The following is a 72089-nucleotide window of genomic DNA, read 5'->3' as shown; positions in this document are numbered from 1 at the left end:
GCCAGTGCATACTCCCAGACAAAACTTGAGGTACTGTGTTGCCTGTACATGTAAAGCTTTAAAAATAATGACATATAATTTTAAACGTGCCCTTCAAATGAATTGGACGCCAATGAAGAGATGATAAACAAAGGGTTTCTCATGTTCCATCAAGTTAAAGGTGATTTCAGCAGCACAGTAATTTAAACATAACTAAATTAATGCTTAAATCACTGGTGTTCAAAGTAGCCCAGAAAGGGCCGAGAGGGTGCCGGTTTTCTTTGCAGCCACTGACTCCAGCAGGTGAGTCATCACTTTGAGCAGATGGGATGTGAAATCACTTTGGACACCACTGACTTAAAAAATGAACTAATTTCAGCTTTTGACACAGCAGACATCAGTTTGGTAATGGTCCTCAGATTAAAAACAGAGTGGTACAAACTCTTGACATATCCTGACAAGAAGTGTTGTTCTCTTTTTTTTTTTTTGGCTGCTTCCAGTTTCTCTGGGTTGCCACAGCAAGTGTACACAGAGGGGCATGGCTGCACACAGTATCACAACAATCCATGCAGTCATCCATCTATTCTATTTTCTATACAAATAATGAAAGTTTATGAGTTCAATGGTACGAATATTTCATGAGGTGAAAGCTGGAACATACCATTCAATGAGGCGAAGCCGAGTTGAATGGTATGTTCCAGCTTTCACCTCATGAAATATTCGTTCCATTGAAAGAATGTAAAAACATTCATTATTTGTTTTATATAACAGATAAAATAGATCCTTGTCCAGCTCATCTCCCCCCACGGCACACACAGTCCACGTGGGAGGGATGGAGGGAGGGAAGGGGACACAGAGCAGCGTGCAGCGGCTGCTGTGACGATACACAGGACAGGAGCAGGACAGGAGCAGGACAGCTTACTTCTGCTGCAAGAAAATCAAATGTCTTGACCCAGTCTCCCCTGACTTTCCACTGCTTGTTAGCGCATTTATGGCAAATTAATTACCCATCCATCCATCCATCTTCTACCGCTTAGTCCAATTAAGGGTCGCGGGGGGCTGGAGCCTATCCCAGCAGTCATAGGGCATGAGGTGGGGTACACCCAGGACAGGACGCCAGGGAGACGAGGAGCGAGGCTACCAGGAGTGTTCTTCGGGGGGAGGATTTTATCCCAGCGACCTTGAAGGACAGCTGGTGTTTGGAAACCAAATAGATATCCAGATTAACAGACGCCTGGCAGATTCCACAGTCTGAAACTTCAGAGTGGCTCCCAAATACATCTGAATAGAGGAGAGATGTGGTTTACAGACGATCAAAGCGGTTTTCCAGTGCAGCCATTCTCCCCGAGATGGATTCCAACGTGCGATTGACCTCCGCCGACTGAGCTGACACTGCCCTTCCAATCGAATCAATCATGTGGGGCAGCCTGGACGGGCCAATTAATGCCACCTCCACCTTCTTAATTTTCCGGTAAACCAGTGCTGTGGCCGCTCCACACAGCAGAAACCCGGTCACCACAGCTCCAAATAAGTAAACATCTTCAACGTCCTCCACAGACAACGTGTACAGGCACATGACTTGCCACCTCCACCAGCTGTCCATCACGTAACCTGCCACATGTGTTCCAGCAGGACAGGTCGGGTCCTCCGCTCCCGAGTGCCTTGTTGAAAAAATAGTATCAATTGCGTTCAGAGAGCACTTGATCAGATCCATTTTGCCATTTTCCAGAGGAGCAGGGCTGGCAGCCTCACAGACAAAACACGCTACAGTAGCAGGAAAGTTGGGGAGGGAGGAGGAGAGAAAAATGCGACCGTCCCGACCGACAGCAAGAAGGCAAAAAAAAAAACAAAAAACTGTGTACATTTAGCGCTATCCCTTTCATTATATATGTGCAGATTTGGAAAAGTCTGTTTTATTACTGCCACCTGCTGTGGACATTGTGAAACATCTCAGCCCAGATTTGTCTGCAGAAATCTATATCCAGCACCTTGACTCAGCCTATGGAACCGTACAGGATGGGGAGGAGTTGTACGTTAAATTCATGGACACCTGTCAAGATGAAGGGGAGAAACCATCTGCTTGCTTACAAAGACTGCAAGTAGCTCTTAGTCTGGCTGTGAAGCGTGGAGGAGTAAGGCCCAGTGACGTGAATAGGCGCCTGCTTAACCAGTTTTGCAGAGGATGCTGGAATAATAATTTAATTTCAGAACTCCAGTTAAAACAATGCAAACTAAACCCACCCCCTTTCGCCAAACTGCTGCTCTTGTTGAGAACAGAAGAAGAACCAGGAAGCCAGTAAAGCTGAACGGATGAAACATCATCTTGAAACAACACAAAAAGTTTCTGTGAAAACACAGTTAGCAGTTGAAGAGGAGAAAGGAGTTTGTGTTGCATTGTCCACTCTCACAAAACAGATGGCAGAAGTACAACAGCAACGAGCTGCTTTCACTGCCTCCAAATCCTTCAGCTCATTTCAGCCCCTTACTCCGAGACATTCTCACACTCAAAAAATTCACCAGAAACCAAGAACTGTACTACTTTCAACTCCAAAGCCCTGATTTTGCTTCCGCTGTGGAGAAGATGGACATATAAGACCACAATGTCAGAATCCTCCCAACCAAACACTCGTTAACACAAAGCGCAAACAGTTCAATGAAAGAAAACAGAAATGGCAAAGACAAAATCCTTCCTCTCATGAGTCTTTAAACTAGAATCAGTTCCTGTTGAGGGACACACAGGAACTGTGCAAGACCCACCCTGTCCCACAGCAAAGAAGAAGAGGAATGTCAATTGTGCAGAGCTACAACAAACCAGTCCAGGGCCAGAAACAACGCTGCCCCGAGGACTGGATCCAGGTGCACAGCTGAAGTCAGTATTACCAGTCAGACCTACCAGTGCCTGCTTGACACCGGATCACAAGTGACCACAGTGCCTGTATCATTTTATAATAAATACCTCCATGAACACCCAATACAACCATTACAAGACCTATTACAAGTTGAAGGTGCTGCAGGTCAAAAGGTTCCTTACCTCGGCTATGTCAACATTTTCATCAAGTTTCCCCAAAGATTTCGTCGGTGAAGACTATGAACTGTCGACCCTTGCCCTTGTCATCCCAGACACACACCCTGATTCTCCAGCCACTGTACTTATTGGCATGAATACACTTGAACCACTTTACAAGCAGTATGTTGACAAACATTCTACATTCCAACCCAGTGAACATGGATATAGAGCCGTACTAAAGATTCTACAGCTTTCACACCAACAGGACAGCCATGACAGTATGGGAGTTGTAAGGCTTCTAAGTAAGACCCTGTGCGTGTTCCGGCTGGCCGCACCGTTGTGATCGAGGGCTCTGCTAAAGTCCCTACTCCACAGTCCAGCTGCAGTGTTCTGATGCGACATCCTGCTACCACCCTCCCTGGTGGCTTGTGTGTCAGCAGTTGCCTATTATCCCTTCCAGTCCTTCCTCCATACAAGGTTCTAGTAGTCCTTACCAACGAATCAGAACAAGACGTATATATATCCCACCTTTCATCGTTGTTGCCGACCTGGAAATGTACCAGTGCGTCCTCTCAGAACATCGTGTGACCAAGCCAACAGTTCAGAACCCATCGTCCAACTTAAATCTTGATTTTGGCGATGCACCACTGCCACTTGAATGGAAAAAACGTATCACTGAGAAACTCAATGCAATTTCAGAAGTATTTTCACGAAGTGACATGGACTTTGGTTGCACTTCCGTTGTGAAACATAACATACCAATCCACGACAATACACCTTTCAAACAACGAGCCCGGCCCATCCATCCTCAAGATTTCGAAGCTGTCCGTCACCACCTACGTGAGCTTCTGGAGGCCGGTGTTATACAGGAATCCTCATCCCCTTTTGCGTCACCTGTCGTGGTTGTGAGGAAGAAAAACAGTGAAGTCAGATTGTGTATTGACTATCGGAAACTTAATCTTCAAATGATAAAAGATGCATATCCTCTACCAAATGTCGAAGAATCATTTTCTGCTCTTTGTGGTTCCAAATGGTTCTCAGTACTTGACCTAAAGTCTGGTTATTATCAGATTGAGATGTGTGACGAAGATAAGCCCAAGACCGCCTTTGTGACCCCACTTGGCTTTTGGGAGTTTACAAGAATGCCCCAAGGTGTGACGAATGCCTCAAGAACGTTCCAGCACTTGATGGAGCGCTGCATGGGAGACCTTCATCTAAGAGAAGTGCTGGTATTCTTGGATGACATAATTGTATTCTCAGACACTTTGGAAGAGCATGAACAAAGGCTTTTGAGAGTACTGAACAGACTCCATGAATATGGGCTAAAATTGTCACCTGAAAAATGCAGACTATTCCAGACTTCAGTTCGTTACCTGGGCCACATTGTATCTGAAAATGGTGTTCAAACAGATCCAGAAAAAACTGAAACAATAAAAACCTGGCCAGTTCCAACAACCTTGAAACAACTGAGATCCTCCCTTGGTTTCGCTGGATATTACTGCCGATTCATAAAAGATTATTCCATCATTGCAAGACCATTAAACAATCTGACCCGGGGGTATGCGCCTGTCCGAAAACCAAAACGCCCACAAACCAACAATTTGCCTGTTTACTCTCCAACCCAACCTTTTTGGACAGAGATGGGATTACAACTGCCAGCTTGCCTTTGAGACTTTGATTAAGAAACTAACAATCGCTCCAGTGCTTGGGTTCGCTGACCCATCTCGTCCATACATCCTTCATACTGATGCTAGTGTAACAGGACTAGGAGCAGCCCTATATCAGGAACAAGATGGGAAAATCAGAGTCATCGCATATGCCAGCCGTGGGCTAGCACACACTGAAACCCGTTACCCTGCTCATAAACTTGAATTTCTTGCCCTGAAATGGAGTGTGACTGAAAAGTTCAAAGATTATCTGTATGGCGTCGATTTCACAGTGGTAACAGACAGCAACCCGCTGACCTATATTCTAACTACAGCCAAGTTGGATGCCACTGGACACCGTTGGTTGGCTGCATTATCTACCTATTTATTCAAACTCTTGTACCGAGCAGGAAATCAAAACTGTGATGCAAATGCTTTGTCACGTCGACCACATCCTTTTTCCAGTGACGACACCTCAAGAGACACTGAACTCATCCACCAGTTCATCTCTCAGCATACTGCCGGCGCCAATACCATTCCAGAGGAAATTGTTGAAACCATCTGTCAGAGTCACCTCATCTGAGCCACCCAGCCATATGATGACATTCAGATTTCGTTCACACTTGTTGAAACGATGTCAGCCACTGTCGATACCATCCATGAAAGTTACAGCTCCGAAGACCCCCAATTTCCAGTCATGCCAGTTCTTGATATAAAAGAGAAGCAACATGCTGCTCCCACAATACAAGAGCTAATCCATCAACTTGAGCCTGGGGAAAAGGTACCACCCACAGCAAGATCAGAACTGCCAGAGCTTCCACTGTTGCTCAGGGAGTGGTCAAGGTTAGAGCTAATGGATGGAATTCTGTACAGGAAAAGGCATGAAAATGAAGACATTTCATACCAACTTGTCCTTCCTGAGGGACTATGTCCTTTGGTTCTGAAGAATCTCCATGATGACATGGGTCACATGGGAATTGAGCGCACGATTGACCTAATCCGCACTAGATTCTACTGGCCAAAAATGGCAATGGACGTGCAGCAAAAAATAAAAACTTGTGGCCGCTGTGTGCGAAGAAAAGCCTTACCAGAAAGAGCTGCCCCATTGGTAAATATAATAACATCCCGACCACTAGAACTTTTATGCATGGATTTCTTGAGCCTCAAACCAGATTCCAGTAACACACGTGATATCTTTGTTTTAACTGATCACTTCACTAAATTCGCTGTCGCAATACCTACGCCAAATCAAAAGGCCAAAACTGTTGCAAAATGCTTATTGGATGGTTTCATAACTTACTATGGCATTCCAGAACACATACACAACGATCAAGGAAAAGACTTTGAATCAAACCTGATTAAAGAACTCTGTGAGGTAGCAGGAATCCAAAAGAGCAGAACAACATCATACCACCCGAGAGGAAACCCAGTGGAACGATTCAACTGTACGCTTCTTGCTATGTTGGGAACATTGGAACCAAAGCAGAAATTCAGATGGAAAGAACATGTTAAACCGTTGGTCCATGCTTACAATTGCACTAAGAATGAGGTTACAGGATTCAGCCCCTATGAACTTATGTTTGGCAGAACACCGCGCTTACCTGTGGACCTTGCTTTTAATCTTCCAGTGCGAGGGAAGTGGACCAAGAACCATTCAGAGTACATTAAATCTTTGAAATCCAGGTTGGAGGAAAGTTTTCAAGTTGCCTTGAGAAATGCAACAAAGATTGCTGACCGAAACAAAACCTGCTTCGACAGTAGAGTAATTCCATCTGCTCTAGAACCAGGGGATCGAGTTCTTGTGAGAAACATACGACTATGAGGGAAACATAAGCTTTCTGACAAATGGGAACAAGAAGTTTATGTCGTGGTCCACAGAGCTGGAGACCTTCCAGTGTACAAAATCAAACCAGAAACTAGTGACGGACCAGCACGTACCCTCCATCGAGACCTTCTCTTCCCCTGTAATTTTCTCAAAGTCAGTGAAGAGGAGTTAACCTCCGATAACCTACCTGTTCGTAGACCTAGAACTCGACAGCAGAGCAAAAATTCAGACTGCCTGACAGACCTTCCTGTGGACGAAGATGAGAGGATGGATTTTACAACTCTAGTCCATTTACAGCGCATTTTACTGTGGAGAAACAATATCTGACTCCTGTTCCAAGTTCATCTCTTCAAAATAAAGACCAAAATGAACCGTTGCCTGATCCTTCAGTTGAAAAACAAATTGAAGTGCCATCTCCAGCCGATATTTTACCTCCAGTCATCGAGTCCAGCAGTGAACCCCCTCAGTCTGATGTTGAAGCCTTGTTAGAAACTGTTGCTGAAAACCAAAATTACTTACCTGATTCACCTCTGGACTTACTGAAGAAACACTTACCTTAGATCCTGTTGAACAACCTGACAATGATGTTACTGCAGTTAATCTCAGACGTTCACAGAGAAACAGGAATCCACCTAAAAGACTTCAGTATCCAATCCGCGGTAACCCGTTAATTTCCATTGTTCAAACGATGCTACATAGTTTGTCTGACGCGCTTTTAGTCAGTCGTTACTAAAATCTGTTGTTTCATGTTGTTCAAGCTTGTTATCATGCACCAGGACGTGCAAGATTTTAGGCGGGGAGGATGTAACCCACATGAATTGTGCGTTAAAAATAAATAAAACTCTAAATTCCTCTTGTAATGCGTTAGTGAATGCAACACTTTAGTCACGTGATCCCACGTGCATGCGCCCTTCCGCCCTCGTGACGTTCAGCCAATCGCGTTGCTCGTAGCGCCTGATATAGACGCCCGTTCCCCCTCTCCGACAGACATGTGGGAGAGGAGGTTTCAGGATGGCTGCATCAAGGTTTGTCTCCAATTAAAATTTTGTTTTTGCATGTTTATTGCACTCGTTCTAAAACCGTTTCTTAAATCCGTATGTTTAGTCCTCTTAAATTTTCTTATAGGTTACATAAAGATAATTTTAAAATCCTGTCATGTGAACCAGGTTTAAACTAATATTTTACATACTTCGTATATATCTGGTACATATATCCCATTTAAAGCCCTGACTCTATTTTTTTAGCAATATGTTTATGGTTGTATTACAAGAAAAATCTAAATATACTCTATTTGTGATTTATTAATGTCTATTGTCACTGAATAAATATTGGAGTATTACCCTATTCAATTTTACTTTACAGAAAATACAGCTAGGTATTCTTCTGTGGACAATATGAACCCAGACATGCCTAGATTGCTGACAAGGTTGCTCTGAAATCTGCAAAAGATTTAAGAAAAAACATTTAACAATTTACCCATAAGCTGAGATATACTTGTAAATAATTATTGTTTTTTTTGTTTGTTTGTTTGTTTGTTTTGTTTTAGCGGTGGATGGTTGACAGATTGGATTTGTGTATTGTTATCATTGAGATGTTCTTGTAATGTGGTATAACATGCTGGAATTCATCTAAATATTTACACTCAAATCAGACTTAAAACAAGGTTATGCAAATTGGCACCGGGCCTGTCAGTAAAGACAGTAACAACAGTAACAGAATTGGGCATTTGGGCAATTTTAATGTCAGCTGCTAGTTCACTATTCATTTTATGATGTATCAATTGTCGTCATTCTCTTCTATATTGATATCACTATGACCTTGAACAATAGGGATATTGATTGTTTTACAACTGCTTTCTCCATTTTTTGGGGGGGGGTGGTCAAAATATTGCCTCAGAGTTAAGTTTACTTTTGTCATTATTTTCTGATGCATTTTTGCAATATTTGAATTAAATTTTATTTCATTGTTGACAATGTCATTTCTTTTGGAAACAAACAATACAGTGTTGTTGTTGTTTTTTTTCTTTTGTTGTGTTCAAAATAAATCTTCAGTTCTGTTCAATACCACAATCAGCAGTCTTTTTGTAGCCCACACAAACATTTTTCTTTATATATAAAAACTTAAAGTTGTACATAAATAATTAGAAAATAATTCCTTCTTGGGAAATTACAAAAAATATTTGCTACATAACTGTTGTTACATACTTTTATTAACAAAATGTGCAAACACTGCAAACTTCAGGTAGATTAGTGTCACATAAAGAACACAAACACAACAGGACCACAATCAGTGGTCTTTCTTTCAGTAGCCCACACAAACATTTCTTCCTTGTGAATAGAAACTGAAATTGTACATTCTTCTTCTTCTTTGTCTTTTGGATGTTCCCGTTAGGGGTCGCCACAGCAGATCAATCATTTCCATCTCATCCTGTCCTCTGTATCTTCCTCTGTCTCACCAACCACTTGCATGTCCTTCCTCAGCACATCCATAAACCTCCTCTTTGGCCTCCCTCTTCTCTTCCTGCCTGGTGGCTCCATCCTCAGCGTCCTTCTCCCTATATATCCTGGGTCCCTCCTCTGCACGTGTCTAAACCATCTCAATCTCGCCTCTCTGACTTTGTCTCCAAACCATCCCACCTGAGCTGTCCCTCTGATATGTTCATTCCTAATCTTGTCCATTCTTGTCACTTCCAAAGAGAATCTCAACGTCTTCAGCTCTGCCACCTCCAACTCTGCCTCCTGTCTTTTTGTTAGTGCCACCGTCTCTAAACCGTAAAACATAGCTGGTCTCACTACTGTCTTGTAAACTTTCCTCTTCGGTCACAAATCACTCCTGCCACCTTTCTCCACCCACTCCACTAGAGGTGGTCGGATCTATCCTAATATCGATAATATCGATACCAACGCTGGTACTGATATTGAACAATCCTTGTGCAAAAAGATCGATACTCAAGCTTTTTTCTCTCCCACACGCACTGACTGCTGCGCACGCAGATTCATCAAAGTCTACTCTCTGTCTGTAAGAGGAGTGCTGCGCTGTGTCACACAACACGGGGCAGTGCACCCTTGTATTGTGGTTTGTCAGCCATCTACCTCAGGAGATTTTGTTTTAAGTTGTGTTGAGTGATATTTTTTAAACAAAAATGATGGTTGTGATAATAAAGTATTTTGTTGTCACGTACAATGTTTGGCAAAATTCTATCCTAGGTCTTTTGGATCCTTTGGATCTATGGAGCTTAAATATGAAAAAGTTTCAGTATTGGTATCGATATCGGCGATACTGGGCCTGTAATTTACTTGGTATCGGATCAATACCAAAATTCACGGTATCGCCCACCTCTACACTCCACCCTGCCTGCACTCTCTTCTTCACCTCTTTACCACACTCTCCATTACTTTGAACAGTTGACCCCAAATATTTAAACTCATCTACTTTCACCACTTCTAGTCCTTGTAATTGCACTATTCCAATGGGCTCCCTCCCATTCACACACATGTACTCAGTCTTGCTTCTACTGACTTTCATTCCCTTTCTCTCCAAAGCATATCTCCACCTCTCCAGACTAGACTCAACTTGCTCTCTACTCTCACTACAGATCACAATGTCATCTGCAAACATCATAGTCCATGGGGACTCCTGTCTGATCTCATCCGTCAACCTGTCCATCACCACTGCGAACAAGAAAGGACTCAGAGCTGATCCTTGGTGTAATCCCACCTCCACCTTGAATGAGTCTGTCATTCCAACTGCACATCTCACCACTGTCACACTATTCTTGTACATGTCCTGCACTACCCTAACATACTTCTCTGCCACTCCAGACTTCCTCATACAATACCACAGCTCTTCTCTTGACACCCTGTCATAAGCTTTTTCTAAGTCCACAAACACACAATGTAACTCTTTCTGGCCTTCTCTGTACTTCTCCAACAGAATTCTCAGAACAAACATTGCATCTGTAGCGCGCTTTCTCGGCATGAAACCATATTGCTGCTCACAGAGCTTCACCTGTTTTCTAAGCCTAGCTTCTACTACTTTTCCCATACCTTTATGCTGTGGCTAATCAACTTTATGCCTCTGTAGTTACTGCAGCTCTGCACATCACCCTTGTTCTTGAAAATAGGAACCAGCACACTTTGTCTCCACTCCTCAGGCATCCTCTCACTTTCCAAGATTTTATTAAACAATCTGGTTAGAAACTCTACTGCCATCTCTCCTAGACATTTCCATGCCTCCACTTGAATGTCATCTGGACCGAATGCATTTCCACTCTTCATCCTCTTCATAGCAGCCCTCACTTCTTCCTTACTAATCTCTTGTGCTTCCTGATTTACTCTCACCACATCATCCAGCCTTTTCTCTCGCTCATTTTCTTTATTCATCAGCTCTTCAAAATAATAATAATAATAATAATTTATTAATTTATATAGCGCCAAATCACGAGTAATCGCCTCAAGGTGCTTCACAAGCATTTAAAAGCAGAATAAAATAAAATAAGATTAAAATACAATAAAAAATAAATAAAACGTATTAAAAAAAAGACACACAATAAAATACTAATGATAAAACAGGGAGAAGAGATGTGTCTTCAACCTGGCTTTAAAAGTCTCCACAGAGTCCGACTGTCATATTTGTGCAGGCAGATCATTCCACAGAGCTGGAGGGCAGTGATAAAAAGCTCTGTAACCAGCTGACCTTTTCTTCACCCTCGGGACACACAATAGTCCTGCACCCTGTGAATGCAGAGCCCTTGCCGGCACATAGGACTCAACCAGGCCGGCCAGATAGGGGGACGCCAGTCCGTAAACAACAGTAATACCTTAAAATCTGATCTCAAGGAGACCGGAAGCCAGTGAAGGGATTCCAGAACCAGCGTAATATGATCAAACCTTCTGCTTCGCGTCAGAAGTCTGGCAGCAGCATTTTGAACCAGCTGAAGACCCCTGATGCTGGACTGTGGTAAACCAGAAAACAAAGCATTACAACAGTCCAATCTGGGAAGAGACAAATGCATGAATCAGAGTCTCAGCATCAGCCATAGACAGGATGGGACGAATCTTTGCTATATTTCTTAAATGAAAGAAAGCAGTCCTCGTAATGTCCCTAATGTGGAGGTCAACGGACAATGTAGGATGAAAAATTACCCAAAGGTTCCTCACTTTGTCAGTATGATGTATAACACATGACCCTAGGCTAAGCACCAGCTGATCAAATTGATGCCGATGTCTTGCTGGACCAAGAACCATCATTTCAGTCTTATCAGAGTTCAAAAGTAGAAAGTTACTAGACATCCAACTTCTCACTGCTGCAAGACAGTCCTGTAAAGATTTTATGTGGATAGGATTTCCAGCAGCTATCAGCATATACAACTGAGTATCATCAGCATAGCAATGAAAAGCAACCCCAAAACGCCGGAAAATGTTCCCAAGGGGTGCCATATACAGGGAAAAAAGCAGGGGACCCAGAACGGATCCCTGCGGAACCCCGAACTTCATGCCCTTAAAGTCAGAGGTAGTGTCGTTGCACAAAACACAGTGGGAACGACCAGACAAATAAGACGTCAACCACGCAAGAGCAGTTCCAGTAATCCCGAAACAGTTTTCTAGCCTATCAAGTAGAATATGATGATCAACTGTGTCAAACGCAGCACTGAGATCCAACAACACCAATACTGTAGTAGTATCCGAGTCCATTGCTCGCAGAGGATCATTAACTACTTTAATAAGTGCTGTTTCTGTGGAGTGATGTCTTCTAAAAGCAGACTGCAGTGGCTCAAAAAGGTCATTGTCAGTATGATAGTCCACAAGCTGCCGTGAAACCACCTTTTCCAGAATTTTAGAGCAGAATGATAGATTTGATATTGGCCTATAATTTTTCAATACACCAGGATCAAGATTAGATTTCTTGAGTAGTGGTTTAACCACAGCAGATTTAAAACAGTTTGGAACAGATCCAGAGTTTAAAGAAAGGTTAACAATTTCCAGCACAGTCGGCCCAAGAATGGGCCAAAGATCCTTGAACAATTTTGTTGGTATAGGATCAAATAAACAGGTTGTGCTTCTAGTAGACATCACGAGTTTCGTCAGCACACCTTGTGAGATACTGTTAAATTCCGTGAATGTAGCACCTTAGTAGTAGTCCCCAGCTCAGTAGCTGGATACAATGACTAGACCAAAGTATGCTGAGATGTGCTCAACCTAATATCTTCTATTTTCTTTTCGAAATAGTCCAGAAAGTCCTGAGCTGAAAAAGGAGAACGGCCAACAGGTGGCTGTCTATGAATAAGAAATGCCACCGTAACAAACAAAAACTTTGAGTTATGCTTGTTTTTGTTTATCAATTCAGAGTAATAGGCCTGCTTCATAGCCAATAAAGCATGCTTATAATCTAAAATAGCTTCACGCCACGCAAGGTGGAACACCTCTAGTTTTGAACTATGGCATTTCCATTCCAACACTCTAGCCTTCTGCCTAAGGTCATGCAAATAACTGTTAAACCAAGGTGTCTGTGCCTTGGGAAGGCATGGCCTTAAAAGAGGAGGCGCAGTCTTATCAAGTGTGGTTTTTAGCACTAAATTCAGGCTATCCGCAAGACTGTCTACCAACTGAAAATTCATCAAGCTTGAAGTTAAGATTTCTGGTAGTCTCGCTTCGAGTTCAGTCAAAGTTGGAGGTTTAATTAACAAAAATATTCCCTCCACCTTCTCAGCACACACTCCTCACTTGTCAGCACATTACCATGTGCATCTTTTACCACCCCAACCTGCTGCACATCCTTTCCAGCTCTGTCCCTTTTCTCCTTCCTTACTATTCAACTTCTTGTACAGCTCACAATATGCCTTTTCCTTCGCTTTTGCCACTTCTCTTTTCACCTTACGCCGCATCTCCTTGTACTCCTGTCTACTTTCTTCATCTCTCCGACTATCCCAAAACTTTTTCGCCAACCGCTTTCTCCTTATGCTTTCCTGGACCTCTTCATTCCACCAGCAAGTCTCCTTTTCTTCCTTCCACTGTCCAGATGTCATACCCAGTACTGTCCTAGCTGTCTCCCTCAACACATTTGCAGTACTTAGTTGTCCAAAATTGCTTCCCCTCCAACCAGTGCTTCTCTCACCTGCTCGCTAAATTTCACACAACAGTCTTCCTCCTTCAGCTTCCACCATCTGATCCTTTGTTGAGCTATCACTCTCTTCTTCTTTACCTCTAAAGTCATCCTACAAACAACCATCCTATGCTGTGTAACGACACTCTCTCCTGCCACCACCTTACAGTCTCTGATTTCTTTTAGCTTGCATCTCCTATAAAGAATGTAGTCCACCTGTGTGCACCTTCCTCCACTCTTATATGTTACCCTGTGCTCCTCCCTTTTCTTAAAGTAGGTATTCACTACAGCCATTTCCATCCTTTTTGCAAAATCAACTACCATCTGTCCTTCCCCATTCCTATCCTTGATACCATATCTACCCATTACTTCCTCATCACCTCTGTTCCCTTCACCAACATGCCCATCGAAGTCTGCTCCTATCACCACTCTTTCATGCTTGGGCACACTCTTCACCACCTCATCTAACACACTCCAGAATTCTTCTTTCTCCTTCATCTCACAACCTACCTGTGGGGCATATGCACTGATGATATTCATCATCACCCCTTCAATTTCCAACTTCACACTCATCACCCTGTCAGACACTTGCTTAACCTCCAACACACTTTTAACATACTCTTCCTTTAAAATGACCCCAACACCATTTCTCTTCCTCTCCTCACCATGTACCCACCGCCGATGCTCCTGCTCTTACTTCCCTTCCACTTGGTCTCTTGCACACACAATATGTCTACTTTTCTCCTCTCCATCATATCAACCAGCTCTCTCCCTTTACCAGTCATACTACCAACATTCAAAGTCCCCACTCTCATTTCCACCCTTCTAGTTTTCTTCTTCTCCCACTGTTTGTGGAAACATTCTCCTCCTCTTCTTTGTCATCTTCGCTCAGCAGTAGCCCAATTTCCACCGGCACCCTGTTGGGCAACAGCACCGGTGGCAGACGTTGTTAACCCGGGCCGCGACCAATCCGGTATGGAAATTCGATTCTTTGTCTGAATAGTTGGGTTGGCTTGTTTTACGCCGGATGCCCTTCCTGACACAACCTTCCTCATTTATCCGGGCTTGGGACTGGCACTCAGAATGTACTGGCTGCACACCCCATGTGGCTAAGTTGAAATTGTAAATAAATAAAGAAATGTTATAAAAAATAAATAAATCTACCTTTCTAACTTAGAAAAATATTTCTATTAACAAAATGTGCAATGGTGCATTTAGGTAGATGGCAAAGTGTCAGATATTTTAACTTGAACTGGCAATTAAAACTTCTTGTTTTTAGCTACCCATCTGCTCAGAATTTAGCAGTGTCAATAATGACATAGGCTACATAGATGGGACCTGGTCGTCTTGGGAGGGATACAAAGATGTCCTAGCTGGTTGACCTGCATAGTGGAATTGGCCACTATGCTCTGCCTCCTGTGCATCATATATCATATTCATGATATTCCTTCTAAGCAGTAATTGTAAAGCTCTGTCTTTTACGTTCCTCCACTCTGAGGCTACTTGCTGTCCAAACTAGAGGTGGGCGATACCAGGAATTTTGGTATTGATCCAATACCAAGTAAATACAGGCCCAGTATCGCCGATAGATACCTTTTCATATTTAAGCTCCATAGATCCAAAGGATCCAAAAGGCCGATGATAGAATTTCGCCAAACATTGTACGTGACAACAGAATACTTTATTATCACAATCAACATTTTTGTTTAAAAAATATCACTCAACACAACTTAAAACAAAATTCAATTAAATTCAAATTTATTTATATAGCACATTTAAAACACAGCTGCAGCTGACCAAAGTGCTTCACAATAATAGCAATACAAAAGTGTAAAAGATTAAAGGAAAAGAATAAAATAAATAAATAAATAAATAATCTAAAAATACAGAGCAAAGCATACACCACTTAGCCAGTGTTGAAAGCCAGGGAGAAGAGATGAGTTTTCAGTCTGGACTTAAACTGTCCCACAGACTCTGAGCACCTGACAGTCAGCGGAAGATCGTTCCAGAGTCGTGGTGCTGCCACAGAAAAGGCTCTATCACCTCTGGATTTAAGCCTGGCTTTAGGAACAGCCAGGAGAAGCTGGTCAGCTGACCTCAGAGCCCTACGTGGAGTGTACAGCTGCAAGAGCTCACTCAGATACATTGGACCTATACAGTGCAGGCACTTAAAAACAATCAGCAAAACTTTATATTTAACACAAAACCTGACAGGGAGCCAGTGTAAAGTGCAGAGCACAGGGGTGATGTGCTCATGCTTCTTTGATTTAGTCAAAACATGGGCTGCAGCATTGTGTACACTCTGCAGGCGCTGTAGGGAGCGCTGGTCCAGCCCAACATAGAGAGCATTACAATAATCCAGACGTGACGTTACAAATGCATGGATAGCTCTTTCAAAATCAACTCGAGTAAAATAAGATTTAATCTTGGAAAGAGTCCTCAGCTGAAAGAAGCTGGCCCTGATGACAGAGCTGATGTGCTTATCAAATCTGAACAATGGGTCAACTATCACCCCTAGATTTTTTACAAAAGGGTGGCAAAAAGTGGACAGAGGACCAATAACACTGTCTTGTCCTTGTAGAGGGTTACTTTGCCCGAACACTAAAATCTCAGTTTTATTTTTATTAAGATTCAGAAAATTAGCTCTCATCCAAACTTGTACATCATTTAGACAGTCCTGTAGTATTTTTACAGCAGCCTGGGTATCACACGAAATTACAGGAAGGTAAATCTGAATGTCGTCTGCAAAACAATGAAAACAGACTTTGTGCTTTTTAAAAACAGACCCAAGAGGGATCATGTACAAAGCAAAGAGAAGTGGTGCTAAAATCTCCTGAGGTAGAGGGCTGACAAACCACAATACAAGGGTGCGCTGCTCTGTGTTGTGTAACACAGCACACCGCTGCTCTTACAGAGAGTAGACTTTGATGAATCTGCGTGCGCAGCGTTGATACCAGCCTTGGTATCAATATTAACGATATTTTATCGATCCACCCACCTCTAGTCCAAACAGCTCCTCGAAGTCTGCATTCAATGACAGAGTGTTCAGGACCTGCTGGAGCAGTGAAATTTTTGCAATTTCGAGGCTGTGCTCAGCCGATTTTGGCTTTGGATTTTGGACTCTGTATTTTTTTAGCAGGCTTACTGACTACTGACACTGGACTACTGTTGTTTGAAGTAGTTAAAACATCTGCTTCAATGTCTACAGTGGACATGTCATCTCCCTCCTCTCCAAGTGTCCTCTGACTCTGTGCCAAGCTGTGGGAAACAAAATAGAGAGCAAACAGACAGAGGTAAAGTGATTACACAGAAGTGAAGATTTTAATCAGTTTTGCACAGGTCATGTAATTTCACACTCTTATCACGAGACCGAGGCTGTCAGGAGTAACTTACATTGTATAACAGTGGTTACAAAAGTATTCGGCCCCTTGGCATTTCACGCATTTAAATTTGTTTATGCCATTTCTGTTGGGAAAGTGTAATGACACGGACCCACAACAGGGGGCGTAAATGAACGGACAATAGATGAGCCAAAAATACAACACTTTACTGTTGTGAAATGTGCACAACGAAATACAGACAAATGTAGAATTTGGATTACAGTCAAAAGTACGAAGGTGACATGTGGGCAGGCTCGAGGATAGGAGACGTCCGTCCAGAGAAGAGCCGGATCCCTCACGATTTCCACTGCCACCAAACCCGGAGGATACTGGAGCCACCAAGTCCTGAGTCCCCAGGTGGCCACCGTCTCCGGCTGTCGGATCTGGTACTGCTGGCAGGAAACAAAAACAGAAAACGAGGTGAGCGTGTTTGACACTCAGTAACTCCTCATACCAGTTCAGTTCAGGCAGGTGGGAATTACACCTTCACCTCCGCAAATATGAACACAGTCTTTTACAGAACCTGAACAGTCACTTGTCTCACTGATCGTGAAGGGTGCAATCCGTCACCCTGCCGTCACCGACTAGCACAGCCTCCAGCTGACGCAAGTAACCAGGTACTCCTGTAACAGACAGACAAACAGTTGAAGTGCAATACGGCACAGATATGGCTGAGGATTATTACCTCTAATGGTAGGCGATATCTCGGCAGCGGGGTGGAGATGTTGTCCGGCTCTTGTAGGGTGAGTGATGACGTGGTGATTGGTGACAGCTGTCACAGTTGATGAGTGACAGCTGTCACTCCCGGCTGTTCCTGCGAGGCGGCAGCGCCCTCTTGTGCCCGAAGCCCGCAGTTCAGGCAGGTCGCCCTCTGGTGGTGGGCCAGCAGTACCTCCTCTTCAGCGGCCCACACAACAATTTCAAATACAAAAAGTGAATCAGGTTTCTTAATATAAAATATGGGAAAATTATGTTCCTTAAACTCAAACTGAAAGCAAACATCTGCAACTTGATATAAATTAATAAAAAATATAAAAGTGACTTGGGAATGTTCATGTATCCATCCCCTGACTTGTCTGATGAAAACTGGCAATAAAACTGATTATTTACAGGTATTAAACCAAAGGGGCTGATTACTTATGCAACCCATCATCTTGGCTTTTATATTTTTTATTAATTTATATCAAATTGGAGAGATTTGTTTTCAGTTTGAGTTAAGGAACATAATTTTCCAAATTTTTATATTGAGAAACCTGATTTACTTTTTGTATTTGAAATGACATAACCAAATTAAAAAAGCCTGAAATACCAAGGGGCTGAATACTTTTGCAAGCTACTGTATATGTCCATAACTTTGTGGCTTTTCTTTGACTAAATACATTTTTAACTGTGCATTTCTTTGGACTAGAACATAATGGACATCATTCCATCTTTTTCTTTTCATACTGTGTGTGAATAGTGATATGAACTTACTGTCAGAGTGGACTCTGTGTGCCTGTGGATGACATGGGCCTTCAACAAGTTTGATTTTCATCCGACCATACAATTGCCGATCGGGAGGTGGTCGTGACAGGTTAAACGCAGCTCGTTACTCCATGTATACTGATGCAGGACGCACTATTAAGCTGAAACTCAGCGTGATCCAAAAAATTCTTGCATGAGTGAAAAATCTGCTCAAAAAGGGCCAAAACTTGCACAGTGTAAGCCCAGCTTTAAGGGTCATGGGGGGCTGAAGGCTATCCCAGCAGTCACAGGTTGTGAGGCAGGGTGCACCCTGGACAGGATGCCAGTCTGTCACAAGGCAAACAGTATAGATAAAAAACAGTATAGATATAAATAGTCAAACAAACACATTCACACCCACACACACACCTATGGTTAATTAAAAGTTTAGTATAACAATGATTTGTTCAAATGTGCGGGTCAGTCTGCTGGACATCAGTGCCTGATGCACCTCCGCCGGTGTCTTAAACTACATCCAAGACCCCCCCACCCCCTACCGCCGCCCCTTTCTGAATTCTGCTGACAACCTCAGTGTGCTCTAGCCTGCTGATCCCTTAGTTGACCTCTTGCTGTGCTTTTCCCTTCCTCCTAGTTTGGACACAGATGATCACAGCTGTAAACAAATGGTTGGTGGACTCCTTCAGCTCCTGCTTATATCCAAAAGGATTAAATGCAGGGCAGCTGCAGTGCATTCCTGTCAGAGGCCTGTGCCAGACTAACATCTTGGCAGCCCAAAACACTTCTGATGAAAGAGTTCACCAGCCCATCCATCTTGTTTGCTTTTGATGAGGAGGACTTCACAAAGCTCTAGTGGCCAGTTCACCCTCTGATATAGCGTGAATTGGTAACATCATAGCTTATACACTTGCTTGGAGCTGGCTCTGATTAATTCGTCAGATCATCTGACAGCTGCTTTTTAATTACACTCCCCTCTAATGGTTTAAGAGCTGTGCTGTGAAGGCTCCACGGAGGCTGTGGATGGGTTTGCCTTGACAGCAAGGGGATCTCCTCTCCACCTGCAACAAAGATAGTCACTTCTGATTCTTTTCCAAAGTGACAGACTTCGTGATTTGGTTGGCTTCATTTTCATCCTAGCACAGCTCACAAGCTCATCACACCTCTTCAGGAGTGTTACTGCACACAGTGCTATCTGGAGTATGACTGTAACATCATCCACGTAGCTTCTCAGAGGTAGGAGTCTTTGTTCTGATGGGAGATTTTTTCCTCCAGCCATCTGTCTTGCTCCTATCAGGATGATCTCAATTGCTGCAACAAACAGGATTGGGAAGATGGAGCATCTGGTAGCTGCCAGTCTGTGGTGAAATCCTGATCTGGCTACAAGGGCTCTGATGCAGTTTGGGATATAGAAGAAATCTCAGGCAAAGTTAATGAATCGATGGAGAACAAACCCGTATGTGTTGGCAAGGTCCAACCACATGACGTGTAGGTCTTTCTGTCTCTCTTGTTAATTGTTTAATTTGGACTAAACAGACAATACTGTCTTTAGTGATCAGGATAGAGGTGTAGGGCGCAATGATCAGCGTTACCTGTCTTTGATGGCAACCAAACAGTCATTTAAGATAAGTTCATGAGCCTCATTTTGTCTAAAGAAAAAGAATTGGATGTTGTCAGCACAGAAATGCTAAGATGTTATTAAACTGACCAATTTTCTGTCTAAGAGGTGGCATGTGATGAGAAACAGACTAGTTCCTAGGACATCCTCTCCCGCTCGCCACTGCTCAGAAGCTGCAGTGGTCTGTTTTGGGTGGGCCGAACCACTATTAAGATTTTTATTATTCTGCGCTCTGGCCTCATCACCAAGAAGTGATCACTACACCTAAAGTAGTCCCACAGAAACTAATACCTGCACTGAAAAACAATGCATGACTTGCCGATGTATTAATTTGATAATGTTCTAAGTCACATGAAAGGCAAAAATTTCAATTAAATCATGATTACTTACTCTCTCACTGATGCATGCGTGTGGTTTGCGCCATGTTGGATGTCTTCTTGTTTACATCTGGAAAACGTCTAAAGTGGTCCAGCAGCCTTCCCACAAGCCCTTCTTGCAGCGATGACCTGGCACAGTCAGTCACAAGCTGCGGGCAGTGTGGTTCCTAGGACTGAACTCTGTGGAACTCCTCATAATAAGACACCATGGTCTTGGAGTAATTGGTTTACTGCAAAACCCCTCTCTCTCCACTTTTGTAACTAACTAATGTTATTTTTCCAGCTCAGAGAACGGCTCATGGATAAAAATAAGGTTGTAGCTCATTGTCTACCTTTCTGAGGTTAGAAACTAGTGTTGTTTGTTTTTCTACAATGTTTCTCTTAAGATTATTGAGCAGTGAACTTCGAATCTGTGAATATCTTTCTTTCCCCAGTGGTTTATGTGCCTTTCTGTGGAATTCTGGATTTTGGTTTTTGTCATGGTTTTGTACTAATTGTCTTTTGTGTTTGATCACACCTCTTAGTTGTTTTTTATTTCTGTATTTTTATTTCTCTTCTACTACGGTTATGTTCGTTAGTATTATTTATTTTTCCACTCACCCTTTTGTTGTCCACTGTATTGTTTATCCCCGGCCTTGTCTGTTTCATTCTGTCAATTTGTCTTCCATTTATTTTCCATGTGCATTTTTGGTTCCTGCCTTCATTTTGCGCACCTGTTCTCCTTTATTATTTCTGCATTTAAACACACCTGCTCTGTTGTTCCTTTGGCAGTTCATTGTTTGACATGATCTTTGTCATGGTGATTTTCTCTGTTTTTCCTTGGCCTGCATCGCGTTTTGTGGGTATATTTACTGAACAAAAATATAAATACAACACTTTTGTTTTTGCTCCCATTTTTCATGAGCTGACCTCAAAGATCTAAAACATTTTCTGTATACACAAAAGACCTGTTTCTCACAAACATTGTTCACAAATGTGTCTAAATCTATGTTAGTGGGCACTTCTCCTTTGCCGAGATAATCCATCCCACCTCACAGGTGTGACATATCAAGATGCTGATTAGACAGCATGATTATTCCACAGGTGTGCCTCAGGCTGGCCACAAAAAAGGTCACTCTGAAATGTTCAGTTTTATCACTAGCACTATGCCACAGATGTCGCAAGTTTTGAGGGAGCCTGCGATTGGCATGCTGACTGCAGGAATGTCCACCGGAACTGTTGCTCGTGAATTGAATATTCATTTCTCTACCATAAGCCGTGTCCAATGGCGTCCAGTGGAGTTCAGCTCATGAGAAATGGGAGAAAAAACAAAAGTGTCGCATTTATATTTTTGTGATCCATTCGTATTCCCTGTGTTAGTTGAGTTTCCCGTTTTTGTTTTTTTTTGTTCTACATATACCACTAACCATAACAGTATGTTTTCATATTGCCAGGATTCAGTAAACACCTGACTATAAAATCTGAAGCTGTCAGGACTAGTTTTCATCATGATACAGAGAGCACAGGGTTAAATATCATATGTAACATATTGTCCATATATTGTACATTTTTATTTTCTTCCCTCCCAATAAAAGATCATGTAGAAACATTTGAATAACATATAACGGTAAAGATTTAACAGCACAACATTTAACTCTGGTTCCCAATAATACATTGCCATTTTGCAACAGCAGACTGTGGGTTGTGGCCAGCCTCAATCCAAATGATAAAGAGGGCGATAATCAACAACAAGTTGCTCCATTTCATTGCCTGAAGAGCTCTTTGCACAGACTGGATTTGATTGGTTCACACAGACGCAAACTATTTATAGAACTGGCTCATTCCCTCCTGCTCCTTTAGAGGAATTGTTACATTTGCTACTGTTCTACACTCAACAAAAATGTAAAAGCAACACTTTTGGTTTTGCTCCCATTTTGTATGAGATGAACTCAAAGATCTAAAACTTTTTCCACATACACAATATCACCATTTCCCTCAAATATTGTTCACAAACCAGTCTAAATCTGTGATAGTGAGCACTTCTCCTTTGTTGAGATAATCCATCCCACCTCACAGGTGTGCCATATCAAGATGCTGATTAGACACCATGATTAGTGCACAGGTGTGCCTTAGACTGCCCACAATGAAAGGCCACTCTGAAAGGTGCAGGTTTATCACACAGCACAATGCCACAGATGTCGCAAGATTTGAGGGAGCATGCAGTTGGCATGCTGACAGCAGGAATGTCAACCACAGCTGTTGCTCGTGTATTGAATGTTCATTTCTCTACCATAAGCCGTCTCCAAAGACGTTTCAGAGAATTTGGCAGTACATCCAACCAGCCTCACAACCGCAGACCACGTGTAACCACACCAGCCCAGGACCTCCCCATCCAGCATGTTCACCTCCAAGATCATCTGAGACCAGCCACTCGGACAGCTGCTGAAACAATCAGTTTGCATAACCAAAGAATTTCTGCACAAACTGTCATAAACCGTCTCAGGGAAGCTCATCTGCATGCTCGTCGTCCTCATCGGGGTCTCGACCTGACTCCAGTTCTTCGTCGTAACCGACTTGAGTGGGCAAATGCTCACATTCGCTGGCGTTTGGCACGTTGGAGAGGTGTTCTCTTCACGGATGAATCCCGGTTCACACTGTCCAGGGCAGATGGCAGACAGCGTGTGTGGCGTCGTGTGGGTGAGCGGTTTTCTGATGTCAATGTTGTGGATAGAGTGGCCCATGGTGGCGGTGGGGTTATGGTATGGGCAGGCGTCTGTTATGGACGAAGAACACAGGTGCATTTTATTGATGGCATTTTGAATGCACAGAGATATCGTGACGAGATCCTGAGGCCCATTGTTGTGCCATACATCCAAGAACATCACCTCATGTTGCAGCAGGATAATGCACGGCCACATGTTGCAAGGATCTGTACACAATTCTTGGAAGCTGAAAATGTCCCAGTTCTTGCATGGCCGGCATACTCACCGGACATGTCACCCATTGAGCATGTTTGGGATGCTCTGGACCGGCATATACGACAGCGTGTACCAGTTCCTGCCAATATCCAGCAACTTCGCACAGCCATTGAAGAGGAGTGGACCAACATTCCATTGACAACCTGATCAACTCTATGCGAAGGAGATGTGTTGCACTGCATGAGGCAAATGGTGGTCACACCAGATACTGACTGGTATCCCCCCCCAATAAAACAAAACTGCACCTCTCAGAGTGGCCTTTTATTGTGGACAGTCTAAGGCACACCTGTGCACTAATCATGGTGTCTAATCAGCATCTTGGGATGGCACACCTGTGAGGTGGGATGGATTATCTCAGCAAAGAAGTGCTCATTATCACAGATTTAGACTGATTTGTGAACAATATTTGAGGGAAATGGTGATATTGTGTATGTGGAAAAAGTTTTAGATCTTTGAGTTCATCTCATACAAAATGGGAGCAAAACCAAAAGTGTTGCGTTTATATTTTTGTTGAGTGTAGTTTTATGCTTTTTTTTTTATATGTAAAATTCTATTCCGTGCATAAAGCATGGCCACCACTGTAATTGAAGGCAAGTAATATACATCAGCTTGAATTTGGCAGATGTTAAGAAAAACTAATTCAGAAAATGCAGGTGGAATATGATTTCACTCACTTCAATAAGGTCCCCTTCACACATAACACGAAGGACACAGAAACCGGAAGAAAATCCGCAAACCAAACACGAAATGGGGAACCACGAAACATTCAACCTGCTGTCACGAGGGACGCACGTTCGCACAGGTATGCATGACACACCAGCAACGGTTTTGTGCACATTCGTGCGTGTGCACGAACATAGTGCGAGCAGCTGGTACGTGTGGAACCACATCACACTGCTGATGTGGAGAAAAAGGAAAAAAACAGCTGGAACGTGTGGAACCACATCACGTGCTGCTATGAAGAAACAAAAAACAAAAAATACATGCACCCGCGGGATTCGAAACTGCAATGTACAAAAGCTCTTATTAACAGACAGAAACTTTACCACTGCACTACCATCACTGTCCTATAACATGAGCGCAAAATGCATAAAATCATCAAGGAGATAAACGTATTTTTAAAAAAAAGCAATTAGACGATGTAGAAGAAGAGGTCTTTAATGGCAGTGAAAACTTCCCCACTGCCACTTCCCCCCACTACCTAAGAACATTATATCTGCCAACATCTATTAAAATGACAAAATCTAGTCTATTCCATGTAACTTGACCCGATCCCATGGCACGATATTCACCAGCATTGCAGTGCGCTGGTGCAGTGGTCAGCTGAAGCAATTGTCAGGTCTGTTCCTGTCTGGTCCCATGTCCTCCCCTGCTTTGGTTTTTGTCATTTTCTGTCTGCATCCGCTTTACACTTTAGTCCTCTGTTTTTGTTTTACAGTTTAGGATGACTTTACTCACTGATTTTAATTTGCATTTTATCACTAGAGTCATTGCTTGTAATTTCTGTTAGTTTTTGCTTTTGTCACATATTAGTTTCAGCCCCTGACTTTAATTGTCTTGTTGATCACTTTCCAGTTCTCACCTTTGTTTTTCTTGGTTTTGTTTCTTTTCTCCTTCAGTGTGTAGATTCTTTTACATTATATTTAGGATTTACCTTTCAGTTTATTTCTGTCTGCTTAGTGTTCACTCTACTGCACTCTCTTGCACCTGCTCACCTTATCTTTGTTTCCTCCCTCCACGCATCCATTTCTCTCTGCTTTGCTTTTTGTCTGACTGCACCCTCTTGCTCTCATCTTTGTCTCTTTGTTCCCTACACCTGTGCCTTGTTTGCTGTGATTGCCACCTCTGTTATTTAAGCTTTGTGTGTTTGGTTCTTCTTGCTAGTTTGTTGTTTCTGTAAACATCGTCCAAGCGTTTTGTCATAGTCCTGATTACCTTGCTGATTTTAAATTTTTGACTTTGCTTTGTATTTTTGGATCACGGTTTTGTCTCAGCCTTTGAACTCTGTGTTACTGTGTTTTTGACCTCAGCCAGTTTTTGACTACACCTCAGCCTTATCCCTGCCTGAAACCTCTGTCATGCTGACTGCTACTCTGTGTACCAAACACCTGCCTGCTTATGAGATAAAGCCTTTTTTTGATCAATCCTACGCTCCTGTGTGTGTCTGCTTTTGTGTCCTCACTCTCTCTGAGCCACGTCGCCTTACAGCATGACAGCAATATGTTTTAATTTATTTCCACGTGAGGACAGCATGCCGATGTCCGCGCTTCACGCTGTAACTGTGTGACTTAATATCCTACAAGCGAGTACTGGTGATGGCAATTTCAAAGCCTCATGAACCAATGAGCCACTGCAACATAACTGGCTGAAATTCAACACACTGCTTTGACGCACTTGATACAGTTTGAGGGGGTGACATCTGCTGGACTGCTTTGAGAATTACCTTGAGCGAGTGCCCTGACAAATGTTTGCATTAATTCATGACTGATGTGGTTTGTTCTTGAAAAATAATTTTAAAAAGTCATATGTATTATTGTGTCTTTCTTAATGTAATACATAGTCCCCACAGATGCACACATAATGGTTCTGACAGCCTTTATTGTAGACTATATGTAGATTTGTGTTATCATTCCTCCAACTATATTTGGATAAAATCGGAAATGATCGGAACACGCAACGTTCAGCATTTAACAGCAGGATTGTTTTCCACCGGCGCGGCTTTACCGAGGCCCGAGGCGTCAGCGCACATCCACCGGCGCGGCTACACCTGAAGCCCGAGGCGTCAGCGCAGTTCCACTGGCATGGCTTTACCGAGGCCCGAGGCGCCAGCGCGGAGTTATCTGACCATGGGTCCGAAGAAGGCACTGACGGCGGAGGAGGGAGACGATATCAAAAAGTCCCTGGACTTTTTGTCTGAGGAAATCTCTGTTGTTAAAATGCAGCAGAAATCCATTATGGAGCTGGTGGAAGAAGTGAAGGCTCTCCGGATCCAGAATGCCGAGAAAGACCGGCGTCTGGTGTACCTGGAGAACCGTGTTGCGGAGTTGGAACAGTACACAAGGATGAACGACGTTATTATTACAGGAATTCATATTAAACCTCGATCCTACGCACGGGCGGTGTCAGAAGACAGCGGAGGGGAGGCCAGTGAGCAGGAGGCCAGCTCAGTGGAACAACAGGTGGCTGACTTCCTGCAATCTAAAGATATTCAAATGGACTGTAATAACATTGAAGCGTGCCACCCCCTGCCCAGGAGAGAGGATGGAGACAAGTGAGCAGTTATAATGAGGTTTGTCAACAGAAAACATAAAATGGCATTGTTAAAACAGGGACGGAAACTCAAAGGAACAAACGTATTCATCAATGAACATCTGACCAAAAGAAACGCAGACATCGCCAGGAAAGCTCGTTTCTTAAAAAAGCAGGGAAAAATTCAACAGACATGGACATCCAGCTGCAAAACATTTATCAAATTGAATGGAACACCAGAACAAGCAAAGGTTATGGTAATCAGGAACATCGAGGATCTGGACAAATACGACCAATAAGGTATGAGGACACAAACACATCACAACACCATGACACAGACCAGAGGAACCTATTCATCTACTACATCATCTACATCTGGAGACAAGAAGGATATAACTCAAAGGATTGCTGATCATGGAAAAGTAGAACTGAGAACATTTAAATACACAGACCACAGTGTACTGGACTTGGAGCACGATATAGACCCGGACAATAATTTCTTCTCAAATATCAATGACAGTTGTTGCTATTATACAGATGAACAGTTTAATCGGATCATTAAAACGGATAACAAATTATCAATAATCCATTTCAACAGCAGAAGTCTATATGCAAACTTTAACAACATTAAAGAATACTTAAGTCAATTTAAAAAAATATTTAACATAATTGCTATATCAGAAACATGGATCAATGAAGATAAAGGAATGGATTTTGAACTGGATGGATATGAATTTAATTGTGTAAACAGAAAGAATAAGAGTGGAGGAGGAGTGGCTGTGTATGTGGATAAGAACATGGATTATAAAATAGTAGACAATATGACAACTGTGATTGATAACTTATTAGAATGTATAACTATTGAAATATGTGAAGAAAAAAGCAAAAATGTATTAGTCAGCTGTATATATAGAGCACCAGGATCTAGTATTGAAACATTCACTGACTGTATGGGAAAAATGTTCTCAAAAACTAATCAAAAAACTGTGTTCATTTGTGGTGACTTAAATATTGATCTGCTCAATCCAAATAAGCATAAAATAACAGATGAATTTATCAGTATAATGTACAGTATGAGTTTATATCCAAAAATCACCAGGCCAAGCAGAATTACATCCCATAGTGCCACCTTAATTGATAATATATTCAGCAATGATATTGAGAATAACTGTGAGTGGATTATTAATCAATGACATTAGTGATCATCTACCAGTTTTCATTGTTTATAATAGAAACCATCGGCGGAATCAGCCAGAGGAGAAAATAAAATACAGGCGAGTGCGGACAGAGGAAAACATGAACACACTAAAGAAGGATTTACAGGAGCAAAACTGCGAAAAGGTATACAGTGAAAGTGATGTTGATAGTGCATATGAAACTTTTTTACAAATATTTACATCATTATATGATAAAAAATTGTCCAATTAAACAAGACTACAGAAAACAAAAAATCCAAGATCGACCATGGATGACGAAAGGGTTACTCAATGCATGTAATAAGAAAAATACACTGTATAGAGAATTCATAAAACTAAAGACTAAAGAGGCAGAAAATAGATATAAGAAATACAAAAATAGATTAACTAATATTATACGGGTATGTAGGAAGGAATATTATAGTAACATATTATATAATAACAAAAACAATATTAAAGGAATATGGGATATATTAAATAGCATTATCAAAAATGGTAATAAAAAACAGAGTTACCCTCAGTATTTCATTGATAATAATGTCAAGAAGGAAAATAAGGATGAGGTAGTCAACGGTTTTAATAATTTTTTTTGTAAATATTGGACCAAGCTTGGCAGAAAAAATTCCCAATTCCCAACCTGAGGATTGGGATAATAATCTCATATAAAGAAATCCCTGTTCAATGTTCCTCACAGCAGTGGATGGAAAAGAAATTATAGACATTGTGAATAATTGTAAATATAAAACATCTACCGATTTAAATGAAATTGATATGGTGGTGGTAAAACAGGTCATTGAATGGATTGTAGAACCATTAACATACATCTGTAACTTATCATTTCAAACCGGTAAATTTCCCAATCAAATGAAAATAGCTAAGGTTGTGCCACTGTATAAGACTGGGGATAGACACCACTTCACAAATTATAGACCTGTTTCTTTGCTTCCACAATTCTCCAAATTATTAGAAAAGTTATTTAATAATAGATTAGACAAATTCATAAATAAACATAAATTACTTACTGATAGTCAATATGGATTCAGAGCACATAGTTCAACATCACTTGCATTAATAGAATCAGTTGAGGAGATTACAAACGCCATAGACCACAAATTACATTCAGTTGGAATATTTATAGACCTTAAAAAGGCTTTTGATACAATCAATCATGACATATTAATCAGTAAACTTGAACAGTATGGGATTAGGGGGTTGGTGTTGCACTGGGTGAGAAGCTACTTAAGTAACAGAAAGTTTGTGAAGTTGGGGGAATATACATCATCATGCTTGGACAATGCTTGTGGGGTCCCACAGGGGTCAGTATTGGGTCCAAAACTGTTTCTAATTTATATAAATGATATTGTCAATGTTTCCAAAATATTAAAATTAGTATTATTTGCAGATGACACAAGCATTTTTTGTTCAGGGGGGATTTGCAGGAGTTACTGAGGAGGATCAGTACATACAGGTTCAGTTACAAGTCGAGGGGGTAGATATTGAAAGGGTACATGAAAATAAGTTTCTGGGGGTGATAATAGATGATAAGATAAACTGGAAGACTCATATAAAACATATACAAAGTAAACTGTCAAGAAGCATTTCAGTTCTAAACAAAGCAAAACATATTCTGGACCACAACTCACTCCGCATTCTTTACTGCTCACTGGTTTTACCATATTTACAGTACTGTGCAGAGGTATGGGGTAATACTTATAAAGGTACAACACAATCACTATCAGTAATGCAGAAAAGAGCTATAAGAATTATTCATAATACTGGCTATAGAGATCATACAAATCCACTGTTTTTACAATCCAAATTCTTAAAATTCACAGACTTGGTTCATTTTCAAACAGTACAAATCGTGTGTAAAGCAATAAACAATTTACTTCCAGCAAATATTAAAAATATGTTTTTTAACAGATCAGGGGATTACAGTGTGAGGGGGAAATTTAATTTAAAGCATCAGTGGGCACGAACAACATTAAAAGGTTTCTGTATTTCTGTCTGTGGGGTGAGGATGTGGAACAGATTGGGAGTGGGGCTCAAGCAATGTCCAAGCATGAACCAGTTCAAACAGCGGTACAAAAATATGTTTTTTTCTAGGTATAGGGAGGAGGAAGGGTAATGAGGGTTAGGGTGTTTTTGTTTTTTGCTTCGGCTTGTAAATATGTAGTATTTTGTATGTAAGTAGGTATGTGTAGGTGTATATTTATGTTTGTGTATATGTGTATATATATGTATGTGTATGTATATGTGTGTATATATGTATATATATGTGTGTGTATGTTGATATATATATATATATATATATCAGTTTAGGTGTGTAGGAATCTATGTGTATATGTGGCAAAGGGTATTACTGGTTGTGGGGAAGAAGGGGTAGGGATAAATAAGCTGATGCTTCCCCCTACCGCTTTTCGGACATGTTGGGTACACAGTAGGAACTTTTTTGTTGTTGTCTTTACTGATCTATCTTGTAATTGTTGTTGTATCAAATGTTCGAAATAAACAGTTTTCATTCATTCATTCATTAAAATGTGATGGGAAAAGTGAGAAAGGCATGTGCTTCTGCAACTGGTGCTTATGTTACTGTAATTTGTATCATAGTTACACTCGTGTTGCTCGGTGACGCCACACTTGTTGCACACTTTTCACAGACAGCTCGAAAGTGATTGTCTGCTCACTATTTTTGTGCTGACAGCACGAATGGCACCACATTTTCTAAGTGCCCGGCGAGCGGTGTTGGATGTTCGTGTGTGTCACCTGGAATTTGCCTGACACCTGCTGAGAGAGGGATCAAATGAGCACGCTCAGGGCATTCGCTGTCTTTCGCCGCTTGTGTGCGCGAATGTTGTGGCAACAGGTGTACGAGGCGTTTGAGACGGCTCCAATTTTTGACAAGTGGCATGCAATTCCTCCTTTGTGCACTAGTCGGCTTCAATCGTGTTATGTGTGAAGAGGCCCAATACAAGTTAGGCAACATGACATTAATAGAGTTTAGTTTTATTAAACTAAACTCAAAATGGGCAACTCAGTTAGTATTGTACACTTAGGATGTGGAAAACCAGGCAGAATTATGCAACACTGAAATAGAAAAGCAAAAAAATAAAGAAATGTCTCCACTTCCAGTGTGTGATGTCACGTTCAAAAACGGGCCTGCCTCTCTCTCATCCCAGTGGAGGAGGAGGGAACCAGGCAGCAGCAGACCAGATTACCATCCAGTTATGTGCATTTATTTGAAGGTTCTTTACTGAGTTAAAGCCAGAACTGCCTGACTATATTTTCTGTCTCCCTTGACAGATATGTCTTATTAAATGTTTTGTTTTAATCTATGTGTCTGTGTGTCATGTTCAGAGAATTCTATTTTAATAAATAACACAGGATAATTCCATTTCTGTCAAGCACTCCATTCATCTGATATTCTCTCTCTCTCTCTCTCTCTCTGTATCTCTCTGTGTATCTCTCTCTCTCTCTCTCTCTGTATCTCTCTGTGTATCTCTCTCTCTCTCTCTCTCTGTATCTCTCTCTCTCTCTCTCTGTATCTCTCTGTATCTCTCTCTCTCTCTCTCTCTGTATCTCCATTTTAAAACTGCTTTCTTTCCTCCCAATATGATGCTCTGGCTATGGTAACAATATTTCTCATCTTGCGAACACGGCTACTTCCCCACTACCTAAGCGCATTATATCTGCCAACATCTATTAAAAAGAAGAAATCTCGTCTATTCCATGTAACTTGACCCGATCCCATATAGTTCAGAGAATGCAGCGAGAACTCTGACACATTCATTATGCCATGGTAACGAGAACAGTGCCAGATGCTAACGAGTCAGACAAAATTAAGGAATGTTGGAAAGAATGATTAACTGATTTGTGTTGCACTGACCCATGCAGCCTAATAAAAGAACTGAATTTTAATGCATTCAGTCTAAATATTCATGAAATAATCTGAAATATTTAATCCTGAATTTATCTGAATAAAGTAACACGAGGTCCAGCACAAGCAAGCGCCCAATGGCTGGATCTATAACCATGGGGCATGGTTAGGCTCACCCCCCCCCCCCCCCAAAAAAAAAAAACCCCAAAACAAAACAAAACAGTGTCACCTTCATATGGGACTGTGGGGATATGTGTCATAGGACATGAGTTGGGGTATACCCTGCACAGTCTGCCAGTCTATCACAGGGCCACATATTACAGTCACCAGTTCACCTAACCTGCATGTCTTTGGAAGTGGGAGGAAGCCAGAACACCTGGAGGTAGCCCACAAAAACACTGTCAGAACATTCAAACTGCACACAGACACAACCAAGCAGGAATCCAAGGACATTCTTGCCATGAGGCAGTAATGCTAGCCACTAAGCCACCATGCTGCCCTAACAACCATCAACCTGTTGATTTTTTTTTTTTTTCTGTTTTTAGACAGTGGTATAAATTGAACATTTTATGTACTATTGTCCCGCGACCCTTAATTGGACTAAGCAGTAGAAGATGAATGAATGAATGTACTGTTGTGATTTCCTAGGAAATACATAAAAAAAAACAGGGGTGTCATGACTCTTGTGGGTTTGTTTCCATGTTCTCCCTTTTTGGTTCTCTGTCTTTGATTTTCTATTTGTGATTTTGTAGTGTCTGGTTTTGTTTATCATTTATGTTCTGTGTATCAAATTTTGCCATGTGTCTGGTTTCATCCTAGTTTCTGTCCAGCCTTTATTTTTCTCCATTGCATAATCATTAGTTGCATTAGTTGTGCTTTGTTTTTCTTTTGTCTTATGTTGAATTATCAGTTCACTTTGCTGTTGTTTTACTGCACGCTCTTATCTGGTGTTCAGGGTTTGGTGTGGGTGTGTCTTGTCTCTTCGGTTTGCCACACCCCCCTTCCAGATTGTTCTCCTGCACTTGTGTCTCATTTCCTAATTACTACTGGTTCTATTTAAGCCCTTTGTTTGTTTGTCTCCTCACTTCCAGTTTGAATTTCATTCACCTTCAAGCCTATTTCCTACATTCTTTTTTGCCTCATTTATCTGCCTACCTGTATTTTGACCCTGTTTTGTTTTCGACTTTAATTTTGTCTTACCACTGAATTCCACCACACCATTTATTTTTTTTTTACCTCTGCCTCTTTCTTGGACCATGCTTCCAGTCTCTCACCTGTTTGCTACCTCCGCCTCGCTGCTTGACCACCCGTGTACCAAAGCTCTGCTTGTTTTGCCACATTAAACCTATTTTCTTACTCCATCTGTGTGTGAGAGTTTGCATTTTTGTCCTACCTTGTTTGAGCCACGCATCCACCAAGCCTGACAAGGGGTTAGCTTATATTCAGGATCTAGACTTTAATACAGGGGTGGGCAATTAATTTTTACAAGGGGCCACATAGGGAACCTGAATTATGTCCGAGGGCCACGCCATCGATAACTCGGCTGTCTCCCATTACAAATTTTACAAAAAATTACCTATTTAATAGCTTTTATAGGTAATTTTTATTATTGTAATAATATGTAAATATTTAAATATACCTAAATAAACCTCTCTAATGATTTGCAACACACAAGCTTGACATTTTTAATATATGTAATAATAATCACAGACCTCATGAGGGCCAGACAGAGACATGCAAAGGGCCGCATGTGGCCCCCAGGCCGCAGTTTGCCCAGGTCTGCTTTAATATGTCAATACATCTGTCACAGAAGGTGGTGCCAAATTCCAGTGAAGCAATTGTGACTCCCAGGACTGAAGTGACCCACCTCTTTAATTACCTTACTGTGCGCATGATGAAGAGACAAAGTGATCATCATGAAACGAGTGGCTCAAGTCAGGTAAATGAACTAGCAACTGAGGAAAAACTATGATACTTTGAACTCAAATGTAAGTGTAAATGCAGCAGAGTCAAATTACTCTCAAGCACCCAAGAAATACAGTGTAAGAGTGTAATGTTAGAATATTGCAAGCCTGAATGTCCACCTTAAAATGTTAACAGTTGCATAGCTTACTCTTAAGTAACACACATATCTCTCATGAAATCCTTAGTCAACCCGAAACAGGAACCATAAACAAATGTTATTAAGGAATTACTAACAAGTGGAAATTTCTAGTACTGAAAAAAAAGCAAAAGTATCACTTGAAACCAGCTCCAAAAGCAAGTCACTCCCTGTGTTACCAGGTTTGTTGTTGTGGAATTTAACTAATTTTGTTTTGATGTATTGCCACAGGTAAAATTATGGGCAGACATATTTTGGAAGCAAATTATGGAGCATTCACCTGCTGGCTGTAGCTATGTCTTATATGATAAACCAGAAGTTATATTGTTTTCAGAAAGAGGATATCGCAAAATTCCTGCATCCCTGCCCCGGAGTGCTTTGATTTTTCACATCTGGAAAAACAAACCAAATGTCTTAAAATGATGGGCAGCAAAGAAGTAAACTGTTTTACTTTGACACTTTTTTACATTACGAGTGCAGTGCCTGTAGGAAGTTTCTATTGCTATAAAAAATTGGGAGCGTAGACTTCTCATGGATGGTCATATGAGGCTGTGTTTGAAGGTGGAATGTGGAAAGAGGTTTCCTTATGTTATATTATAGGCCCTATTATTTGAATATAGTATTTCATATTGTTCTAAAAAAATCTGTTTTATTATAAATTATATGACATTAAAAGGATTTCTATTAAACAGGTTATTGGAAGAGAGTCAGACAAAATTAAACAGAACTTTTTGAATATTTGAAACAGAAAATCAGTATCCCACCTCCTGAATACAATTTATTTAAACGAGCTCACAGCAAATATAAGATTTTATTCAGCTTATGTACTTACTGAAATGTTGTACAAATAGTGGGAAATTTGTTGGTGCTAGCAAAAAAACGGATTTTAGCTAACATCTTCTCAGTGTTGTCAAGGTAACACTGACAGCATGCGTTTCACAGTAAAAGTATGTGCTGTACGCATAAAAATGGCATAAAATGTTTTCTTGTGAAATGGTGCAAGCAGTATGAACTATCTGATGTTATTTAACTTTGCTACCAATAACATCAGCGAGCCAAGTCATCTTGGAAGTACAAATGTTACAATGTTAATCAAAATAAAGGTTTTGAGAATTAATTCCAAAATTTTCATAATAAAGGATGCACATCATTGTGCTATGCGCAAGCCATATCCGAAGGATGAGGCCAATCTGACAAACACTGAGAGATATGTGAGCCACATACTCACACTCACACAGATGCGTCTTGCTTTATAGATAAATGTACAGTAGTATTCAGAATAATAGTAGTGCTATGTGACTAAAAAGATTAATCCAGGTTTTGAGTATATTTCTTATTGTTACATGGGAAACAAGGTACCAGTATATTCAGTAGATTCTCACAAATCCAACAAGACCAAGCATTCATGATATGCACACACTTAAGGCTATGAAATTGGGCTATTAGTTAAAAAAAAAAAGTAGAAAAGGGGGTGTTCACAATAATAGTAGCATCTGCTGTTGACGCTACAAACTCAAAACTATTATGTTCAAACTGCTTTTTAGCAATCCTGTGAATCACTAAACTCATATTTAGTTGTATAACCACAGTTTTTCATGATTTCTTCACATCTGCGAGGCATTAATTTTGTTGGTTTGGAACCAAGATTTTGCTCATTTACTAGTGTGCTTGGGGTCATTGTCTTGTTGAAACACCCATTTCAAAGGCATGTCCTCTTCAGCATAAGGCAACGTGACCTCTTCAAGTATTTTGACATATCCAAACTAATCCATGATACCTGGCATGTGATATATAGACCGTAGTAGGAGAAACATGCCCATATCATGATGCTTGCACCACCATGCTTCACTGTCTTCACTGTGAACTGTGGCTTGAATTCAGAGTTTGGGGGTCGTTTCACAAACTGTCTGCGGCCCTTGGACCCAAAAAGAACAATTTTACTCTCATCAGTCCACAAAATATTCCACCATTTCTCTTTAGGCCAGTTGATGTGTTCTTTGGCAAATTGTAACCTCTTCTGCACATGTCTTTTATTTAACAGAGGGACTTTGCGGGGGATTCTTGCAAATAAATTAGCTTCACGCAGGCGTCTTCTAACTGTGACAGCACTTACAGGTAACTCCAGACTGTCTTTGATCATCCTGGAGCTGATCAATGGGTGAGCCTTTGCCATTCTGGTTATTCTTCTATCCATGTTGATGGTTGTTTTCCGTTTTCTTCCATGCATCTCTGGTTTTTTGTCCATTTTAAAGCATTAGAGTTCATTGTAGATGAACAGCCTATAATTTTTTGCACCTGAGTATACGTTTTCCCCCTCCAAACACTTTTTAATCAAACTACGCTGTTCTTCTGAACAATGTCTTGAACGTCCCATTTTCCTCAGGCTTTCAAAGAGAAAAGCATGTTCAACAGGTGCTGGCTTCATCCTTACATAGGGGACACCTGATTCACACCTGTTTGTTCCACAAAATTGACGAACTCGCTGACTGAATGCCACACTACTATTATTGTGAACACCCCTTTTCTACTTTTTTTTTTTTTTTTTTTTTACTAATAGCCCAGTTTCATAGCCTTAAGAGTGTGCATATCATGAATGCTTGGTCTTGTTGGATTTGTGAGAATCTACTGAATCTGCTGCTACCTTGTTTCACATGTAACAATAAGAAATATACTCAAAACCTGGATTAATGTTTTTAATCACATAGCACTACTATTATTCTGAACACTACTGTAAGTGTGAACCGTTTTAGTGACATTATGGGGAGATTTTAAAGAGTAGCAACAAATACTTGATGTTTTAAGCCACCATCACAAACAGAGCTTCATGTTTTAATGGAACATTGTGCAAAAACACTAAAACTCTGTTGTATCTTTTGATTCAGTAAATTAATGCCAGTAACAGAAAATTGGACACATCTCACATCACCATCTACTGCTTGCCCATGCAGTGTGATTTAAAGAACACTGGAAACTGGAAAAGTTGGAGATCAACAAGCAGAACATCCAATCAACCATTTTCTGAATCTGCTTACTCCAGTTAATGATCAGGGGGGCTGGAGCCTATCCCAGCGCTCATTAGGTGAGGAGCAAGGTGCATCGTCTATGGGTACACCCTATTACGGGGGTGAGCCGGGGCACACAGAAGCTGAAATAACTTTATTGATTTAGATAAAGACAGTTTAGTCACTGGTACTGAGTAAATTTTAAAAATGTTAGCAGGATATGGTGTGTAAATTAAAATAATTTAACCAAACCAGTGGTGGGCACAGTTCAGCTAATCCGATAACAGATCATTATCGAAGCTAATGTTTTTGCTAGTGGATTAGCTTTTCAGATAAGTTTTCAGATAAGTTTTAAAACCATCATTGGACCAATTATCTTCCGATAAATTTAGTTCTATTTCATACCTCCTGACCGCCAGAGGGCGGTGCTTTAGCACCTGGATAACTACATGTGCGCAGCACAGAGGTCGAGAATATATACACAAGTCACACCATTGAATGTGACCTGGGTGACGTCACTGGTTGTCTTTATATACCAGACGCACCCAGCGCTCGCTTCTTGTCTACATTCTCGCATTCTTAGAGGTTGAGAACGCATTTAGCTGCGATTGCCGCTCTAGCTTGTAGCCTCGCAACCCACCTTCAGTTGGAGCTACGTGCACTGCACACGTCCTCCAGAGGCTGCGAGACACGGCTTCACTGTTTTTTGTATTCTTTGACGCCTGTCGTGAGTACACCTTCCTAAATGCCGGGTGCACGCCTTGCCGCTGCCCTGCTGGATATTTTCCTCTGTGCACATTAGCTGTGTTGTTTCGATGAAAGCTGGCTATTTGTTTAGTTGTGTCGCTAACCCCGTTAACTACGTGGTAGTGTATCAGAACCAGTATAGTGTACTGTGTTGGGCTTGCCGTGAGCGTTTTCCACTCCTTGAAGTACTTTGTCTGCACTGCCGCCATTTGCTAAGTTTAACAGCTCCGCTAGCAGCTAGTGTTGTCGTCGTTGCTCTAAGTGACTTAGCACTTGGGCTGTGAGTTTTTTCGGCTGTGTGCATCGTGTTATTACTGTGGCTGTGAGTGTTTCACGCTCCGGGCCTTGTATTAGCTTTTACACTGTGAGTGTTTCAAGCTCCGTGCCTCGTGCCGAGTCTGCGGCTGGAGTGCTTCACGCTCTGTGCCTCGTGTCGAGTCTGCGGCTGGAGTGCTTCACACTCCGTGCCTCGTGTCAAGTCGACGGCTGTGAGTGCTTCATGCTCCGTGCCTCATGTCAAGCCGACGGCTGTGAGTGCTTCACGCTCCGTGCCTCGTGTTACTATTTACACTGCGTGTGATTCACGCTTTGTCTTTCCATTTGTAACCATCAGGGCTTGCGTTAGCCATCTGCACGCAGTCGACAATGTTGACAGGGCCTTTGTTGCATGGCTGTAGTACCTGTTTGGCTCTCTTGAGCCCAGATGATGGACATATGTTTTGCCCCTCCTGTCTTGGGATCGGACACCTGAGGGAAGCTCTGACTGGCGATGCCTGCCTTAATTGTGCCAGCATGCCACTGGCAGAGAGATCTGCTAGACTTGCGGCATTGGAAAGTGGAATATCTAGTGCGACTTTGGCCTCCAGCCCCAGGAAGGACCCAAAGCGCCGTAAATGCCCACATACAAGAGCCCCTTCTGCTAAGAAGGTTACTCATGACCATGCTTTGGCTGAAAAGGTCGAAACGTTGACTTCTGAGTTTGCTCAGATTAAGTCCTTGCTTCTGAATCTACAGCCTAAGGATGCAGTGACAGTTCCTGCTGTCCCTAATGAGGCTGATCAGACCAATGTAGTTACTCAGCAGGAGGACGATGTCGTGTCTATTGCTGCAACTGATTCCTTGTACATGACAAGTGATATAAACTGTGTGGAGGATGAGAGGAGTCTTTCTCCAAGCCATTCATTAGTGGGCTCTCATACCTCCGAGGCAGAGTCCATGCCGCAAAACGAAGCTGGACTATCCTTTGTCAAGCAAGCTGTTCAGTTGGCTTTATCCAGGCTTGGGGTCGACAATCCCCCTGCGGAAACCACCGCTTCAAGTGCCTTTTTCAAAGACACTCAGAAGCCTGAGTTCAACGTTCCAGTTTCACAACCATATATCGAGGAGCACCACCGATGTTGGGCGGACCCCAAATCATTGACCCATCTATCACAGGACTGCAGAGCCCTTAGCTCTGTGTGTGATTCAGCGCAGTATGGTCTGAACCGTATGCCCGCCATTGACAGCATTATTGCGAACCTGGTTGTGGCTCCAGCTGATGGTGCTCGGCCAGATGCCCGCTGCCCACACCCTCAGTGTAGGGTCACTGATGATCTCCTCACCAAAAGCTATGACATAGCTGCTCGCATCGGTCGCCTAGGCAACTCACTGTCCCATTTAGCCCTTGCCCTCTCAAAGTCTTTGAGGGAGGCAGAGGTTGATGATGCTACGCAAAGTCTTAGTGATGCCTCACTCCAAACCTTTGCTTATATGTCCAGAGAGCTTGGCAGACTGATGTCAACCCTTACCATCACTAGACATCAGGTGTGGCTTGCGCAGTCCCCCCTTTCCGAATCCTGCAGAGGCACACTCCGTTCGCTGCCGGTTCTTCCAGGCCAAGTATTTGGACCTGCGGCCCAACAAACTTTAGAGCATGCTGTCGAGGCTAGTAAATCTCGGCAACAGTTTGTTGACCTACACCGGTCTTCCAGACCTCAGCCAGTCAGACGTGCTACAGCTTTTCAATCTACATCCAGGCTTCCGCCGACTCCCAGAGCTGCACGTGCTTTTGCAGTTGAGGGCCAGCTCTCCCAGCAGCTTGCCATTTGTGAGCCTACGGGCAGACCCCCGAGAACTGAACGGTTTTGCAGAGCTTCCAGTAATCGCGCCCAGAGGTTCTCAGGGATGCGAGGCAGAGGTGGTCGGGTCTGACTGCCAATGTTTGGCCCCCAGCCGTTTTTCACGAAATCAACTCAGCCACTGGGAGGCTCAAGCTCAAGACCCATGGGTCATTTCAACCTTGTTCGAAGGTTACAGAATTCAGTTCGGATGTCGTCCTCCAAAGTTCAATGGGGTGAGGATGACTGTTGTTTCCAACTCGGTGCAGTCTGCTGCCCTACAACGGGAGATTTTGGAACTCCTGGAGAAGGGGGCCATAGAGCCAGTTCACAGATCAGACCAGCTCAGGGGGTTCTATTCAATTTACTTCCTTGTTCTAAAGAAGGATGGCTTTCGTCCTAACCTCGATCTCCGACGTCTGAATTGTTATATCAAAGTGCTGCAGTTTCACATGCTCCGCACAGTAGACTTCCTTCAAACTATCACACCAGGAGACTGGTTCACAAGTGTCGACTTAAAAGATGCCTATTTCCATGTGCCAGTAGCGCCTCATCACAGGCAGTTTCTCTGCTTTGCTTTCGAAGGTCAGGCATACCAGTTCAGGGTGCTTCCTTTCGGCCTCTCTCTTGCCCCTCGTACATTTACCAGATGTATGGCTGCAGCACTAGCCCCACTGCAAGCTCTTGGATTAAGAATCCTACCCTACTTAGACGATTGGCTTGTCTGCGCTCCGACTCAGGAGCAGGTGCACAACGACACAGCTCTTCTACTGAACCATGTCTCTCATTTAGGACACACAGTGAACTTTGCAAAGAGTTCTCTTGTTCCCAGTCAACAAACGACCTTCATCGGCATTGCCATCAACTCCCTGACTATGACTGCATCGCCATCCCCGCAGAGAGTGGATGATGTAATTCGTCTCGTCTCACACATTCAACGGGCTGTGACGCTGCCTTTTGGTTTGCTGCTCCGGTTGATGGGCAAATTGACTGCAATGTCGCTAGTGGTACCTTTGGGACTTCTGTTCTTACGTCCCCTACAGATTTGGATCAACAACCTAGGCCTCAACTCGAAGTTGCATCGGCACAGGCTTGTACGACTCTCCAACCAGTGCCTTCTGCACCTCAAACCCTGGGGGAATGTGGACTTCATCTGCAAGGGTGTCCCTCTAGGCTCTGTTCCATCTCGCTGAGAGGTGGTTGTTACAGATGCATCACTCAAAGGTTGGGGGGCCGTGTGGAATCACAGGATGGTGAGGGGTGTCTGGAGTCCCCAGGAGAGACTCCAGCACATAAACGTGCTGGAGCTTTGCGCTGTGCGACTGGCTCTCAAGCATTTCCTCCCAGCCCTGAGAGGAAGACATGTTCTTGTCTGGTCGGACAACACGTCAACAGTCTATCACATAAACCATCAGGGGGGCACCAGGTCCAATCACTGATTGGCAGAAACGTGGAAGCTTCTCTTATGGGCGTTGCCTCACCTTCAGAGTGTCAGAGCAGTTCATCTGCACCGTGTACAGAACAGCGCAGCGGATTTACTCTCCAGACAGAAACCACCACCGGGAGAGTGGAGACTGAACCCGATTGTGGTCCAAATGATCTGGCAGAAATATGGTGCAGCAGAAGTGGACCTTTTCGCTTCAAGCACCTCGACACATTGCCCATGATGGTACTCCCTCTTGGAACCAGACAGCCCGCTGGGGCAGGATGCATTGGCTCACCTGTGGCCGGATTGCCTCCTTTATGCCTTCCCTCCTCTCCCGCTGCTGATGTTGACATTGCACAGGATACGTGGTGTGTCCATAAAGTAACGGTCCTTTTTATTTTTTTTTTAAACTATATGGATTTCATTCATATGTTTTTACGTCAGACATGCTTGAACCCTCGTGCGCATGTGTGAGTTTTTCCACGCCTGTCGGTGACGTCATTCGCCTGTGAGCACGCCTTGTGGAAGGAGTGGTCCCGCCCCCTCATCGGATTTTCATTGTCTGGAAATGGCGTAATGAAAAGGACTTTTTTTCCATCAGAATTTTTTCAGAAGCTGTTAGAGACTGGCACCTGGAAACCATTCGAAAAAGTTATCTGGCTTTTGGTGAAAATTTTACGGGCTTCACAGAGAATAAGGACTTTAACTACAGCTTTAAGGACCCCTTTAAGGATGCTCATTGCGCCGCGCACTGAGCTGCGACGTCGCGGCACAAACCACTGGATCATTTCTAAGCTGATGGCTCTGTGGATATGAGACCGTCGTGTGCTCTTTCTCTGGTTATCACAAGAGCTCGACAGCCATTTTCCAGCAGATTTCACTTTTAACAAGAGATTTTGTCATGGAAAGCCGCGCGGAGGCTTCGCGCATCACGACCGATTCCCTGATGAGGCGAGACAAAGGAACACCTCCGTTTCAGCATGTCAGAGGACAAGTTTGGACATGCCTATCTCGGATGTCAGTGCTTACCAGTCGAGTGAGTATAACAGAACTTGTGGAGAGTTGGACATGTCCAAACTTGTCCTCTAACACTCCGAAACGGAGGTGTTCCTTTGTCCCGCTTCATCAGCGAATCGGTTGTGACGCGCGAAGCCTCCGCGCGGCTTTCCATGACAAAATCTCTTGTTAAAAGTGAAATCTGCCGGAAAATGGCTGATGTCGAGCTCTTGTGATAACCAGAGAAAGAACACATGACGGTCTCGTATCCACAGAGCCATCAGCTTAGAAATGATCCAGTGGTTTGTGCCGCGATGTCGCAGCTCGGAGCGCAGCGAGCTGAGCATCCTTAAAGGTGTCCTTAAAGCTGTAGTTAAAGTCCTTATTCTCTGTGAAGCCCGTAAAATTTTCACCAAAAGCCAGATAACTTTTTCGAATGGTTTCCAGGTGCCAGTCTCTAACAGCTTCTGAAAAAAGTCTGATGGAAAAAAAGTCCTTTTCATTCCACCATTTCCAGACAATGAAAATCCGACGAGGGGGCGGGACCACTCCTTCCCAAGGCGTGCTCATAGGCGAATGACGTCACCGACAGGCGCGGAAAAACTCACGCATGCGCACGAGGGTTCAGGTATGTCTGACGTAAAAACATATGAATGAAATCCATATAGTTTTTTTAAAAAATAAAAAGGACCATTACTTTATGGACACACCACGTAGATCAGAGCAGCCACAGGGTGCTGCTGGTTGCTCCATTCTGGCCTGGGAGGATTTGGTTTCCCATGATTTACAAACTCCTCGAGGGAGAACCTTGGGGAGGAAGTGAGAGGAAGGATTTGTTGTCACAGCTACAGGGGAGGATTTGGCACCCTCACCCAGAACACCTTCAACTGTATGTGTGGCCATTGAGGGGCCAGACTCCTTGTTAAGTTCTTGTGACCAGGCTGTTGTTCAGACTATCTTTAATTCACGTGCTGCTTCTACCAGGGCTTTGTATGACAATCGATGGAAGCTGTTTGCGCGGTGGTGTGAGAAACAAAAGTTAGACCCGGAGCATTGCCCTGTGCCTATTCTCCTCAAATATTTACAAGAACCGCTGGAGAAAGGACTTTGTCGCTACCTTGAAGGTTTATGTTGCTGCAATCTCTGTCCAGCACGTCTACGTTGATGGCCGGTCAGTGGGTTCACACCTCTTAGTGTGTCATTTTTTGAAAGGTGCTCTACGTTTGCAGCCTCCAAGGCTTGCACGCGTACCTTCATGGGACCTTCCTCTAGTCCTGGAAGGTTTAAGCTTATCCCCTTTCGAACCAGTTGAAAGTGCTGATCTTAAATGGGTGTCAGTGAAGACTGCCTTTCTACTTGCACTGTCTTCGGCTAAGCGGGTGGGAGAGCTCTATGCCCTGTCAGTCGCTGGGGACTGTTTGCGATGGAATTCTGACGGATCTGGGGTTACGCTGTGGCCTAATCCGTCCTTTTTACCCAAGAGAATTTCAACTTTTCATGTTAACCAGCCAGTTTCCTTGGCTGTGTATGTCCCGCATTCTGATCCAGGATTATCTGTTTCAGGTTCCCTGTGTCCTGTCCGAATGTTGAAGCAGTACATTAGTGCGACTGCCGGGATCCGGAAAACGGATGCCCTGTTTGTGTGTTACGGTGATCACAAAAGAGGCTGTGCTGTCTCAAAGCAGCGACTCTCGCATTGGGTCGTGGATGCCATTTTACAAGTATACAGGTCCAGAGGTCTTCAGCCTCCTAAGGTTACATGCCATTCCACCAGAGGGGTGTCCACCTCCTGGGCTGCACTGAGAGGTGTCCCTTTGAGTGATATTTGTGCTGCTGCTACGTGGGCTTCATCCTGTACCTTCGCCTGCTATTACAGACTGAATGTGGCCGCTCCTCCTGCGGTGACTTTGGCGGTGTTGTCTGCCTCCACTCCCCACTGCTGATGCGAGGTGAGTGTGACTCTTCGTGACCTTGTTGGTATTAAGTCATCCATGTGCTAAAGCACCGCCCTCTGGCGGTCAGGAGGAATGAAATAGAACGAGAGTTACGAATGTAACTACGGTTCTATGAATTCCGGATGACCGCCAGAGTTGCTTGTCACTCAGAGTCTTGCGAGTTCATTCCGAAAAGAAGCGAGCGCTGGGTGCGTCTGGTATATAAAGACAACCAGTGATGTCACCCAGGTCACATTCAATGGTGTGACTTTGTTGGTATATATTCTCGACCTCTGTGCTGTGCACATGTAGTTATCCAGGTGCTAAAGCACCGCCCTCTGGCAGTCATCCGGAATTCATAGAACCGTAGTTACATTCGTAACTCTCGTTCCAATAACTTTCAGTCCGATAACCTTTGCTCACTTTACCAGCAAAAAATTAACAGTGAAAAATGTTTGTAAACCCTAAAATCAAACATTATAGTCTGTCTGTTGTGTGTTTGTAGCACACTGGCTGTCACTTGCCGAAGGCGTCATCATTAAGCACAAAATGGGATTGGCCGGTCGACGCGGGGAGCATTGTGGGTAGTGTAGTTCAGGTTCACTTTGGACGTTACAGTGAGTGTTATTGTCCGCTCGACACAAAAAAAGACTAATTTTAACATTATTTTATTTCTTTGTGGCTGACATTATAATTTAATCGCCAAGACTTGGTGGGGGAGAGGAGCTCTCATGGCGCAGCTGTGTACAGAGGGACTTTTCATAGACACCATTTAGACACTGTTTCGGATTTAAAAAAAGATGCTTTATGTGGATTATTTCTTCAGATAAGTCCCACTGAAACTAACAGGTAAGAATTTATATTTACTACGTGTCTTTTACTCTGCCAATTAATGCATTAATGGATATATTTTGGTTGTTTAAGACGCAGGGTTCAAAGTGTGTGAAAAAAGCACCAACGTTTTAGTTCATACTTCTAATACTGTGTTTTACTGCTTTTGAAAGATGATGACAGTGTTTGGGGTGGGGGGGGTTTATTCATTCATTTTTTTGTGCGTTCTTATGTGTTTGTGATGCTTGAAGCGAAAAGTGAAAGTGAAACTGGTTTATCAGAAGCCGACAGTGTGATCTGATGTGGACGCATCCGAATCAATACTAATATATATATATATATATATATATATATTTTTTTTTTTCCGCAGTTTATCAGTTTAGCGCCATAAAAGATAACTTTTCAGTTATCAGATTAATGGTTATCGAAGCTAATGTTTTGGTTAGCTGTGCCACTGAACCAAACAGTAAATACTGTATGTAGCCTATTTCTATTCACTGCAAGTGACAGATTAAGGTACAGTGAGGCATCATACAGTAGTTAACACAAATTAAGTGACTTTATTACACAATTTAAGTAATTTACAGTGACTGATTTCCAGCATTTCAGTTAACTACACCTAAATGGGTGAAGGCAAATGGCTCTTCATATTATTTGATTTGAGCTAACCCAACAGAATTTACAGTGAAAACGTAGAAATGAGAATTAAATGCAGACATTTGGTCCTTACTCACTTTGGTCTTCACTCCCTAACATCACTTTCTTTTGTCCCCCCCCCCCCCCCTTTTTTTTTTTTTTTTTTACCATTTCCATTTTTCCTTCAGGCAAGTCTGTGTAATGACAGTTTGAATTGATGTTCCTTTTTCAGGTTCCAGTCAATGCTGTCACTGTCTTATTTTTATTTTCACTGCAAACCAGAAATTGCCACCAATGCCAGAAACTCTTCAATAACATTTTTTTTTTAATGATTGGATATTGTGCCACTATAGTTTCCTTCATATATGTCTTAAGAATGCAAATGTGGATGGTCACATTATTTGCCTTCAGTCAGTTCCTACCCGTGGATATCGTGACGTGCTCATAATATCTGCGGTTTGGTAATAAAAGCCATGTATCACTGTTCTTTTCAATGTGCACTGACAGCCATTAAGGCTGAACTGACTAAGAGCAGTCACTGGTGAAAGTCACATGAGGAACATCAAAAGTCCACAGAAAAAGACAAACCAATCCCTCAGATGAAGTTGGGCATGTTTAGATGACAACCTCTCTAAGACGTGATGACATCTGGAAAAGATGCAGAAGCAGAATGCTTTTCTTCTGTTTCAGTTCTGTCATTCCACTGCTATCAGTCAGGTTAGCCTGATGTATAATCTATGTGGAAGCATCATCCTTATAGTGATTCAGATTAGTATATTTGGAGAGCTAAATATAATAGATAATGGTCAATGCCAGGGGCAGATCCAGGATTTTATAAAAGGGGAACATGGAGTTGTGAATATGTCTCGGTTGTGCTTTGCTAGGGGATTCTGGGGCATGCGGCCCCGAAAATTTAGAATTTTTGGTGTCATTTCCTGCATTTTGCTGCATATTTCACCACAAAATGCAATCACAGAGAAAAGATACTTTCTGACCTGTTTTTTGTTCATTTGAACTTGTATTGTACAATCTTGAATGTGATGCTATAACATTATGACAAATAAACATTTGAACTGTCTTTGGCTAAAAAGTTGAACAACCTTGTTATACTTTGCTGAAGCATGGTCTGGTACAACCCCTGGCAAAAATTATGGAATCACCGACCTCAGAGGATGTTCATTCAGTTGTTTAATTTTGTAGAAAAAAAAAGCAGATCACAGACATGACACAAAACTAAAGTCATTTCAAATGGCAACTTTCTGGCTTTAAGAAACACTATAAGAAATCAAGAAAAAAAGATTGTGGCAGTCAGTAACGGTTACTTTTTTAGACCAAGCAGAGGAAAAAAATATGGAATCACTCAATTCTGAGGAAAAAATTATGGAATCACCCTGTAAATTTTCATCCCCCAAATTAACACCTGCATCAAATCAGATCTGCTCATTGACATTGACCCTATGCCATGACATTGACCCTATGTGTCTTTTTGCAAGGAATGTTTTTGCAGTTTTTGCTCTATGGCAAGATGCATTATCATCTTGAAAAATGATTTCATCATCCCCAAACATCCTTTCAATTGTCCAAAATATCAACATAAACTTGTGCATTTATTGATGATGTAATGACAGCCATCTCCCCAGTGCCTTTACCTGACATGCAGCCCCATATTATCAATGACTGTGGAAATTTACATGTTCTCTTCAGGCAGTCATCTTTATAAATCTCATTGGAAAGGCACCAAACAAAAGTTCCAGCATCATCACCTTGCCCAATGCAGATTTGAGATTCATCACTGAATATGACTTTCATCCAGTCATCCACAGTCCACAATTGCTTTTCCTTAGCCCATTGTAACCTTGTTTTTTTCTGTTTAGGTGTTAATGATGCCTTTCGTTTAGCTTTTCTGTATGTAAATCCCATTTCCTTTAGGCGGTTTCTTACAGTTCGGTCACAGACGTTGACTCCAGTTTCCTCCTATTCGTTCCTCATTTGTTTTGTTGTACATTTTTCGATTTTTGAGACATATTGCTTTAGGTTTCTGTCTTGACGCTTTGTCTTCCTTGGTCTACCAGTATGTTTGCCTTTAACAACCTTCCCATGTTGTTTGTATTTGGTCCAGAGTTTAGACACAGCTGACTGTGAACAACCAACATCTTTTGCAACATTGCGTGATGTTTTACTCTCTTTTAAGAGTTTGATAATCCTCTCCTTTGTTTCAATTGACATCTCTCGTGTTGGAGCCATGATTCATGTCAGTCCACTTGGTGCAACAGCTCTCCAAGGTGTGTTCACTCCTTTTTAGATGCAGACTAACAAGCAGATCTGATATGATGCAGGTGTTAGTTTTGGGGATGAAAATTTACAGGGTGATTCCATAATTTTTTCCTCAGAATTGAGTGATTCCATATTTTTTCCTCTGCTTGGTCTAAAAAAGTAACCGTTACTGACTGCCACAATCTTTTTTTCTTGATTTCTTATAGTGTTTCTTAAAGCCAGAAAGTTGCCATTTGAAATGACATTTGTGTCATGTCTGTGATCTGCTTTTTTTCTACAAAATTAAACAACTGAATGAACATCCTCCGAGGCCGGTGATTCCATAATTTTTGGTTCACCATTCAGCAGAACAATAACCCTACACACACAGCCAGGATATCAAAAGAGTGGCTTCAGGACAACTCTGTGAATGTCCTTGAGTGTCCCAGCCAGAGCTCATACCTGAATCCGACTGAACATCTCTGGAGAGACCTGAAAATGGCTGTGTACCGATGCTTCCCATCAGACTTGATGGACCTTGAGAAGTTCTGTAAAGAGGAATGGGCAAAACTGCTCAAAGATGGTGCACCAAGCTTGTTGCATCATATTCCAGAAGACTTGAGGCTGTAATTGCCATCAAAGATGCATCAACAAAGTACTGAGCAAAGGGTGTGAATACATGTGATTTCTTAGTTTTTTTATTTTAAATTTTATTAAAATTACTAAATAACTGTTTTCATGTCATTATGGGTGTTGTGAGTAGAATATTGAGGAGAAAAATGAATGTACTCCATTTTGGAATAAGGCTGTAAGATAACAAAATGTGGAAAAAGTGAAGCGCTATTGTTACAGTTTGAGGCCAGGATCTAAACAGAGTCTGGCATTTCCCAAATGCAGGGCAGTCATGACAAATGGTTGAATTTCAAAGAACACCAGGTTTAATGCAGGGCTACAAAAAGTGGAGGAGCAGGAACAACAAAAATACAATGTCCACCCACTCAGGGTGTGGGGAGGTCCAGGGCATGAGGAGCCAAGGCAAAACTTAGGTAGACAATCCTCCAGGAAGTGCAAAAACCAGAACTACGTGCTTACAAAAATGGAGCAGTGATGAACACAAGACATCAGAGAGAGTGAGCAGTCAGTGTAACAACAGAATGATAAGCAGTACTGCATGGACGAAGACAAACAGCAACCCAGGCACCAGCTACAATGGGAAACAGCAACAATGGACCAGCAAGGGACATGAACACAGGTGAGGTTAAATACAGAGTCTGATGAGAGAATTAATTCCAGCTGGAAACTCAGAGAAGGGGCATGAAGACTAACTTAAGACACTAGATGGCGGCAGAGAACAGAACATACATGAACGAAGAGTGCAGACATGGAGTGCTCCAACATACTAATAAGCCTAATGACATCGAAAAGAACAATGACAAACACACAGTGGAAAGGCCAAGACACACGCAACCACAGGAATGTAGAACATAAACTTGGTTGGAAAGAAAGGTGAGAGAACAGACAGAAAACATAATGTGAACAAAGGGTGGGGTCTAACCAGGGCCGACAGCACTGCGCACTCAGTGAGAAATACCCAGACACAGAGCACGCATGTGCACCAGGAACAACAGAGAGACAGTTGCAGACCAATCGAGACTAAGGGGAGAAAACAGGAGCTGACAATCTCACATGCACACAGAACATGACGGGAGGCTGTGGAAGACTGGCAGGAGTTGCGTATGCACACACACCATACCGACACAGAGGAAGGAGGGATAATACGAACACATACACAGCATGACAGAAGAGGAGACTAAGACAAGAAGTGAGGAATGAGCGAGGAAATCATGTATAACCACATTCACACACACTGATGTACGCATCCACATGGATGAGGGCCAGCGGGCACGTCAACGTGGACTAGGGGGGCGGGCGCGCCAGAGCACATATGCATGCAGCTGAGCACACGAACAACCAGACGTGCACACGCACCTACACACACACACACGACTCCAACTCCTTCATCCAAACGACACACCCACAGATTCACACAGACAGGAGAGATGAACAGGCAGAGCAAATACAACAGAAACTTAGACACTGACCATTCAGAAGACAGGACAGACGGACAAGGAAGAAGACAAAAGACAAAAAAAGACCTCAAAAACAACCCAATGGGACCCTAACAGGACCCCCTCCCCAAGAGTTAGCCCCCGAGAGCCCAAAATCAACCAACCCCCCCCCCCAAAAAAACACCAGACTACAAGACAAAGACCAGGGGACATGGGACAACCACAGGAAAAGCAAACACAGAGCACAAAAACAACCCCAACCCCCAAAAAACCCCACAATGGGTGGGAGGCAGGTGAAGGACAGGAGGGACCACCCCCGAACCAGGGTGCACCCAACTGGAAACCTGAAAACGGAAACACATTAGGAAATGGGAACCCAGAAACCAACCCCCGCAGAAAGCGGGAGTCAACACTAGGGGATGAATACCCCCAAACCAGGGGCGCCAGCCTGGAGACCTGGAAACAAAGACATGTTAGGAACCACAGAGTCAATAACCGACCCCCACTTTCCACGGTGGTCGGTGGCCACCGACAGTCCCTCTGAAAACCGGAAGACCAAGTTACAGCTGTGCAGTGGAGAGTGTCCTGTCCTGCTGCCTCCCTGTGTGGTATGGTGGCTGCACGGTGGTGGAGAAGAAAGCACTGCAGGGGAAGTGAAGTCTGCACAGAGGACCATCGGATGCAGCTGACCACCCATTGGGGACATCTACATCTCCAGATGTAGAGACAAAGCCAACTGCATCCTTCGAGACTCCACCCACCCTGCGCACAGTCTGTTCACACCCCTTCCCTCTGGAAAGAGGCTGTGCAGCATCCGGGCAAAAACATCCAGACTGAAAAACAGCTTCTACCCAAATGCTATCAGACTGTTGAACAGTTCAGCATCCACCACCAAACTATGAACATTGCACTACATGCACATTGTCACCTTCTTAATACTCTAACGCTGCTGCTGCTGCCGACCCTGTGCCTTGTATATATATTCCATGGCCACAGTGGTGCACATATTGTACACTGCAAAAGTTTATACGATAGGTTAGGTTAAAAAAAAAAAATTGTCCCAGTTAACTATACCAAGACCTGGAGAAAATGCATTCCGTTCTGCCTGTAAGGGTCGAGTGACAAGTGAGTCTGAGTCTAAGTTCCCTGAAGAGAAGGGAGGCAGGCTGGAGTTCAGTGGAGAGAAGACAGGCCGGCGGTCATTGAGAGGAGAGCAAGAAGGCCGGCTGATGCTCTGAGTAGAGTACGGAGGCCTGGACTTTGGCCAGCAAGAGTCTGACAGTGTGATCGGAGACCGGCTTGTAGGCTGGCTAAAAGTCATGGTAGGGGTCGAAGATGAACCATGAGATCCTCTTGGATCCACGATGGAGACTGAAGACACTTGGTGCGCGGACTGAAAGACTGTGAGCAGTCACTGTTCTGCAGACTTGGAGTTCATGTCTGTTAAATGCAGACCCTTTTACTTGCCCCGTGAATTCACAGCTGTCATGATTATGGCTGTTTACATTCCACCTGATGCTGCTTAATCATGTTGATTTAAAGATTGTTCTCCCCAAATTCCATCAGCATGTTTTGTGTCCAATGAGGGGAGACAACATACTGGACAAGGTATATTCTAACATCAAAAAGGGCTTCAGAGTGAAACCTCTACCCCACTTTGGCCAGTCAGATCACATGTCCCTGCTTGTGAGGCCAGCATGCGAGGTCTGTCCAAAAAGGGCTTCAGAGTGAAACCTCTACCCCACCTTGGCCAGTCAGATCACATGTCCCTGCTTGTGAGGCCAGCATACGAGGTCTGTCCAAAAAGTAACAGACCTTTTTATTTTTTCAAAAACTATATGGATTTGAATCACGTGTGATTGCATCAGCCAAGCTTGAACCTTCGTGCGCATGCGTGAGTATTTTCACGCCTGTCGGTTGCGTCATTCGCCTGTGGGCAGGCTTTGAGTGAGCACTGGTCCAGCCCCCTCGTCGGATTTTTATTGTCAGGGAAATGGCAGAGCGACTGCTGCTTTGCTCCATGAAATTTTTTTCAGAAACTGTTAGAGACAGCCAGTTGGAAGCCATTCGAAAGATTCAGATGGCCTTCGGTGAAGATTCTGTCGGTGTCACACAGATTAAGGAGTGTTAAAACCTTTTAAAAGACGGCCCACAGGCTGGAATGACCAGATCATTTCCAAACTGAATGCTGTGTTGATCCGGGACATCGTGTGACTACCACAGAAATGGCAAGAGAGCTGGACATAGCGCTTGTGACTGTTTTAATGATCAAACGAAATACTTGACCAGTTAAAATGGTTTTTATCTCAACCAAAAAAAGTGGTCTGTGAATTCTCCTTTAATTCATGAGCATTAGGATCCAAATCTCAAATCAGGGGCTTGAATTTGAGTCCAAATGCGCAACTCATATAATACCAAAGCATTATATAAAGCAACATTTACTTAAAACAAAACCAGGAAAAAGAATGTTGTTTCATCAAAGTAAGTGTGACAAATGAGTGGGACACACTAAGAGTTAGTTCCCCCCTGGCAGATCCCGAGCAGCCGGGAAAGCAGGCTGACTGGGTGACTGTGAGGAGGAAGCGTAGCCCTAAACAGAAGCCCCGTGTACACCGCCAACCCGTTCACATCTCTAACCGTTTTTCCCCACTCGACGACACACCCGCCGAGGATCAAACTCTGGTTATTGGCGACTCTGTTTTGAGAAATGTGAAGTTAGCGACACCAGCAACCATAGTCAATTGTCTTCCGGGGGCCAGAGCAGGCGACATTGAAGGAAATTTGAAACTGCTGGCTAAGGCTAAGCGTAAATTTGGTAAGATTGTAATTCACGTCGGCAGTAATGACACCCGGTTACGCCAATCGGAGGTCACTAAAATTAACATTAAATCGGTGTGTAACTTTGCAAAAACAATGTCGGACTCTGTAGTTTTCTCTGGACCCCTCCCCAATCGGACCGGGAGTGACATGTTTAGCCGCATGTTCTCCTTGAATTGCTGGCTGTCTGAGTGGTGTCCAAAAAATGAGGTGGGCTTCATAGATAATTGGCAAAGCTTCTGGGGAAAACCTGGTCTTGTTAGGAGAGACGGCATCCATCCCACTTTGGATGGAGCAGCTCTCATTTCTAGAAATCTGGCCAATTTGTTAAATCCTCCAAACCGTGACTATCCAGGGTTGGGACCAGGAAGCAGAGTTGTAGTCTTACACACCTCTCTGCAGCTTCTCTCCCCCTGCCATCCCCTCATTACCCCATCCCCGTAGAGACGGTGCCTGCTCCCAGACTACCAATAACCAGCAAAAATCTATTTAAGCATAAAAATTCAAAAAGAAAAAATAATATAGCACCTTCAACTGCACCACAGACTAAAACAGTTAAATGTGGTCTATTAAACATTAGGTCTCTCTCTTCTAAGTCCCTGTTGGTAAATGATATAATAATTGATCAACATATTGATTTATTCTGCCTAACAGAAACCTGGTTACAGCAGGATGAATATGTTAGTTTAAATGAGTCAACACCCCCGAGTCACACTAACTGTCAGAATGCTCGTAGCACGGGCCGGGGTGGAGGATTAGCAGCAATCTTCCATTCCAGCTTATTAATTAATCCAAAACCCAGACAGAGCTTTAATTCATTTGAAAGCTTGTCTCTTAGTCTTGTCCATCCAAATTGGAAGTCCCAAAAACCAGTTTTATTTGTTATTATCTATCGTCCACCTGGTCGTTACTGTGAGTTTCTCTGTGAATTTTCAGACCTTTTGTCTGACTTAGTGCTTAGCTCAGATAAGATAATTATAGTGGGCGATTTTAACATCCACACAGATGCTGAGAATGACAGCCTCAACACTGCATTTAATCTATTATTAGACTCTATTGGCTTTGCTCAAAAAGTAAATGAGTCCACCCACCACTTTAATCATATCTTAGATCTTGTTCTGACTTATGGTATGGAAATAGAAGACTTAACAGTATTCCCTGAAAACTCCCTTCTGTCTGATCATTTCTTAATAACATTTACATTTACTCTGATGGACTACCCAGCAGTGGGGAATAAGTTTCATTACACTAGAAGTCTTTCAGAAAGCGCTGTAACTAGGTTTAAGGATATGATTCCTTCTTTATGTTCTCTAATGCCATATACCAACACAGTGCAGAGTAGCTACCTAAACTCTGTAAGGGAGATAGAGTATCTCGTCAATAGTTTTACATCCTCATTGAAGACAACTTTGGATGCTGTAGCTCCTCTGAAAAAGAGAGCTTTAAATCAGAAGTGTCTGACTCCGTGGTATAACTCACAAACTCGTAGCTTAAAGCAGATAACCCGTAAGTTGGAGAGGAAATGGCGTCTCACTAATTTAGAAGATCTTCACTTAGCCTGGAAAAAGAGTCTGTTGCTCTATAAAAAAGCCCTCCGTAAAGCTAGGACATCTTTCTACTCATCACTAATTGAAGAAAATAAGAACAACCCCAGGTTTCTTTTCAGCACTGTAGCCAGGCTGACAAAGAGTCAGAGCTCTATTGAGCTGAGTATTCCATTAACTTTAACTAGTAATGACTTCATGACTTTCTTTGCTAACAAAATTTTGACTATTAGAGAAAAAATTACTCATAACCATCCCAAAGACGTATCGTTATCTTTGGCTGCTTTCAGTGATGCCGGTATTTGGTTAGACTCTTTCTCTCCGATTGTTCTGTCTGAGTTATTCTCATTAGTTACTTCATCCAAACCATCAACATGTTTATTAGACCCCATTCCTACCAGGCTGCTCAAGGAAGCCCTACCATTATTTAATGCTTCGATCTTAAATATGATCAATCTATCTTTGTTAGTTGGCTATGTACCACAGGCTTTTAAGGTGGCAGTAATTAAACCATTACTTAAAAAGCCATCACTTGACCCAGCTATCTTAGCTAATTATAGGCCAATCTCCAACCTTCCTTTTCTCTCAAAAATTCTTGAAAGGGTAGTTGTAAAACAGCTAACTGATCATCTGCAGAGGAATGGTCTATTTGAAGAGTTTCAGTCAGGTTTTAGAATTCATCATAGTACAGAAACAGCATTAGTGAAGGTTACAAATGATCTTCTTATGGCCTCGGACAGTGGACTCATCTCTGTGCTTGTTCTGTTAGACCTCAGTGCTGCTTTTGATACTGTTGACCATAAAATTTTATTACAGAGATTAGAGCATGCCATAGGTATTAAAGGCACTGTGCTGCGGTGGTTTGAATCATATTTGTCTAATAGATTACAATTTGTTCATGTAAATGGGGAATCTTCTTCACAGACTAAAGTTAATTATGGAGTTCCACAAGGTTCTGTGCTAGGACCAATTTTATTCACTTTATACATGCTTCCCTTAGGCAGTATTATTAGACGGTATTGCTTAAATTTTCATTGTTACGCAGATGATACCCAGCTTTATCTATCCATGAAGCCAGAGGACACACACCAATTAGCTAAACTGCAGGATTGTCTTACAGACATAAAGACATGGATGACCTCTAATTTCCTGCTTTTAAACTCAGATAAAACTGAAGTTATTGTACTTGGCCCCACAAATCTTAGAAACATGGTGTCTAACCAGATCCTTACTCTGGATGGCATTACCCTGACCTCTAGTAATACTGTGAGAAATCTTGGAGTCATTTTTGATCAGGATATGTCATTCAAAGCGCATATTAAACAAATATGTAGGACTGCTTTTTTGCATTTACGCAATATCTCTAAAATCAGAAAGGTCTTGTCTCAGAGTGATGCTGAAAAACTAATTCATGCATTTATTTCCTCTAGGCTGGACTATTGTAATTCATTATTATCAGGTTGTCCTAAAAGTTCCCTAAAAAGCCTTCAGTTAATTCAAAATGCTGCAGCTAGAGTACTGACGGGGACTGGAAGGAGAGAGCATATCTCACCCATATTGGCCTCTCTTCATTGGCTTCCTGTTAATTCTAGAATAGAATTTAAAATTCTTCTTCTTACTTATAAGGTTTTGAATAATCAGGTCCCATCTTATCTTAGGGACCTCGTAGTACCATATCACCCCAATAGAGCGCTTCGCTCTCAGACTGCAGGCTTACTTGTAGTTCCTAGGGTTTGTAAGAGTAGAATGGGAGGCAGAGCCTTCAGCTTTCAGGCTCCTCTCCTGTGGAACCAGCTCCCAATTCAGATCAGGGAGACAGACACCCTCTCTACTTTTAAGATTAGGCTTAAAACTTTCCTTTTTGCTAAAGCTTATAGTTAGGGCTGGATCAGGTGACCCTGAACCATCCCTTAGTTATGCTGCTATAGACGTAGACTGCTGGGGGGTTCCCATGATGCACTGTTTCTTTCTCTTTTTGCTCTGTATGCACCACTCTGCATTTAATCATTAGTGATCGATCTCTGCTCCCCTCCACAGCATGTCTTTTTCCTGGTTCTCTCCCTCAGCCCCAACCAGTCCCAGCAGAAGACTGCCCCTCCCTGAGCCTGGTTCTGCTGGAGGTTTCTTCCTGTTAAAAGGGAGTTTTTCCTTCCCACTGTAGCCAAGTGCTTGCTCACAGGGGGTCGTTTTGACCGTTGGGGTTTTACATAATTATTGTATGGCCTTGCCTTACAATATAAAGCGCCTTGGGGCAACTGTTTGTTGTGATTTGGCGCTATATAAAAAAATTGATTGATTGATTGATTGATTGAAATAATATTAATTTCAAATAACTGTGGAACTACATCAGGCTCAAAATCTAATCAATTCTTCATTAACCCAAGGCCAACTTCTCCACAAAATTTCACTAAAATCCATTCAAACAAAGGAGCAAACAGGGCCAAATAATTACCTGCTTGGTGGACATTATTATCCACAAAACAAACCATCCAAATCAAATCAATTTTATTTATATAGCGCCATACAATAATTACGGAAAAACCCCAACGGTCAAAACGACCAAGCAAGCAAGCACTTGGCGACAGTGGGAAGGAAAAACTCCCTTTTAACAGGAAGAAACCTCCAGCAGAACCAGGCTCAGGGAGGGGCAGTCTTCAGCTGGGACTGGTTGGGGCTGAGGGAGAGAACCAGGAAAAGACGTGCTGTGGAGGGGAGCAGAGATCGATCACTAATGATTAAATGCAGAGTGGTGCATACAGAGCAAAAAGAGAAAGAAACACTCACTGCATCATGGGAACCCCCCAGCAGTCTAAGTCTATAGCAGCATAACCAAGGGATGGTTCAGGGTCACCTGATCCAGCCCTAACTATGAGCTTTAGCAAAAAGGAAGGTTTTAAGCCTAATCTTAAAAGTAAAGAGGGTGTCTGTCTCCCTGATCCGAATTGGGAGCTGGTTCCACAGGAGAGGAGCCTGAAAGCTGAAGGCTCTGCCTCCCATTCTACTCTTAAAAACCCTAGGAACTACAAGTAAGCCTGCAGTCTGAGAGCGAAGCGCTCTATTGGGGTGATATGGTACTATGAAGTCCCTAAGATAAGATGGGACCTGATTATTCAAAACCTTATAAGTAAGAAGAAGAATTTTAAATTCTATTCTAGAATTAACAGGAAGCCAATGAAGAGAGGCCAATATGGGTGAAATATGCTCTCTCCTTCTAGTCCCCGTCAGTACTCTAGCTGCAGCATTTTGAATTAACTGAAGGCTTTTCAGGGAACTTTTAGGACAACCTGATAATAATGAATTACATTAGTCCAGCCTAGAGGAAATAAATGCATGAATTAGTTTTTCAGCATCACTCTGAGACAAGACCTTTCTAATTTTAGAGATATTGCGTAAATGCAAAAAAGCAGTCCTACATATTTGCTTAATATGCGCATTGAAGGACATATCCTGATCAAAAATGACTCCAAGATTTCTCACAGTACTACTAGAGGTCAGGGTAATGCCATCCAGAGTAAAGATCTGGTTAGACACCATGTTTCTAAGATTTGTGGGGCCAAGTACAATAACTTCAGTTTTATCTGAGTTTAAAAGCAGGAAATTAGAGGTCATCCATGTCTTTATGTCTGTAAGACAATCCTGCAGTTTAGCTAATTGGTGTGTGTCCTCTGGCTTCATGGATAGATAAAGCTGGGTATCATCTGCGTAACAATGAAAATTTAAGCAATGCTGTCTAATAATACCGCCTAAGGGAAGCATGTATAAAGTGAATAAAATTGGTCCTAGCACAGAACCTTGTGGAACTCCATAATTAACCTTAGTCTGTGAAGAAGATTCCCCATTTACATGAACAAATTGTATAATCTATTAGATAAATATGATTGAAACCACCGCAGCGCAATGCCTTTAATACCTATGGCATGCTCTAATCTCTGTAATAAAATTTTATGGTCAACAGTATCAAAAGCAGCACTGAGGTCTAACAGGACAAGCACAGAGATGAGTCCACTGTCTGAGGCAAAAAGAAGATCATTTGTAACCTTCACTAATGCTGTTTCTGTACTATGATGAATTCTAAACCCTGACTGAAACTCTTCAAATAGACCATTCCTCTGCAGATGATCAGTTAGCTGTTTTACAACTACCCTTTCAAGAATTTTTGAGAGAAAAGGAAGGTTGCAGATTGGCCTATAATTAGCTAAGATAGCTGGGTCAAGTGATGGCTTTTTAAGTAATGGTTTAATTACTGCCACCTTAAAAGCCTGTGGTACATAGCCAACTAATAAAGATAGATTGATCATATTTAAGATCAAAGCATTAATTAATGGTAGGGCTTCCTTGAGCAGCCTGGTAGGAATGGGGTCTAATGAAAATAACTCAGACAGAACAATCGGAGAGAAAGAGTCTAACCAAATACCGGCATCACTGAAAGCAGCCAAAGATAACGATACGTCTTTGGGATGGTTATGAGTAATTTTTTTTCTAATAGTTAAAATTTTATTAGCAAAGAAAGTCATGAAGTCATTACTAGTTAAAGTTAAAGGAATACTCGGCTCAATAGAGCTCTGACTCTTTGTCAGCCTGGCTACAGTGCTGAAAAGAAACCTGGGGTTGTTCTTATTTTCTTCAATTAGTGATGAGTAGTAAGATGTCCTAGCTTTACGGAGGGCTTTTTTATAGAGCAACAGACTCTTTTTCCAGGCTAAGTGAAGATCTTCTAAATTAGTGAGACGCCATTTCCTCTCCAACCTACGGGTTATCTGCTTTAAGCTGCGAGTTTGTGAGTTATACCACGGAGTCAGGCACTTCTGATTTAAAGCTCTCTTTTTCAGAGGAGCTACAGCATCCAAAGTTGTCTTCAATGAGGATGTAAAACTATTGACGAGATACTCTATCTCACTTACAGAGTTTAGGTAGCTACTCTGCACTCTGTTGGTATATGGCATTAGAGAACATAAAGAAGGAATCATATCCTTAAACCTAGTTACAGCGCTTTCTGAAAGACTTCTAGTGTAATGAAACTTATTCCCCACTGCTGGGTAGTCCATCAGATTAAATGTAAATGTTATTAAGAAATGATCAGACAGAAGGGAGTTTTCAGGGAATACTGTTAAGTCTTCAATTTCCATACCATAAGTCAGAACAAGATCTAAGATATGATTAACGTGGTGGGTGGACTCATTTACATTTTGAACAAAGCCAGTTGAGTCTAATAATAGATTAAATGCAGTGTTGAGGCTGTCATTCTCGGCATCTGTGTGGATGTTAAAATCGCCCACTATAATTATCTTATCTGAGCTAAGCACTAAGTCAGACAAAAGGTCTGAAAATTCACAGAGAAACTCACAGTAACGACCAGGTGGATGATAGATAATAACAAATAAAACTGTTTTTTTGGACTTCCAATTTGGATGGACAAGACTAAGAGTCAAGCTTTCAAATGAAATAAAGCTCTGTCTGGGTTTTTGATTAATTAATAAGCAGGAATGGAAGATTGCTGCTAATCCTCCGCCTCGGCCCATGCTACAAGCATTCTGGCAGTTAGTGTGACTCGGGGGTGTTGACTCATTTAAACTAACATATTCATCCTGCTGTAACCAGGTTTCTGTAAGGCAGAATAAATCAATATGTTGATCAATTATTATATCATTTACTAACAGGGACTTAGAAGAGAGAGACCTAATGTTTAATAGACCACATTTAATGGTTTTAGTCTGTGGTGCAGTTGAAGGTGCTATATTATTTTTTCTTTTTGAATTTCTATGCTTAAATAGATTTTTACTGGTTATTGGTGGTCTGGGAGCAGGCACCGTCTCTACGGGGATGGGGTAATGAGGGGATGGCAGGGGGAGAGAAGCTGCAGAGAGGTGTGTAAGACTACAACTCTGCTTCCTAGTCCCAACCCTGGATAGTCACGGTTTGGAGGATTTAAGAAAATTGGCCAGATTTCTAGAAATGAGAGCTGCTCCATCCAAAGTGGGATGGATGCCATCTCTCCTAACAAGACCAGGTTTTCCCCAGAAGCTTTGCCAATTATCTATGAAGCCCACCTCATTTTTTGGACACCACTCAGACAGCCAGCAATTCAAGGAGAACATGCGGCTAAACATGTCACTCCTGGTCCGATTGGGGAGGGGCCCAGAGAGAACTACAGAGTCCGACATTGTTTGATGCCGGACTCTGTAATTCTCTGAGCCCACAGTAATTCTCTGAGCCCACAAGTGACTTCCACTCCTGTCTCCAGGCCAAAACGCTGGACTTTAGTGATAGGGGATTCTATCACCCACAAGGTCAGGTTACAGATGCCAGCTGATGTTGAATGTATTCCTGGGGCCAGAGCTCCCGACATTGCCTCCCATCTTAGGGTGCTGGCACTGCAGAAGGAAAGACAGACTAAGGAACATGACATGAGATATAGTCACACAGTTATTCACGTCGACACCAGTGATGTCAGGATGAAGCACTCAAAGGTCACAAAATAGAGAGGACTCGTGACCTTGCCAGAAAGATGTGTTGGCATCGATTAATAGTCTCTGGTCCCCTCCCCTCCCGGGGTAATGATGAGGCATTTAGCAGGCTGACATCATTAAATAGATGGCTGGCACAATTTTGTAGACAGCAAGGCTTTAACTTTTTTGATAACTGGCCTTCGTTCTGGAGCCGCCATGGCTTGCTGATGCCATGGCTTGCTGATGCCAGGACGGTCTCCACCCTACTGGGGAAGGCACCGCCATCTTGTCTGCGAACATAGGTAGAGCTCTACAGGGAAGGTAACATTAGGAATTTACAGCAGGCCACGGAGCAGATGATTAGAGACCCTGCAAGGCTCATGATAAATGTGGGTGTTGAATCCATTAGTTTTGCGGGTAAATTAGTGCAGAAAATCCATTATGGTGATAGTGCAGTTTATCCACCAGGGAGCGAAATTCAACAAGTTGAGACTATGGCCTGCTTCCGTAGATGTGCCCATAAAAATTATAGAGGGATATGCTTTGCAAACTTAATACCCATTACTATATTGGATGATGTTGAAATTGAGGATGGCCCAATGGTTGTTCCAGCAGTATCCAAGATTTCGTGTCTGCTACCTACAACTCTTGTGGAATGTCTCAAACATAAACCTATTTCTAGGCATCTTATATATGCTACTCTGGAACCACCCCTAAACCCAAACAGTCCAACTGTCAACCCCACTGAGGTCCTTAGTCTGGGTCTCATTAAAATAAGATCACTATCTTCAAAATCATTGTTGGTTAATGATCTAATTATTGATCATCACTTAGATATGACTGGGTAATGTGAAACCTGGCTTAAACCTACAGCTGTCCTCCGCTTAAATGAGGCCTGCCCACCAGCATATACATTTAGTCATGTCCCTCGTGATGCAAAGCAAGACGGGGGTGTTGCTCTTATTTATAAATCTAGAATTAGCTTATTAGCTGTTGGGGGTCACAAATATAACTCATTTGAGCATCTGATTCTCCTCTTTACTCAAGATATTAGGCATTGCCAAGGTCAGAAGAATAAAAATCAGACGTATTACTTTGTCACTGTATATAGGCCTCCTGGCCCATGTTCTGAATTCTTAGATGAATTTGGTGTGTTCATCTCTAACCTGTCAACGAGTGCAACAATCATCATTGGTGACTTTAACATTCATATAAATAAGCCTTCTGATCCCTTCTGCAAATCATTTATGGAAATTGTGGATGCATTAGGATTTCAGCAATGTATTCAGTACTTGACACACATTAGTGGAAATACCCTGGATTTGGTTCTCGCAAGGGGCATTGCTGTCACGAATATTGACATCATGCCTCTTACATCAGTGGACTCTGATCACTCGCTTATTAAGTGTACAGTCTGGCTGCCGTGTTTTGTGGAACAACAACCTTATTTATCACTACAGCGATGCATCATCTCCTCAACTAAGACTGAACTCGAAGCAAGACTGCCTGATGTCTTAGACTCACATTTGGCAAATAACCAATCAGTAGACAGTCTTGTGGATAGTTTAAAATCAGTGCTCAAAACTACACTTGATATGACTGTGCCACCGTTTTTAAAATCGCGCCCCCCCAAAACACAGTCACCTTGGTTCAATGATTACCTGCGTGACCTCAAGCATAAGGCTAGAGGTGTAGAACAGAAATGCCGTAGTTCAAAATTAGAAGTACTCCACCTTGCATGGCGTGATGCTATCTTAGACTATAAACATGCATTAATGGTGACAAAGCGGACCTATTACTCTGATTTGATCAACAAAAGCAAGCATAACTCAAAGTTATTGTTCAACACGGTGGCAACACTTATTCATGGACAACCACCTGCAGTTCGCTCTCATTTTACAGCACAAGATTTCCTGGATTACTTTGAGAAGAAAACTGACATTAGGTTAAACATATCCCAGCATGCCTCAACCCAGCAACTACAACCTACTATTGAGGTGGCCTGCATTACTGAGGTATTACCTAGATTTACAGAATTTGAGAATGTCTCTCTAGGCATGCTGACAAAACCCGTAATGTCAACAAAAAGCACAACCTGTCTATTTGATCGCATACCAACAAAACTGTTTAAGGACCTGTGGCCCACTCTTGGGCCAATGTGCTGGAAATTATTAATCTTTATTTAACTTCTGGATCTGTTCCAAAATGTTTCAAATCTGCAATGATTAAACCATTACTTAAGAAACCTAATCTTGACCCTTGTGTACTGAAAAACTATCGGCCAATATCAAATCTATCATTTTGCTCTAAAATTCTGGAAAAAAGTGATGTCACGGCAGCTCGTGGACTGTCATACTGAGAATAATTTCTTTGAGCCACTGTAGTCTGCTTTTAGAAAATATTATTTCACAGAGACGGCACTCACTAAAGTGGTGAATGATCTTCTGCTTACAATGGATTCGTACACCACTATGGTTCTTGTGCTGTTAGATCTCAGTGCTGCATTTGATACTGTGGATCATCATATTCTATTTGATAGGCTGGAAAATCATTTTGGGATTACTGGGAGTGCCCTTGCATGGTTTACATCATACTTGACCAGTCGTTCTCACTGTGTTCTGTACAGTAACACTACCTCTAATCTTAGTGACATGAAATTTGGGTTTCCACAGGGGTCCGTCTGAGAGCCCCTGCTTTTCTCCCTTTATATAGCACCCCTTGAACACATATTGCGGCGTTTGGGATTACCTTTCACTGCTATGCTGATGATACTGAGTTATACATGTCGATAACTGCTGGTCAAGATTGCCTTGCATCAGTGAGAAGCTGGATTTCTAGAAACTTCTTATTTTTAAACTCTAAGACTGAAATGATGGTTCTTGGTCCTGTGAGACATTGGCATCAATTTGACAAGTTAATGCTTAGCCTAGGCTCATGTGTCATACATCACACGGACAAAGTGAGGAACCTTAGGGTAATTTTTTATCCTACATTGTCCTTTTGCCTCCACATTAGAAATATTACGAGGACTGCTTCCTCCCACTTGCGAAATATAGCAAAGATTCATCCCATCCTGTCTATGGCTGATGCTGAGACCCTGATCCATGTGTTTATCTCTTCCAGAGTGGACTACTGCAATGTCTTATTTTCTGGTTTACCGCAGTCTAGCATTAGGGGTCTACAATTGATTCAAAATGCTGCTGCCAGACTTTTGACATGAAGCAGAAAGTTTGACCACATTACCCTCATTTTGGCATCCCTTCACTGACTTTCTGTCCCAGTGAGATCAGATTTTAAGGTTCAGCTACTATTCTATAAAATTGTTCACAGAGTGGCACCTCCCTACCTAGCTGACTTAATTAAACCTTATGTACTGGCCCGGGCTTTGCGTTCCCAGGGTGCAGGAATACTTTGTGTCCCTAGGGTGAATAAGAAGTCTGCGGGTCAAATAGCTTTCTCTTATCACTCCCCTGTTCTGTGGAATGATCTCTCTGCGTCAATAAAACAGTCAGATTCTGTGGAGGCTTTCAAGTCCAGATTTAAGACGTACTTATTTTCCCTTTCATATAGCGAGCATACTGGCATAGTTTCATTCTACGCTTTTCACTCTTTTAATTCATTTTATTAGGAAATGGAGCGGGCTGCTGCCTCAGCTTTACCTAAATTCTGGGCGTTTTAGTGCAGCTCAGGGCTAGTGGCCAGCGATCACCTTAGTATTTCTTCTGTTTTTCTTGTTACTTAATGCTGACAAATTATACTGTATTTCTTGTCTTTCTGATGCTTGATTCAGTTTTTTTCTTTCTGTTTAAGGTGCAGCTCCCTCCAGAGATAGATGTGGTAATTGTGCTGGAGACCCTCCTGTTCTGTGCACCAACAGCTTTTCCTGTATATTTGTTTTGTGAATTGTTCTATAATTTATGTCTGTAGCATGACCCCTTTGAATCTGGTCTGCTTGAGGTTTCTTCCTCAGAGGAAGTTTTCCTTACCACTGTTGCTCTGTGGGTTAGTAAAGTTAGACTTTACTTGTGTGAAGCGCCTTGAGGCAACTCTGTTGTGATTTGGCGCTATATAAATGAAAATAAATTGAAATTGAGGGGCAAGGGAGTCCCGCAAAGAAACAAGTGGAAGAATTAACCACTGAAAGCCTTTACAAAGGCATTGTTAACAAAAAAGCACCACAACAAAACAAAGATAATCACTTTTAAAAAAATCATAGCCATATTAAAACATTGTTTGTTTATTGTCCAAAATCAGTGAATGCAAGAATTCCAGTGTGATAAGGAGATGGGCTGCCAGTATGTGGACCAGGGTGTCATGATTTGCCCTGGATCTGCACTTATGTTCGGCTTTGTCTTTTATCTGTGAGCCATTTGTCTTTGATTTTCTGTTTATCATTATTATAGTCACATTAACACCCTGATTACCCTGCCTTGTATTTAAGCCCTCACTGTGCCTTATGTCGCTGCAAGCTCATTGTGATTTCTTGTCCGCGTTCCAGCCTGTTGTTTTTGCTCTGTTTTGCTTTGGGGTGTTTTGACCGTGCTCCATTTTTGACCTCGCTCTTGCCTCTGCCCGTGTATTTAGTCTTGCGCTTTTTTTGACCACACCTCAGCCTGATGCCTGCCTGTACCGCTGCCTGTCTGACTGTCAACCTGTGTACCGAACTCCAAACTGTTTAGGAGCTAAAGCCTTTTTACTCTCACGCCATTGTCTGCAAGTTTTGTATATGTGTCCTTCTACCTTCTGTGCCACGCCTCCCCGAATCCTGACACAGGGTTTGGTACCTGTCTGTATCCTTGGACAAGACACATCATCTCAGTCTACCCAGCTGGGAATGAATATTTGGCTTTGGTTGGGGAAGTAACCTGCCACGAACTGGCATTCAAGGGGAGTCGTAGACTCTTGTCTCCTTCCTAGAATCATATAAACACTGGCAATACTGGTACTCAGAGATAATTTTGAGCTATGTTTATGTGACCTCTTCAAACAAAATGAGTCTTTTTCAGTAATATTTTCAAAAATGAGACTTGTCTCATTCCACCCAATTATCAAAGCAGGGTACAACGCTACGAGACTTGAGATTGCTAATAATGTAGGATGATGATTGTAAAAAGAGCTGAGCTTTCCTTTATACCCCCATCACACATAGCCAGAATCATACAGAATGGCGTCAGAATAACGAATCAGCACACATCCAAAAAGTGTCCGATTTTAGTTCCAAAATAGTCTGACAGCCATCTGCGGAAGTCCACACAGTTGGTCAAAATCAGCCAGCAGCCCAGAGTGTGATGCACATGTTCAAAACTCTCCAGGCACTCTCGAAATGGGACACCTATCTGACGGTGATCCACGTGCAATCTGAGCACCATCTGACTGCAATTTACATATTCGGATGGCAGAAAAATGGGATCCAAAACGATTTGAGTGCATACGAGGGAAGCTCAAGATGGATCTCGCACGGAAAAGCCTGCCGGTATGACCTGGACGTGCCACGTATAATAATGTCCACCCCCGGAGTGCAAAGGAACTGTTGAAATGTATGTGGCACGCTTCATCGTGATAACAATTCTGAATTATTATCATGTAACAGTGAATGTGAACAGCGGCTATCAAACAGAAAGCACCGCGCGCAACTCTGCGCACGCCGCTGCAAATCTGAACAGGCTGTTATATCCACAATAGACCTTACAGTACAGATATTTGTCCATTCCTTCCCAGGGGTGATGTACATAATATGAATATTGTCTCCATCATATCTGTATATAACACGGGTAGCTGTGTCTCTCTGTCGTGCGCAGTAACAAGTCATTGCACGTGTCAGGCTTCTACCTGAATGGATCTCACACTGTAATAAATGATCACCTTCTAACTCTGTAGGAGATATGACACAGAACTGTTGTGCCAGGCCATTACACCATTAATAAACATGAATCTCACCTCCAACAGTGGTCCAGGGATGTTTCACAGCACGGACGTGGACGTGGAGCCGAAACCGCAGCCTGTGGTTAAAACCCAAAATAAAAAATTAATCCCATGTGATAATCCAACCATCACAGTGTTGAGTTGCGTTGTGCTCCTGAAGTGAGCAAAAAAGAAATTAAAGTTCACTAGAAAGGCACACTGTCTGTCGCAGGGGACAGCATGGCACACTGCCAGCAAACTTTCAACAAAGCTGTACAGTGGTACTAAGCGCGCGTGCCCTGCGGCTCATGTAGCGTTATGCATACACACACAGACACATGGCTGAGTGATAATTGCAGCCCTACGCGCGCGCAGACACACACACACACAGTGCACACTCACTCTCACCATCGTGCATGAAGAACACAGCGCTCCAGTCGCGTGTTTGCCATCCAGATGTTTGGACATCAGGCAGTCTTCAGTGCCTTTTATGGCTGTCTGACAGCAGTCTGTGTCATCTACTTGTTGTCTAGATGTGCTTTAGATGCCATCGTGCAGGTGTGGACGAAGCAATCTGGATGCATTCTGACAAGGCTGACCACGCCTCTTTTCCTCCCAACAGCGTCGGATTATGGCAATATTTGCTGTGTCGGGCATGGTCCTGCACATTCTTGCTATGTGTGATGGGGGCATTAAAACACAGGATAACTTGACTGATCAGCAGAAGTTCTGATGTTTGTTTGTTTGTTTTTTAACCTCTATCAAAGTGATAATACTTCAAGATCCAGGGTCATTTTTGTAAGCATTTCAATAATTTCTCCCTTTGATTTGCTTTTCACTCAAACTTTGATTTAAAAAAAATGCCCCGACCAGGACTAAGATACAGTTAAGGACAAATAAGCAAGCACTGTTGCTTTGGCAGAGGTATTCACTCTCTAAGTACTCCAGTATTTTTAGCTGTCTTTCCTGTATTACGTTTCCCTGTATTTATTTTTTATTGGTTCTTTTGGTTTGCACAGCATCCAATGACAAGACCGCAACAAGAAGAGTTCTTCTTTCAGTTAAAAAAAAATAGAGACACAAACAATATCCAACCAATATTTTTTCATGATATTAAATGTCACATAAGAATCATTATACACACTTTCTTTATATTTGATGTGTACTTTATGAATCCTCCATTAGAAATTGGAAAATCAAATTAATATCATGTTCTTTGTCTAATCACTCATACAGTGTCTCTTGAACAGAAAATATTATTGACAAACCAATTATAGAGTGAGTGTTTGTAGCACTTTAATTACAATTTGCTGATGAGTTCAGTTAGTTTCAGAGGTGGCTCATTTCAGTGATGATGATGTTGATTTATTTTATTTTTGAGAGTCTTACTGGTCCAAAGGTGCTACTTTCTGAAGAGTTTGCTGTTATTGATCCATACAGTAATTACACAGTTACACCAGCTAGCTGTCAGGGAAGACGAATCCTCAGGATTTCATGGCTATCTTAAGTGTTTCTGAAGCATCAGGGAATGAGCACACAAGAGGAGTTTTATTGGAAGGAAGAAAGCCAAACTAGTGGAACCTGTTTCGTGCTCAGATGGAGCGATTTACTGCATCAGTCTGATGCAGTTCCTCTTTGAATCTATTACTTTAAAGGGGTCATGTTGTGCAGTGTATCTACCTTTTGCATGTAAACACAGTGTTTCATGTGAAAATATCCTTTTTCAAAAATCTTGGACTGCAGATGGACAAACAGCTGCTAAAAGCAAAATTTATGCTGGAATCATCTTGTTATGGACTTCAGTGTCATATGTGACATAGGTTTATGCCTTTTTTACTGCCTTGTGTTAGACGCTCCCACTGAGCCAACTTAAGGTCCTTCAATTGAGAGACAGATGAAGAGACACCCCCACTTTAAACACAAATGGGGCATGACGAGCAGCAGCCCCTTTACATTTAAAGCAATAGGCACAGAAACAGATGGTTTTTTTAAGAGATTTGAAAATGGGTCTTTTTAACAGCTAGCAGGAATACCAGCTGGTTTTTAATATATATATATATATATATATATATATATATATATATATATATATATATATATATATATATATATACACACATACACACACGAGGTCTGTTAGAAAAGTATGGGCATCACACAGATTAAGGAGCGGTACAACTGGTTTAAAGACATCCGCACAACAGTGGAGAGCGAGTCACGCTTCAGTCGGCCATCAACATGCTGAAATGACCAGGTCATTGCCAAAGTGAACGCTGTGGTGATGTGGGACCGTCGTGTCACTATCCGGGAAATTGCGGAAGAGGTGGACATCAGCACTTTTTCGGCACATTCCACTGTGACAGAAGATTTGGCCATGAAAAGAGTGGCGGCGAAATTCGTGCCGAAGCTGCTAACGACGGAGCAAAGCGCCTTCGTGTTGAAGTCTCACAGAACATGCTGGACTCCGAAAAATGATGCCCACCTCTTCCACAATTTCTCGGATAGTCACACGACTGAAAAGCCACCGAAAGCCGTCTGAATCTTCCGAATGGTTTCCACCTGGCTGTCGCCCAGTTTCTGGCAAAATTTGATGTGGCGCTGCTCCAGTCGTTCTGACATTTTCCTTGCAATGAAAATCCGCCGAGCACAACACACCACCTCACACAAATGCTGCTTGCCAGCAACTGACGTAATCGACAGGCGTGAAAAAAAATTCACGCATGCGCACGAAGGTTCAAGGTTGGCTCCTGCAATCACACGTGATTCAAATACATCAGGTTTTTGCAAAAAAAATAAATAAATAAGGTCGGATACTTTTCTAACAGACCTCGTGTGTGTATGTACATACACTCAACAAAAATATAAATGCAACACTTTTGGCTTTGCTCCCATTTTGTATGAGATGAACTCAAAGATCTAAAACTTTTTCCACATACACAATATCACCATTTCCCTCAAATATTGTTAACAAACCAGTCTAAATCTGTGATAGTGAACACTTCTCCTTTGCTGAAATAATCCATCCCACCTCACAGGTGTGCCATATCAAGATGCTGATTAGACACCACGATTAGTGCACAGGTGTGCCTTAGACTGCCCACAATAAAAGGCCACTCTGAAAGGTGCAGTTTTGTTTTGTTGGGGGGGATACCAGTCAGTATCTGGTGTGACCACCATTTGCCTCATGCAGTGCAACACATCTCCTTCGCACAGAGTTGATCAGGTTGTCAATTGTGGCCTGTGGAATGTTGGTCCACTCCTCTTCAATGGCTGTGCGAAGTTGCTGGATATTGGCAGGAACTGGTACACGCTGTCGTATACGCTGGTCCAGAGCATCCCAAACATGCTCAATGGGTGACATGTCCGGTGAGTATGCCGGCCATGCAAGAACTGGGACATTTTCAGCTTCCAAGAATTGTGTACAGATCCTTGCAACATGGGGCCGTGCATTATCCTGCTGCAACATGAGGTGATGTTCTTGGATGTATGGCACAACAATGGGCCTCAGGATCTCGTCACGGTATCTCTGTGCATTCAAAATGCCATCAATAAAATGCACCTGTGTTCTTCGTCCATAACAGACATCTGCCCATACCATAACCCCACCGCCACCATGGGCCACTCAATCCACAACATTGACATCAGAAAACCGCTCACCCACACGACGCCACACACGCTGTCTGCCATTTGCCCTGGACAGTGTGAACCGGGATTCATCCGTGAAGAGAACACCTCTCCAACGTGCCAAACACCAGCGAATGTGAGCATTTGCCCACTCAAGTCGGTTACGACGATGAACTGGAGTCAGGTCGAGAGCCCGATGAGGACGACGAGCATGCAGATGAGCTTCCCTGAGACGGTTTATGACAGTTTGTGCAGAAATTCTTTGGTTATGCAAACCGATTGTTTCAGCAGCTGTCCAAGTGGCTGGTCTCAGACAATCTTGGAGGTGAACATGCTGGATGTGGAGGTCCTGGGCTGGTGTGGTTACACGTGGTCTGCGGTTGTGAGGCTGGTTGGATGTACTGCCAAATTCTCTGAAACGCCTTTGGAGACGGCTTATGGTAGAGAAATGAACATTCAGTACATGAGCAACAGCTCTGGTTGACATTCCTGCTGTTAGCATGCCAATTGCACGCTCCCTCAAATCTTGCGACATCTGTGGCATTGTGCTGTGTGATAAAACTGCACCTTTCAGAGTGGCCTTTTATTGTGGGCAGTCTAAGGCACACCTGTGCACTAATCATGGTGTCTAATCAGCATCTTGATATGGCACACCTGTGAGGTGGGATGGATTATCTCAGCAAAGAAGAAGTGCTCACTATCACAGATTTAGACTGGTTTGTGAACAATATTTGAGGGAAATGGTGATATTGTGTATGTGGAAAAAGTTTTAGATCTTTGAGTTCAACTCATACAAAATGGGAGCAAAACCAAAAGTGTTGCGTTTGAGTGTATATATATATATATATATATATATATATATATATGTGTGTGTGTGTGTGTGTGTGTGTGTGGAGAGAGAGAGTCCCAAGAAATTGCCACAAAATCATTTGACTAATTCTGCAATGGGTAATCTGAATTGTTGTTGTTGTTGTTCTCAGACATCAAGATATAATACATTGGATTTCTTAGTTTATTATTTTTAATAAAGTTGCAACAGTTTTTTCTTGTGGTCATTACGGGGTGTTGTGAGTAGAATTTTGAGGGGGGAAAAAACATCAGTTTACTCCACTTTGGAATAAGGAATAATGCACTGTACATATACAAACATACACACACACACACACACACACACACATTTTGTGAACCTGCTTATTCCAGTTAAGGCTCATGGGGTAGCTGTAGTTGATCCCAGCAGCCACTAGCTGAGACATTGGTTCACCCTGAACAGGCTGCCAGTATATCACAGGGCTGACACATGCAGACAGACAAATGCATTCACACTGTCACTCACTACAGTCAATTTAGAGTTTCCAGTTCACCGAACCTGTATGTCTTTGGAAGTACGAGGCAGCTGGAGCATCAATTGGAAACAGCTGCCAAATGCAAATTGTACACTCTTAATCAGCTCCAGACCTTTTATCTGCTTAATTTTCCATGTACTAGCGAGGGAACAGGGCACACCTGGCAATGAAACTACTTGTCAGTCAACTGTTAAATTATTTATGGTCTCTAAAAGTGGAAGGACTAATGTATAAAAATGGTAAATAAGTAATATGATATTTTTGTTAAAACCCATGAATTAAAGCTGAAGCTTGACAATACAAACATATGTTTCATTTTGAATACACTGTAATAGTGTACAGAAGCAAATACTCAAAACTGTCATGGTCCAAATATTTGTGTACCCCTCTCTGTGCATACTGTTCAGTGAAAAGGTCGTTAAAGGCCCCCAAACCCCAAGTTAAAATAAACGTGACCCATTCAACCTTTGTTCAGTATAACAAAATTTTCAAATTTTGTGTCATGCGTTTTCAGCTTTGGGGGCATCACCAAAAATGTACTAAACATTGTTTGTAACCTGATTCCTGAAGTAATCACAAAACATTGCTCACATAAATCAGAGGAATGTGCAGAAAATCTCTTATATCAGGTGATGGACAGGCTGAAATTGTGA

This window comes from Thalassophryne amazonica, chromosome 9, assembly GCF_902500255.1.
Source record: "Thalassophryne amazonica chromosome 9, fThaAma1.1, whole genome shotgun sequence".
Taxonomy (NCBI): Eukaryota; Metazoa; Chordata; class Actinopteri; order Batrachoidiformes; family Batrachoididae; genus Thalassophryne; species Thalassophryne amazonica.
Note: the sequence above shows the minus strand (reverse complement) of the source record.